The 68,661-nt window shown below is 41.0% G+C and overlaps 8 protein-coding genes across 13 annotated transcripts in view; 3 read left to right on the top strand and 5 right to left on the bottom strand.

Annotated features, from left to right (window-relative positions):
* The window catches only part of LOC122091054 (F-box/FBD/LRR-repeat protein At1g13570-like), a 2,476-nt gene extending 1,100 nt beyond the window's left edge, over positions 1–1,376 (top strand). The window contains exons 2-4 of one of the 2 annotated variants that reach the window (XM_042660867.1): positions 1–472; positions 557–712; positions 791–1,376. The exon at positions 1–472 is cut by the window's left edge and continues 806 nt beyond it. In XM_042660867.1, the coding sequence (XP_042516801.1) occupies positions 392–472; positions 557–712; positions 791–1,087 (534 nt within the window). In that variant the 5' untranslated portion in view covers positions 1–391 and the 3' untranslated portion in view covers positions 1,088–1,376. The other variant, XR_006143798.1, reaches the window with a different exon arrangement.
* Positions 1,377–3,680: 2,304 nt separating this feature from the next.
* On the top strand, positions 3,681–6,853 carry LOC122092159. Of its 3 annotated transcripts, XR_006144123.1 has the most exons (4): positions 3,681–3,809; positions 4,181–4,247; positions 4,326–4,375; positions 6,358–6,796. XR_006144123.1 is itself a non-coding variant. In XM_042662498.1 (3 exons), exons 1-3 carry the CDS (start codon positions 4,145–4,147, stop codon positions 6,661–6,663), a joined length of 459 nt encoding a protein of 152 aa, XP_042518432.1. In that variant the 5' UTR covers positions 3,972–4,144; the 3' UTR covers positions 6,664–6,796. The 3 variants fall into 3 exon arrangements, 2 of the variants coding, with proteins under 2 accessions (XP_042518432.1, XP_042518430.1); XM_042662498.1 differs by lacking the exon at positions 3,681–3,809 and having other exon boundaries at positions 3,972–4,247; XM_042662496.1 differs by lacking the exons at positions 3,681–3,809; positions 4,181–4,247; positions 4,326–4,375 and adding an exon at positions 5,355–5,639 and having other exon boundaries at positions 6,358–6,853.
* Positions 6,854–19,322: 12,469 nt separating this feature from the next.
* On the top strand, positions 19,323–30,881 carry LOC122092483 (huntingtin-interacting protein K-like). The gene is made up of 4 exons (XM_042662809.1): positions 19,323–19,623; positions 20,315–20,370; positions 30,472–30,538; positions 30,625–30,881. Exons 1-4 carry the CDS (start codon positions 19,495–19,497, stop codon positions 30,703–30,705), a joined length of 333 nt encoding a protein of 110 aa, XP_042518743.1. The 5' UTR covers positions 19,323–19,494; the 3' UTR covers positions 30,706–30,881.
* Positions 22,105–28,238, bottom strand: LOC122092482. Its single transcript, XM_042662808.1, has 3 exons — positions 28,105–28,238; positions 22,560–22,805; positions 22,105–22,467 (listed from the first exon to the last, which is right to left on the bottom strand). The coding sequence occupies exons 2-3, from the start codon at positions 22,803–22,805 to the stop codon at positions 22,177–22,179; spliced, it is 537 nt and encodes a 178-aa protein (XP_042518742.1). The 5' UTR covers positions 28,105–28,238; the 3' UTR covers positions 22,105–22,176.
* Positions 24,563–27,094, bottom strand: LOC122092481 (uncharacterized protein At2g29880-like). 2 transcript variants are annotated; one of them, XM_042662807.1, is made up of 3 exons: positions 26,723–27,094; positions 25,385–25,721; positions 24,563–25,293 (listed from the first exon to the last, which is right to left on the bottom strand). In XM_042662807.1, the coding sequence occupies exons 2-3, from the start codon at positions 25,715–25,717 to the stop codon at positions 24,733–24,735; spliced, it is 894 nt and encodes a 297-aa protein (XP_042518741.1). In that variant the 5' UTR covers positions 25,718–25,721; positions 26,723–27,094; the 3' UTR covers positions 24,563–24,732. The 2 variants fall into 2 exon arrangements, with proteins under 2 accessions (XP_042518741.1, XP_042518740.1); XM_042662806.1 differs by having other exon boundaries at positions 25,385–26,798.
* Positions 30,882–32,644: 1,763 nt separating the features above from the next.
* LOC122092420 (protein STRUBBELIG-RECEPTOR FAMILY 5-like) lies at positions 32,645–41,054 on the bottom strand. Its single transcript, XM_042662737.1, has 14 exons — positions 40,286–41,054; positions 39,536–39,950; positions 38,734–39,403; positions 38,265–38,305; positions 37,794–37,862; positions 36,884–36,984; positions 36,624–36,702; positions 35,376–35,474; positions 35,100–35,168; positions 34,929–34,978; positions 34,736–34,817; positions 34,231–34,325; positions 33,205–33,436; positions 32,645–33,100 (listed from the first exon to the last, which is right to left on the bottom strand). The coding sequence occupies exons 1-13, from the start codon at positions 40,717–40,719 to the stop codon at positions 33,301–33,303; spliced, it is 2,340 nt and encodes a 779-aa protein (XP_042518671.1). The 5' UTR covers positions 40,720–41,054; the 3' UTR covers positions 32,645–33,100; positions 33,205–33,300.
* Positions 41,055–43,701: 2,647 nt separating this feature from the next.
* On the bottom strand, positions 43,702–51,752 carry LOC122091358 (phytochrome B). Its single transcript, XM_042661245.1, has 4 exons — positions 49,449–51,752; positions 47,981–48,788; positions 46,145–46,438; positions 43,702–44,586 (listed from the first exon to the last, which is right to left on the bottom strand). The coding sequence occupies exons 1-4, from the start codon at positions 51,508–51,510 to the stop codon at positions 44,367–44,369; spliced, it is 3,384 nt and encodes a 1,127-aa protein (XP_042517179.1). The 5' UTR covers positions 51,511–51,752; the 3' UTR covers positions 43,702–44,366.
* A 5,154-nt stretch (positions 51,753–56,906) lies between these two features.
* Positions 56,907–67,304, bottom strand: LOC122091801 (ATP-citrate synthase beta chain protein 2). 2 transcript variants are annotated; one of them, XM_042661947.1, is made up of 17 exons: positions 67,084–67,304; positions 65,277–65,401; positions 65,064–65,166; positions 63,336–63,401; positions 63,124–63,247; positions 62,730–62,864; positions 60,101–60,161; positions 59,920–59,996; positions 59,278–59,433; positions 59,067–59,195; positions 58,837–58,969; positions 58,614–58,741; positions 58,334–58,439; positions 58,106–58,182; positions 57,930–58,000; positions 57,449–57,733; positions 56,907–57,296 (listed from the first exon to the last, which is right to left on the bottom strand). In XM_042661947.1, the coding sequence occupies exons 2-17, from the start codon at positions 65,374–65,376 to the stop codon at positions 57,221–57,223; spliced, it is 1,827 nt and encodes a 608-aa protein (XP_042517881.1). In that variant the 5' UTR covers positions 65,377–65,401; positions 67,084–67,304; the 3' UTR covers positions 56,907–57,220. The 2 variants fall into 2 exon arrangements, with proteins under 2 accessions (XP_042517881.1, XP_042517883.1); XM_042661949.1 differs by lacking the exon at positions 67,084–67,304 and adding an exon at positions 66,590–66,736.
* Between the last annotated feature and the right edge of the window lie 1,357 nt (positions 67,305–68,661).

The raw sequence follows: 68,661 nt of genomic DNA, 5'->3' as shown, positions 1-68,661 counted from the left end.
CATTAGATTCTTTGACAGAATTTGAACCTCAGATTTCTGAATCCAAGCCTCATAGTGTTCTTCCATGTTTATTCTTCATTAAACAACTGATTCATCTAAAACTGGTTGGCTGTATAACTGTACCTCCTATAACGTTCAAAGGCCTTAGCTGTCTCACAACTCTGGATTTTCAAAAGTTACACTCTCTGATGCAACATTGAAAAGTTTGATTTCTGCCTGCCCTCAACTAGAATGGTTGACATTGATAGATATCAATGGTCTTGTTCATATTGAAATTAGCAACCCAAAACTTGAGTACTTACGAATCTCTGGAAATTTCATTGGTATATGCCTCAAAGATTTGAGACTTTTAGTTTATGCAAGCCTTTCGATTGACTCTCCTTCTGACCGTATGTGGACATGCGATTTTAGCAACATTTTTGGCTCTCTACTTGCTATTCAAGAGCTTTTCTTGGAAGGCTGGTTTCTACAGGTAATAAAACCTTGTGATTTTCATATTTACTTAGCAGTTGTCACGCAATTTTTTTATGTTTACTTTTTTTGCATTCTACTACAGTCCTTGTCTATTGGTGATGAGAAGAGGCTGCTTCCTTCTACTTATCTTCATTTGAAGACCATCTCCATCGAATTAAATGTGGCGGATATGAATGAGATTTTAGTTGCTATATATTTACTTAATAGCTCCCCTAATTTGCAAGAGCTTAATGTCTTGGTAACTTAATAGTACAGTCCTTTTTTCTTTCTTCCCTCCTGTGGTTCGTTGCTCTCATTAACTTGTTCAACCCTCCAGCTCTGGCATGATAGGGAATCTGCGATTGTTCCTGTCATAGATCTACAAGAAGCAAATGATCAATTGGAGTCTACATTCAACAAACTCCGGGTTGTAGATTTTTCTGAATTCCTTGGCACGGAAATTGAATTGCTACTTGTTAGATTTATCCTTGCCAGGTCACCAGTTCTTGAGACAATGATTATCAGTCATGCAATACAAGACACTAGAAAAGTATTGACTTTGTTGAAAGGGCTGCTTCGATTCAAAAGAGCTTCACAACAAGCGGAAATTGTGTACTTGGACCCTGCAACATGATAGAAGTAATCCAAGTTGATGACCACTTGAGCTCCGGTTCAGTCTCCCCCCTTTTATTTTAAGTGTCTTAACATTAAGTGTGTCTAGAGCTCAAGCCCCCCACCCTCCCCTATTTTAAGTGTCTCCCCCTTTTTATTATAAGTGTCTTAACAGTAAGTATGTTTGAGGTCACTTTTTTTTTTCTAATAAAAATATGTTGGGTTTATGGTTTATGGTTTAGGGGTCACATGCATATGTTGAAGAGCATTCGTATTGTCAATTGAAACTACTGACAAAAGCTTGATTTTTATTTCTCTCTGGGATACCGATGGTATGGCAATGACAACACTCATCTCTCTCCCTTTCTTTTCATTTTATGCTTTTTATGACTTTTCACTTGAGTAATTGTCTCTTTAGGCATTGTGAACTTTTGGAGTCCCCTTCCATCTCAGTCAAGGAGTTTTGCTATTTTGGAAAAAAGTTTATTTCAGCAATGCCTAATTGGGTTTTATATTGGTGGTGGAAACTGTTAGATCAAACACCAAAAAACACGAATAATAAAGAGACAATAGATCAGTATGACACAGAGATTTAACGAGGTTCACACACCAAGGTGGTGTGCTACGTCCACGGGCGAATAAGAAGATTCACTATGCAGAAGAAAGATTACACCTTAGCAGTGGCGAGGAAAAACTCGCCTTGAAACCCTAGTTCGAAAAACCCCAAAATACAATGATTTTCTCAACAAACAACAGTACATTATATATACTCCAAATCGCGGGTCGACCCATCGGGTCGCGGTCGATCTAGTCGAACCATACCGTGGGGGCGTAGCCCTCGCACCCACATACGAGATCAGTGATGGGCTCCGGGCTTGGGCCTATCGGCCCAATCCCCTGCGTCCATTATAGATCTCAGAAAATTTTTCATTCGGGTCCCACCAAAATATATCGGATCGGGTCAATCTTCAAAACGGGTCAAGAATTCAAGACAAACTTAACAGAAACAATGTTAGATTATGTAGCTTAGTGACCATTGACCTTTGATGAATACTTAAGGGCATTTCGAATAGAGCAATGCAACTTTCTAGAGGACGTTATAGAGGGTACATGCTCTTTACTCAATCCAGATGAGGCTGGAATATGAGATATATCAGAAATATTGAACCCAAGTTATGGAGGGTACATGCCTTAGAGCATCCGTGATGCCCTTTACTCAATCCAGATGAGGCTGGAATATGAGGTATATCAGAAATATTGAACCGAAGTTACGAATCCATGTTCCTTTGAGTGAGTAGTCTTAGCATCGAAAAAGGAAACACATCGCTTGACTTCATGGTCTAGCATCCCACAGTAGTAGCAAAAGTTAGGAAGGCCAAAGTTTGAATATGCGACTTCCTCTTAATAGGAATGGTGATATGTAAAGGTCTAATAATGTTGCCGGTAACTCTACACCGTATAAACCTCATCGGCCGCCGAACTGACCCCTTGGAAAAGAGTAACCTGATACAGGGTCCCAACCTTTGCAGCCATTTGTGTTGCAAGGTCCAAGAGAAAAAGATCCTGGGGAACTTCATGTATCTGGACCCAGAACTCAACATGACTAAACGACCGTTCTTCTTCCCTTCTCCATCCACTTCTCTAATATTAATAAATTCCCACAAATTGCCCAAGGACCCTACTCCATCACATTCGTATAGTTCAATTGGTGATGAAACTGGAAGAGGTATCGATCACCTTGCAATTGGGGCCATCTCCATGGAATGAAGATTAGAAAAAGGGAAAAAGATCCCTCAGTTTGGCGTAGGCATGAAAAAACCGTTCTGTCGTCCATCATGCACTAAAGATATTTTCATTGGTCTATTGTGTTAGTGTTACCTACGCTGGACCACCAGTTCATGAATATAAAATAATAAATAAATAAATAAATAAATAAATAAAACAATAATTAGAGTGGATTGGATTGACCTAAGTCAAGATTAGATCACAATTCTTTTATGATATCATATTCTTGGATCGATACGAATGAAAGATAATAAGGTAAAAAAACTAATTTTTAATGACAATCAAAGGTATTTTGTCCCATATGAAACGATACAGTCCAATCTAGAATCAAAACAGTACCGATTCTGGTATCTTAAAGACAAACCTTTCTTGAGACTTCAAGGCGAGAGAAGAATAATCCACGGCTTAAAAGATGGGTGCATGAGATCCCTTTTCTATCTAAATTTTGTAAGTTTCGTTTATGAGGGAGAATATTATTTTGTAGGTCTTTAACATAATTCTCCCATATCGAGGCAAATAGCTCCAATTCCCATATTTTGGCTTCCCCCAGCGACATTGGTCAAGTTAAATGTAGATGGTGCAAACAAAGGAAATCTTGGTATTAGTGGAGGAGGTGGGCTCATCAGAAATAAGGATGGCATGGTTCTTGCGGCTTTCTTTAGTTTTTATGGTATTTGTTCTAATTCTGTGGTTGAACTACGTGCTTTGAGGGATGGTTTAAGGTTATGTATGGATATGGGTTTTTCAGATTTTTATATTATCTCAGATTCTATTTTGATTGTGAACTCAGTATCTAATATGTTTTGTGATCTATGAAGTTGTTGGTATTGGTTTCAGGAGGTTATGACTCTATGTGACTCTTTTCGAACTCGAATCTCTTTATCTTTTCGAGAGTAATAGAGCAGTAGATTGGTTGGTGAACTTAGCATGTGCTTCAACTATGGATTCAATTTTTCTTGGTACTTATTCTCTTCCTAAAGACTTTAGCCAAATCATTAGGGAAGAAAAAGCTTAGTCGTCGATATTTAGAATATAATGTTTTTCCTTTGGATTTTTGGTTATGCTTTGAGAGTACAAGTGCTTCTGTTTATTGGGTTGGGGTAAGATGGGTTATGTCCCCCTTTGTATTCTCTTTCTATGTTATTACTAATATCTTAAGGGCTTCCCCGGGTCCAGATAATGCTCAGGGTAAAAAAAAAAAAAAAAAACCGTCGCCTCGAACGATAAATCTTTATTAAAATGTTGCTCAGTGGGCTATTGAAGTTGAGGCCCGAGCCCGACTCGAACCTCTGCTATGAACTCTATAAAACATCAGATTTTTGTTTCTCAGTGTCGGTGTTTGGGTTTTGCGGACAGAGGAAGCTTAGACCTACAGTGCAAACGATCATCAGTAACTGGTAGGAAAACTTCTCCTGCTTCTTCTCTTAAATCTTCTAAATAAACTAAAACATTCTCTTTTCTGTGTTATAATGCAGGGAAAAGGAAGCCATATTTTCGATTATTTCTGTCTCCGGCACTTTTAAGGGTTCTTTCCTATCCTCTTCTAGTTTTCAGTAGATTCTCCTTTATTACTCTTTGTTAAGATGTCCCTAGTTGTTGAAAGAATGAAAGGTGTACGAGTTGAAGAGGTTGTTAAGAGTGTGGAAGCATAACAGAGAATAGAGGCGCTGTTTAGGTCATGCAAGAGATGGGCTCCAAATTCAGATTTTAGATTCCAATATGACCACCATAAAGGGTTAATTTTTAGCCATTTTAGTGTAGCTTGTGGATCTATTTTTCCTCTTCGTTTATTATTTACATTTCTATGACAAGTTACAATAGTTGTTTTGTGTTTCATTTGTATGGTGTTGTCTTTTATGATATCAGAAATTGGGGTTTTCATTACCAAGTATTTATCAAACTATTAACCATTGTAGGATGGAAATGGCTCCCCTTTCAACTCGAGACAAGTTGAGTAATATGCCAGAAAGTATATTAGAAAACATCTTTTCATGTTTGCCAATGAGAGATGTGGTGAGGACCAGTGTTCTATCAACTGAGTGGAGAAACAAATGGGTTTCATTTCCACATCTCATATTCGATGATAAAATTATACCAGGTTCTTATGATTTACTTGATCAAGATAAACTTCTGAAAATTATCAATCATGTTCTCCTGGTTCATAGAGGCCCAATTCTGACATTTGAGGTCTCTAATGCGTGGTTGAAAACCTGTTCAGACATAGACAGCTGGATTCTTTCCCTCCCATTAAATTCTTTGACAGAATTTAGACTTCGTTATGGTGTTCCTCCATGTTTGTTCTACTTTAAACAACTGATACATCCAACTCTCGTTCGCTGTGATATCGTACTTCCTGTGAAGTTTGAAGGCTTTAGCTGTCTCACAAGTTTGGATTTTTTTTGAAGTTACACTCTCTGATGCAACATTGAAATGTTTGCTTTCTGCCTGCCCTCAACTAGAATGGTTGAGATTGATGATATCGATCTGCCTGCCCTCAACTAGAATGGTTGAGATTGATGATATCGATGGTCCTATTCATATTGAAATTAACAATTGAGATTGATGATATCGATGGTCCTATTCATATTGAAATTAACAATCCAAAACTCAAGCGCTTGTGTATCTATGGAAGTTTCATCACCATATACCTCAAAGATTTGAAACTTTTAGTTTATGCAAGGATTTCAATGGACTTTCGTCCTAACGTTTCGAGAACCTGCAATTTTAGCAATTTTTTTGGCGCTCTACGCTCAATTCAGGAGCTTTCCTTGGAACACAGGTTTCTACAGGTAATAAAACCTTGTGGTTTTCATACTTATTCAGCAATTGTCACGCAATCTTTTTTGTTTACTCTTACTTATTGCATTTTATTACAGTCCTTAGTGTAGAAACGTAACCTTAAAACAATGCAGAAGATAATGGAAAGCCAGAACAAACAATGCACATAGATTTACGAGGTTCGGCAAGGTTGCTTACGTCCCCGGTGAGATGAGATTTTGCTTCACTATCAATGGAGAATAGAGTTACAGCTCTCGTCCCTCACACCTCTCAGTATTGCTTGCATTACAGAGAAAGAAACCCTCGCTACAAATATATAGCGAAAAACCCTAATCCGGAAAATACACAATTGCCTCAAATAAAAAAATTCGAGCGGGGGTTGCGCCCACCCTGCAACCCCCACGGCCCGCTAATTGGCTAGCAGGACCGTTGTCTTGCCTGTCGAGGCGTTGCACTAGTACTCCCTGCGTTAAACTGTGACGGAATACAAGACATCATACACCAACAATTAGATGCTAGTGGTGTGAAGAGGGGGCTTCCTTTTACTTTTGACCATTTAAAGACCATCTCTATCGAATTAAATGTGGCAGATATGAAAGAGATTCTAGTAGTTATATGTTTACTTAATAGATCACCTAATTTGCGAAAGCTTTACTTCTTGGTAACACAATCCTTTTTCCCTTTGCCTTCCTATGGTTTTGATCTCATTAACTTTGTTCAATTCTCCAGCTCTCTAATGTTGCGGAATCTGCTATTGTTCCTGTTATTGATCTGCAACAAGCAAAGGATCAGTTGGACTCTACATTCAACAAGCTTCAGGTTGTTGGTATTTTTGGATTCCATTGCAAGGAAATTGAATTGGTGCTCATTGAATTTATCCTTGCCAATTCCTCAGTGCTTGAGACAATGAATATCAGCCATGAAATAAATGACACTAATAAAGAATTGACTTGGTTAAAAGAGTTGCTTCGACTCAAAAGAGCTTCAACACAAGCGGAAATTGTATTGAAATTTGACAGAAGTTTACCAAGTTGAACACTTGAGCTCCATTTAGGCCCCCCTTCCCCTTTTTCAAGTGTCTTAGCATTAGTTGTGTTTTGAGGTCATGTGAATATGTTTAAGAGCATTAATGTAGCCAATTGAAACCAATGACAAGGCTTTGTTTTCATTGTTTTGTGGGATCCTAATGATTTGGCAATGACAACAATCATCTTTCTCCCCCTTCTCTATTCATTTTATGTTTTCTAGAAAATTTGCAGTTGTTTTCTATAGATTTTCACTTGATTAATTCTTCCTTTAGGCATTGTGGACTTTCAGACTATGACACCCTTCCATCTCAGTCAAAGAGTTATGCTATTTTGGGAGAGGTATATCAGAAATATTGAAGCTAATAGGGTTTTATTTAGGTGGTGGAAGCAATGTTGAATATGTCAAGGAAATTTACTGAATCCAGATGAGGCTGGAATATGAGGTATATCAGAAATATTGAAGCCAAGTAACGTTCTGCCATGCAGGGTTGATAGGGATAGCAGATTCATCTGAAACTCGCAAAAAGAATGCAGAACCACTTATTTTGGACTGTGATTCTTGGATTGTGGCAAAATGGATATATGAGGAAGCAAGAGTTTCTTGAAATTTGCTGAATTTAATCAGATGAATATTTTCATCTGGCATGAAAATTGAATTGTTGTCTCGATCTAATGACTCTGTAGCTGGAATATGTACTTGTTGCTGCCAAAAAACCCCGCTAGTTCAACCTACACAAACACAGACGACGGAGGCCCGGAACTTAGTCCGGGGTTAGTCCTCCGACGCTCAAGTCAGGGTTGGCCGCACAGTTCAATAAAGGAGTAATGGTGAGGGTATCAGAGCTTACCTTCCCTCTTCTTCCGTGCCTTCTTATATAGTCTTTCGGCCTTAGGGTTTTTCCCCCTTCTTCCCTCTTAGAGTCCCACTCGAATACGTCCAACCTTCTGGGGGGGAATATTCCCCTCATGCAGGAGACGTGATCCCGCGTGATTCTGCGGGCGTGCCTCGGTGATTGAGCGTGCTCGAGTGTGAGTGGTTTCTTGGGACCTTCGTCAGGCGGAGGACACGTGTCTCGGAGGCAACACGTGTCATTGCCCTCACCGAGAGGTTATTTTGGCTATATCAGGAGCCCCCTTACTTCCACTAGGAGCTTCTTCCTGTGGGAGTAACCTTCTTCTTTGGTTGACTTGTTCCTTCGGCCTCGGCGTTACCAGTGACCAAGGCTTGGGGTCGACCGAAAGAAAGACCTTCGACCGCTTAAGATCGGCTTTACTGAGCCCCCTGTTGAAGGTGGGACCTTCGGTCGGCTCCGTTCGGCTTTACTAAGCCCCCTGTTGAAGGTGGGACCTTCGGTCGGCTCCGTTCGGCTTTACTGAGCCCCCTGTTGAAGGTGGGACCTTCGGTCGGCTCCGTTCGGCTTTGGCCGACCTCCCAACCGAAGGAATGACCCTCGGTCAGGTCCGTTCGGCTTTGGCCGAACTCCCAACCGAAGGAGGGACCCTCGGTCAGGTCCGTTCAGCTTTGGCCGAACTCCCAACCGAAGGAGTGACCCTCGGTCAGGTCCGTTCGGCTTTGGCCGAACTCCCAACCGAAGGAGGGACCCTCGGTCAGGTCCGTTCGTCTTTGGCCGAACTCCCAACCGAAGGAGGGACCCTCGGTCAGGTCCGTTCGGCTTTAGCCGAACTCCCAACCGAAGGAGGGACCCTCGGTCAGGTCCGTTCAGCTTTGGCCGAACTCCCAACTGAAGGAGGGACCCTCGGTCAGGTCCGTTCGGCTTTGGCCGAACTCCCAACCGAAGGAGTGACCCTCGGTCAGGTCCGTTCGGCTTTGGCCGAACTCCCAACCGAAGGTGAGACCGTCTGCTAGGTCCGTTCGGGCGCAAACCTCGAGGCTTCGTACCCTGACGTGGCGGTGCCATTAATGCTCGGGAAGTCGTACCGCCATTCCCCAATCTATATAGTGTGGGGGGCCATTTGTGGGGCAACCTTTCTTTTTTTCCTTCGGAGAGCTCACNGGAGGGACCCTCGGTCGGGTCCGTTCGGCTTTGGCCGAACTCCCAACCGAAGGGGGGACCCTCGGCCAGGTCCGTTCAGCTTTGGCCGAACTCCCAACCGAAGGTGAGATCGTCTGCTAGGTCCGTTCGGGCGCAAACCTCGAGGCTTCGTACCCTGACGTGGCGGTGCCATTAATGCTCGGGAAGTCGTACCGCCATTCCTCCATCTATATAATGTGGGGGGCCATTTGTGGGGCAACCTTTCTTTTTTCCCTTCGGAGAGCTCACCTTCGGCCTCGGATCCCCTCCTAGCCTCGTCCTCTTCTTCCTTAGCTTAGCAACAAGTAAGTGATGTCTTCCTCATCGGGCTACAGCCCTTCATCCCGCGAGAGGTCAAGACCAATACGTAGGTATAGGAGTCCTGGGGAAGTCCGAGGGATGTCCTCGGATTCCACCGACTCTCCCTCCTCCCGCGACTCATCGTCAGCGGCCTCACCGTCGGGGTCCAAGGGTGGCTCCAACGGTGAGGAGTTCAGGGAGAGGGTGCTCGACGCCCGAGCCCAGACACAGGAGCCCCTGGAAGTTGAGGCCCTTAAGATCGTCTCCACGATGGACGAACCAGAACTGGAGGAGCTGAGGGCCTCCTTCGGCGTTTCGGATGCTTTCGAGCTCCGTCTGCCCAGACCCTCTGACCGAGCCAGCTATCGGAACCCCGAGGAGCTGTGCTTGTACAAGGAGGCCTTCAAGGCAGGCCTTCGGCTGCCCCTCCACCCCTTCTTTACCAAAGTGTTTCGGCACTATGGGGTAAGCCCGACCCAGCGTTAAGCTTCGTCATCTTCTTCGTTCGGCACAAGAGGCCTCTCTCCCTTCAACTCTTCATAAACTGTTTTCTTCTTCAAGCCTGCAAGGGACTTACGGGCTGGTACTATTTTTGCCCCCGAAAGGACCTTCGGCTCCTGAAGGGTTACCCGACTTCCATCCATGGATGGAAGGAAAAGTACTTCTTTGTGAAGTCGACCGAGGGGGTGCCCTTCGACACGGTCTGGGACATCCCGGACCTTAGGGATGTGAACTCCGCCCCTGCCCTATTCGGGGCAGACGCGGAGTCGTTGGCGATGGCGAGGCGACAGGAAGGTTGTTCTCCAGTCGAGGCCGACTGCCTCAAGTCCGACGCCATCCTCTTCAAGTTTGGGCTTAGCCCGGGTGAGTTAGGCTAGACTCCGTCTGCTTCCTTCGAGTGTCGGTCCTTCGTACTAATACCTCTTGCTTCTTCTTGCAGTGCAAGTTACCAGAGCCGAGGCTAAGGCCGCCGCCGCCGCAAGACAGGCAAAGATAAAGGAAGCCAAGGCCCGTGACGCCCCCCAGCAGCCGAAGTCCAAGAGAAAGGAAAAGGCGGGCCCGTCTTCTGAGACCCCGAAGAAGAGGCCCAGGGTGGAGGGGTCGACTGCCGAGGCCGTCCAAGCCCTTGCTGCTCCTAGAGACGGTCTGGCTCAAGACCCTTCGTCCGTCGCTGCCTCCCGAGGCCCGAAGGTCCCGTCGATGAGGACTGAGGTGGGGTTCATCCCACAATGGTCGGTGAAGGAAGACGACACTCTGGCCGTCGGACGGGTTGCCAGAGAGTTGGTGACGAAGGGGAGTCTTCCCCGAGACGCCACCGAAGCCCAAAAGCAAGGGACGGCGGCACTGATCACCTCGGCGTGCATCTACATGGCGGGGGTAAGCTTCTGTCCTCCTTCACCTTCGGTCTTCCTGCCTCTTTTTTACTTGTACTATATATGTATTTTTTTTTTTTATTCTAACCTTCGGTGCTCTGTGCAGGCTCAGAACCAGATGGGTCAGCTGGCCCTCCGAGCCGAGGCCATGTGTCGGGAGCTTGAAGCCAGCGAGAGGGAGAAGGTCTCCCTAGACAACGAGCGCTCCACCCTCCTCGAGAAGGTGGAGCACCTGGAGAGGGACCTAGCCTTCGAGCGCCGAGAGTGCGATCGGAAGCTCTCGGAGTTGAAGTCACAAGTGAGGGCCCGCCTTCAGGAAGCCGAAACCCGAGGGGTCGAGAAGTATCGGTCCTCCGAGGCCTTCAAGGAGGAGATCAAGAACGCCATCGCCCCAGGGTACACAATGGGCGCTATCGAGGTCCGAGATTGGGTCCTCGGGCGCTACCCTGGGGTTTCCTTTGCAGACAGCGGCCTCATCTTCGAGGACGACGATGTGGAGGCGGTGCCATCGGCCACCGAGGTTGCCGACGTCGACGGTGGAGGCGGCAGCGAGGAAGGCGAGATCCAGCTGCATAGGGAAGTCCCTCTGACCCCTGGTCGTGGGGGTTCGGACCAGGAGGCACTCCCCGCCGAAGACGAGGCCGCGAACCCGACGGACGCTCCTTAAGGTTGCCTCGGCTCCCAGCGCAGGCTACCCCCCTTCTTGTCATGTAACTAGCCTTCGGGCCTTAATGTAGTCTTTTACCTTAGGGCCTTAATGTAGTCTTTTGCCTTCGGGCTTCGTATGTAATCTTCGCCTTCGGGCTTTATGAATGCAGTCGTTCTTTTTCCAACTGTCCGTTTAATGATTTTTGGTTCGTAAATAGTTGCAGAGGGCAGAAACCCTAGCTGACCTTCTTAAGCTTATTTCCCCGAGACTTGGCCGAGGGTCGACCTGTTAGTAAGTCCGACGAAGGCCGACCCTATTATCAGTAGCAATATTTTACCAAGTGTTTTCCCTCTCGGCTCGAGCCGAAGGGTTCACCGAAGGCCGATCGTCCGATAGTCCGAATCACCGAAGGTACCCTCTGCTCCAGCCGAAGGGTCTGTTAGATGCTACCCCTTCGGTCAGGTCTGTTCGGCTATGGCCGAACTCCGAGCCGAAGGGGTGATTGAGCCCCCACTAAGGTGTGGGCCTTCAGTCATCCGTTCCTCAGGGTTAGAGGTAATCAGCCTGGAGAATCCTCAGTTGCCGTAAACGAGCTCTCGTATTATTCATGAATTAAATCTTGCGGATTTCCATATAAATTACAACTTAAAAGGTTCAGAAGAGCAATAATTGCAAAGAACTACAGACGGAAAAAATTTACAGAGCCACTTTACTACTGGTGGAATTTTCTTAGATTATCTGAGTTCCACGATCGGGGTACCCTTACTCCCCCCGTAGTCTCTAGGTGATAGGACCCTGGTCGTATTACCCTCGAGACTCTGTAGGGACCTTCCCAATTTGGATCTAGCTTCCCTTGATGCCTTGGGTCCGACACTTCCGCCCTTCTGAGGACAAGGTCGCCCTGCCTAAACTCTTTCTTCCGGACTTTGGTGTTGTAGTGTCTAGCGACCCTCTGCTAGTAGGCGGTGATCCTTTCCTGTGAAGCTTCTCTGATTTCTGCCAAGAGGTCCAAATTTGCCCGGAGTCCTCCGTCGTTTTCGTCTTCGTTGTAGTATCGAATCCGATGGGTAATAGCCCCTATCTCCACTGGGAGTACAGCTTCAGTGCCGTATGTTAACATGAAGGGTGTTTCTCCGGTAGCCAACCTCTCAGTGGTGCGGTAGGCCCAGAGAATGTGGTGCAACTCGTCTGCCCATAGTCCTTTGGCATCATCTAGCCTCTTTTTCATCCCTTGGAGTAACGTACGGTTGGTTACTTCTGTTTGCCCATTGCTCGAGGGATACCCGATAGAGGTTTTCCTGTGGTTGATGCCGAGGGCTTCACAGAACGCGTTGAAGGTCGGATTGGCAAACTGAGTTCCATTGTCCGTAACCACGACCTGGGGGATTCCGAATCTGTATACCACCGCCCTTTGGAAGAAGTCCCTAATGTTCTTTTCTGTTATCGTCGCTAGGGCTTCGGCTTCTGCCCACTTCGTGAAGTAGTCGACCGCCACCACGACAAACTTCCTCTGTCTCGTGGCCAGGGGGAACGGGCCTAAAATGTCCATCCCCCACATGACGAACGGCACTGGGCTAGATAAGGACGATAGCTCGGTAGAATGTAGCCTAGGCACGGGGGCGAACATCTGGCACTTGACGCATTTCCTGACCAGTGATTCTGCGTCCTTTCTCATTGTCGGCCAATACAGGCCCTGCCTTAGTACTTTGTGAGCCAAGGCCCGGGCTCCAAGGTGTTGGCCACATATCCCTTCATGCACTTCCCGGAGCGCGTACTCGTCGTCGGACGAATCCAGGCACTTAAGGTATGGCGAGGTAAACCCTATCTTGTATAGCGTGTCATCCTTCAGGAAGAAGCATGCCGACCTCATTCTTACTTTTCTTGCTTCGTCCCTGTTTTCTGGGAGCTTCCCCTCCTTGAGGTATTCTATTATGGCGTCCATCCAGCTTTGGCCGTTTTCACCTACGGGTAACACCTCGCGGGGTTTCTCGATGCTTGGCCGTGGTAGTACTTCGAAATACACCGCTCGTCCGAGTTCTGCGAAGTCAGAAGTTGCCAGTTGTGATAGTGCGTCTGCGCTGGCATTCTCTTCTCGTGACACCTGCTTTACCTCAAATTCCTTGAAAGCCGCTGACCTTTCTCGCACCGTGTTCAAGTATTCAGCCATCCTCTGCTCTTTGGCCTCGTATTCGCCATTCACTTGCTGCACCACGAGTTGGGAGTCGCTATGCACCACTAGTTCCTTCACCATCAAAGCCCGAGCCAGATTAATTCCGGCTATTATTGCTTCGTACTCTGCTTCGTTGTTGGAGGCGTCGAAGTCGAACCATAGGGCGCACTCTACTTTGAAGCCTTCGGGGCTTACCAACACAATTCCAGCGCCACTCCCATCGCTGTTGGAAGCCCCATCCACATACAGTGTCCAAGCCTCATCTGCTCGTCCCTCGGCAGACTCCTGCGGGTCATCGGGGATCGTCGTCTCCGCTATGAAGTCTGCGAGGGCCTGTGCCTTAATTACGGTTCTCGGCTTGTACTGGATGTCGAACTCTCCCAGCTCTATGGCCCAATTTACCAGACGACCGGACATATCTGGTCGCTGCAGTATTTTCTTCAGAGGCTGGTCGGTGAGTACGCATACTGTATGTGACTGAAAATATGGCCTCAGCTTTCTTGCCACCGTCACGAGGGCGTACGCCACTTTCTCCGCCTTTCGGTATCTTGTCTCGGCATCTAAAAGGGTTCGGCTGACGTAGTATATTGGCCGTTGTTGCTTTCCTTCCTCTTTCGTCAATACGGCGCTTACAGCAACTGCCGATACAGCAAGGTACAGCTGTAGGACATCTCCGGTGTTCGGCTTTGTCAGCAGTGGGGGTGCGGCCAAGTACTCCTTCAATTGCTCGAAAGATCTTTCGCACTCCTCCGTCCACTCAAACCTTTTAGCCCCTTTCAGCGCCTTGAAGAAAGGAAGGCATCTATCAGCAGACTGAGACATGAATCTTCCGAGGGCGGCTACGCGACCCGTCAGCTCCTGGACTTGCTTTACGTTCTGGGGTGACCTCATGTCCCGAATGGCTTGTATTTTGACTGGGTTGGCTTCGATTCCTCTTTCTGAAACGATGAAGCCAAGAAACTTCCCCGAGGCTACTCCGAAGGCACATTTTGTCGGGTTCAGCTTCATGTCGTACCGTCGCAGCACCTGGAACGCCTCTTCCAAGTCTTGGATGTGCCTTTCCGCCTTCAGGATTTTCACGAGCATGTCGTCTACATACACTTCCATGGTCTTGCCGATCAGTCCTTTGAAAACTTTATTCACCAACCTTTGGTAGGTGGCCCCTGCATTCTTTAGTCCGAAAGGCATGACCTCATAGCAGTACAACCCTCCTTCAGTTATGAAGGATGTTTTCGGGACGTCAGCCTCAGCCATTTTGATTTGGTTGTACCCCGAGTATGCATCCATGAAACTCAGCGCCTCGTATCCCGCCGTGGCATCGATGAGTAGGTCTATCTTTGGCAGGGGGTATGCGTCCTTGGGGCAGGCCTTATTCAGGTCGGTGAAGTCGATGCAGATCCTCCACTTCCCGTTTGCCTTCAGGACCATCACCACGTTAGATATCCACTCTGGGTACTGAATCTCGCGGATGAACCGGGCCTTCAGTAACTTTTCTACTTCCTCATCTATCTTCTTCTGCCTTTCTGGGGTGAACGTCTTCTTCCTCTGCTGCACTGGCTTCTTCATTGGGCTAACATTTAGGTGATGTTCTATTACCTCTCGGTCAATCCCGGGCATGTCCGACGCCGACCAGGCGAATACGTCAGCGTTGCTCCGTAGGAATGAGATGAGTCTCTCCTGTTGCGGCCTTGGCATGGTAGCCCCAATCTGGAATTGCCGGGTGTCGTCTCCTTCTTCAGCTTCAACTTGCAACAGGTCTTCGGCCGGCTCTCCCCGTTGATAACTGGCATCATCACGTAGATCCTCTATTGGGAGCGTCTCACCCGCCTTTTCTTTTCCCCAGAGAGTAGTGGCGTAACATCTTCGGGACGTCTCCTGATCACCCCGACACTCCCCGACGCCATTCTTGGTTGGGAACTTCATTTTGAGATGGGGGGTGGAGACGATGGCCTTTAACAGGTTCAACCCAACTCTTCCTAGTATGGCATTATACGCTGATGTAATGCTCACTACTAGAAAGTTGATCATCACCGTCGCCTGGCGATCTCCGGTGCCAGCTCGGACCGGCAGCTCTATCGACCCTTCCACCTTCACCGGGGCGCCAGAGAATCCCTGCAATGGGTGTTCGACCTTTTTTAACTTTCCTTCGTCGAGGCCCATCTTCCGGAAAGCTTCGAGGAACAGGATATCAGCTGAGCTGCCGTTATCCACTAAGATCCTCTTCACTTTGCAATCTCCTATAGTCATGGCGATGACCAAGGCATCGTCATGCGGGGTCTGTACCCCTTCCAGATCATCGTCTGAGAAGGAGATGACTGTCCCCGTCTTTGCCTTCTTGTTCGACCATTCTGCCACATGTACGCTCCTCGCGTAGGCCTTCGCCTTCCTGGCAGAGACCGAACTCTCTCCTGCGGCCGGGCCTCCACAGATGGTTGCTATAACTCTTGTTGGGCTCTTGTTCTCCTCTCGAGGTCGGCGTCCATCTTCCTCTGGTGTCTGGTTCCTCCGCTGTTCTTGATTTCTTCTGCGGGCGAGCCCCCCTCTTTCATACCGACCTCCACCGTCTCTCCCTCCGGCCATTGCCTTCTGGAGCCAGCTCTTTCTCCCGGTCTACAAATCTGCCTAAGTATCCCCTTCTGATCATTCCTTCTATCTCCCCCTTGAGATGCCAACAGTCCTCGGTGTCATGGCCGTGGTCTTTGTGGAAGTGGCAGTATCTATCCACATTGCGTCTTTCGGGATGTCGCCCCATCTTTCCTGGCCACTTCATGGCCCTGGCATCTGGAGAATCTTTTATCTGCATTAACACCTCTGTTCGTCTTCGGTTCAGAGGTGCATACCTCTCAAACTTCCTCGGCGGACTGGGGGCCCGACTGCGCTCGGACTTTCGTCTTTTTCCTTCTTCGGTGGGTTTATCATCAACCCTCAAGGGCCTCTTTCTCGCCGCCTTCCTTTCGACTTCTTCATCTGCCTGTAGGGTTTCTTCCATCTGGATGTACTTATCGCATCGCGCCCTCAGCTCGGTCAGATCTCTAGGCGTATGCTTCGCCAGGGACCTCTTCAATTCCTTGTCCTTCACGCCACCTAGCAGGGCCGTGAACTCCTCCTTCGGGTCTAGCCCCTGATTGTGATCTTTTCTTGTTGGAATCGCTTCATGTAATTCCGCAGCGATTCCCCTTCTTGCTATTTGACGTTGGTTAGGTTCAACGTAGTCTTCTGGAGGGGTTGGCTACTAGAGAACCCCTTCACGAAGAAGTAACTCAGGTCGCTGAAGCTGTGGATCGACTTCGTCGGTAGTCGGTTATACCACAGCCTCGCCGCTCCCCTGAACGTCAATGGGAGGGCCCGACACATAATATTTTCCGAGACGCGATGGAATTGCATGGCGACCTTAAAGCCTTCCAAGTGATCGACGGGGTCCCCCGACCCGTCATAGGTGTCGTACTTGGGCAGGCGGAAACCGACCGGGAGCGGGTCCCTCATGACCTCGTCAGCTAAGGCCGTATCATTGGTGAGGTCGGGCTCGCGGTTCCCTGTCTGGTTTTCTGCCACCTTTCTGATCTCGTCCTTCAGGTCTAAGATCATCCTCTTTAATCCCGAGTCCTCGGACCTCTGTTTGTCCCCTTGGTGCTGACCCCCATGCGGGTCTCTTGCGGCGCGTCGCGTCCTATTTCGGGGCGCAGGACTCTCCCTTGCTCGGCTTCGAGGATCACGGCCGGCTCTCGTCGATCCCGTACTGCTTCGGTCTTCTTCTCGAGCCCTCTCGAACTGGACGTGGGTGCCTGGGGGTGCTCCGCCGGTCCTATGGGAGACTGCTTTGGAGACCTCCCTCATAGTCTCGGCCATCCGGTTATATTTGTTCTGGAGGTCTTCGAACTGTTGCCTGGTCACGTACTCCTGGGCCGCGGGAGGCTGATGGTCGCTGCCTTCCCGTACTGAATATCCAGCCGACCGCTGGTATCTGACGGACACCTCCCGGTCGTCATGGCCCCTTTCTCGTCCAATCTCCGCCGAGGGAGGAAGCTCCCCTGAAGGTTCTTCCCCCATGTCTACGTTGGACGTCGCTCTCGTCCTTCTTCGGTTATAGGTTCTCCCCACCATTACCGTCGTTCCCACAGACGGCGCCAATCTGTTGCTGCCAAAAACCCCGCTGGTCCAACCTACACAAACACAGACGACAGAGGCCCGGAGCTTAGTCCGGGGTTAATCCTCCGACGCTCAAATCAGGGTCGGCGGCACAGTTTAATAAGTGGGTAATGGTGAGGGTCTCAGAACTTACCTTCCCCTTTCTTCCGTGCCTTCTTATATAGCTCTTCCGCCTTAGGGTTTTTTCCCTTCTTTCCTCTTAGAGTCCTACTAGGATACGTCCAACCTTCTGGGGGGAATATTCCCCTCATGCAGACGACGTGATCCCGCGTGATTCCGTGGGCGTGCCTCGGTGATTGAGCGTGCTTGAGTGTGAGTGGTTTCTTGCCGCCTTCGTCTGGCGGAGGACACGTGTCCCTGTAGTGACACGTGTCATTGCCCCCACCGAGAGGTCATTTTGGCTATATCACAGACTAAAGCAATTAGGAAGCACTAATACTAACTAACAAACCAACCCCACCACTTACCCATCTCCACCCCCAACCCCATCAAATAGAGGTCTCCTTAGGACCAGTGCTAGTGGATGGTTAGAACTTTTTTTTTTTGGTAAAGATCAAAGCCTGAGTTTGAATTCTCTACACGTAGTTCACCTGCATGTATATATGAAGATTCAACATTTATTTCAATTAGACCATGTTTGTTTATAAGGGAGTTTGGTGAGATTAAAGGCGGAGAAAGTAAATTTTGATTTTTTCACCCCAACGTTGTTTGGGAAGGAGAGAAATAACAGATGAATGAAGAAAGAGAGTCATTAATTGTAATGACTTCCCACCCCATGGGGTGAAAGCCACACTAGCATACAAGAAGCTCATCTTTTAATGTTGTCTAGACTATTTCTCACCCCATTATATCCAAACACATTACTTTACCATGTTTTTGAGAAAATAAGTTCAACTTTCCCACCCCTTAAATACCATCCCATCAAAACCCCCCCAAAAAAACAAACGGTCCCTTACTATCAGTATAAGGGTGAAGAGGGATATATGTAGAAGCAAAAGGAATAAGTGTTGAATCCTCACATGTACATCTGCATGAACATGTGATCGTATGTACAATGGATCCAAAGCCCATGACCAAATACTTTAAACTTGGATCAACTTCATGTACATGATCAAAAGTAATGGTTTCATGACAAGGCATGTCTTTTTTTTTTACAATAATATTCTAAACACTTTTAATTGCATCATATAGCCACATTTAAAGAAGGGGAAAGAGTTCATCACATGTACATCTGCATGAACATGTGATCGTATGTACAATGGATCCAAAGCCCATGACCAAATACTTAAAACTTGGATCAACTTCATGCACATGATCAAAAGTAATGGTTTCATGACAACGCATGTCTTTTTTTTTACAATAATATTCTAAACACTTTTAATTGCATCATATAGCCACATTTAAAGAAGGGGAAAGAGTTCTTAGTATGGAAGCGTGGTTCTTACACTAGTGTGGGAATTAATGAGAATACACTTAGAAGCATTAACAAGGTGGATAGTACACTCTATGTTTAGGTGCAATCAATACACTCTCGAATAGAGTCACAACATCAATTTCTAATTTTGCCAAACATTCATCTTGACATTGTCATCTCAGCTACTCTAAGTTGTGAATTGATCAGATTCACGTACAAGAATATTCTCGTACATCACTGGTTTGTGGATTTAGAATCTATTAAATGAAGAAAGAGAAAATTGATTATAAATTCACGAACTAGGGACGTTCTCATACATTCTGGTACGTGAACTTGTTCCGCTCTCCTCTAAGTTTACCTAGATGATTTTGGCATAAGGCCCAATTTAGTTCCAAAATACTGAAATTATTACGGTTGTTGTTGTAGTAAATAAATAATGATTTATCCGTAATTAAAGCTCCTAGTTCTAGTTCTATCCTTGAAACCGTAAACCATGACTCAAGGTTCCGGTTTTGGTCTAGAAACCGTAAACCTTGAGTGGAGTCGCAGGTTGTTTAGAAGTAGGACGCTAAATAGGTTATGGTTCACCTTGGACAATTAAATTACATAGAAGGAACTTCAAACTGATAATCGTCTCCGTTGGCTCTGCGTTCTTCACTTCTTCGAGCGCGATATCCCCATCTCCCATTCTCCTGGCTTTTTTGTTGTTCGACGAAGTGAGGGGACTCTAGTTCCACTAACACTGTAACAGCCATGGAGCTTGCGGATGAAGGTGTCGAAATAACGGTTGATTCAAAGGATATGCAGCAACAGAGCAAAGCCCTAGACAAGCTCACCGATCATGTCGAAGATCGTCAACTAGACTCCACCAGGGTCCAAGAGGTTTTCCTCCCCTTCGCTTCCCCCCCTCCCCTCTCCTTCCCTGCTTTTACTTTCACACATGTTGAACCAATAGAAGAAACCAAGAACCGATATTCTCAATCCAAGCAAAACCCATGTTGGTTTCTTCATATTTTTAGCCTCCAGTTCATTCACTTATTCATTTATTTAATTATGGGATGAATGCAGGACTGGTGATGAGTAGGTTACCAAGGGAATACAGTTCTGAACCAATCTCACAGCTATCTTTGTTTCGTGGCGTTTTCTCATATTCTCAAATTTCAATTTTCGGGTTTTAGAATTCCATCTAAATCTATGTTCTTGATGGTTTTTATCCTAGAAATAGTTAATCTTATTTCTAGCCGTATTGGGTTTTCTTCCAGTAGGTTCAAGCTCTGTTCTTTCTTAATGCTGTCTTAAATATCTTTTTATTTTGTCTTCACCAATATATTGATTTCTTCTTTTAGCGATTCCAACCAAAATAGGCTGTTTAGTTTCGTGCTACTAAATTATTCCAAGAGTGGATTATAAGTTTTACCATATTTACCATTTTCAGATGCTTTTGTGAAGGTTTTCTTGAAATTATTTGGTGGTTGCCATGCTTGGTTATTAATGAGTTTGGATGAATCATGAAGTGGTTGTGAAACTGTTTTCCTTCACCTTTTATTAATTGGATTTGCAATCTGATGAGCAGGCTATGGCATCAATTGCTGCATCTGCTGAAGCTGATAGGCATGCGATGAGAATGAGGTTTGTCTTCTTAGGTCACATAGAAAGGCACCAACTGTTTGTTTAATATGAAATGACTCTTGAAAATTTATTTCCAGTTGAGATATTATTGGTCAGTGCAGTTCTAATATGTGAATGTTCTATGATTTGAACAAGCTAGCTTGACATTTTAAGACAGAGAATAGTTCTTGTGGATTGTGGTTAGCAGTTCTTGGGGAATTGGTGATTTGACATGTCACAGTCGGAATATCCAATTCCGGGGATATATCCATCAGGATTGCAACATTGATCTTTGTAGATGAAAATATCTCCACCCAGAGTATTTTGTTAAAAATCTCATTAGGGTAACCATTAATGTTCCACTGGGAAGTTATTATCCAATGATCACAGTTCTGGTTTGTTATGGTCCACTTTGCCTTACCGAGTCTTGGCTTTTCTCTGCAATGCATTCATCATGTGGAATGGCAGCTCTCTTGGGCACCAATTGATAACGTTTCTGCTGTTTCTGTGTCTAGAAACAACAGAAACGGATTTTCACATTTCTGGAAACAAAAACGGATTTTTTGGTGTTTGATAAACTTGTTTTTCGAAATGTTTTTTGCAAACATAATGTCACTAAGAAACCCAATAGTTTCATCGGATGCCCAAAAGGGAGAGAGAGGGTTCGGTTGCTTTTTTTTTAGGTTTAAATAATTGAGAGATTTATTGGGCACAACAACCTTTTTTTCTTCTTCTCAAATTCATTTATAGAAACGACGAAACAAGTCCTACTTGTTTCGTCAAAGTCGTTTCTAGAATTGTAAATAGGCATAAATTTTGATTTATGTTTCTAGAAACAGGTGAAACAGAATAACTTTATCAAACGCTTTTTTGGCTGTTTCTCCGTTTTTAGGAACAAGAAAACGCAGAAACGGAAAAAACAGCGTATTTGTTTCGTCAAAGTCGATTCTAGAATTGTAAATAGGTATAAATTTTGATTTATGTTTCTAGAAACAAGTGAAACGGAATAACTTTATCAAATGCTTTTTAGGCTGTTTCTCCGTTTCTGGGAACAAGAAAACGCAGAAACGGTAGAAACAAAACGCTGTCAAACAGTGCCTTGGATGCTGTATTCCAGTTTTTACCCTTGGATCTCCTTGCATAAGTGATTTATTAATCTTTCTCTCTGAAATTGTCGTCCTAAAGAATCTTTACATGGTATTTTGATTTGGTTGTAGTAGTCTTTTTCGACCTCATTTATTCTCATGACTCTCTGCATATCTGCCTTTCTAAGGGCCCGTTTGATAACGCTTCTGCTGTTTCTGTTTCAAGAAACGGCAGAAACAGAAATTGCTGTTTCTGGAAACAGAAACAGGTGAGAAGGGTGCTTGATAATTCTTGTTTTTGGAAACAGAAACGGGTAAGAAGGTGTTTGATAAATTTTATTTCTGGGAACATTCTGGACAGATAATTTTTTTTTTTTTTGTAAAATGGAACGGAAATGGGAATGGAGTTCCGTCTAATCTCGTTTTTTCAGTTTTTTTTTTTCACTTTTTGTTTTAGAAAAACAGAAACGGACCAAACAAAAGATTCCGTTTTTCGTTCCAATAGAACGAAAAAAACTCCAGAAACGTTTTTTTAGAACGATACCAAACGGAGCCTTACTTTCTTCAGAAACTCATGACCCTTCATTTTAATCATACCTACAACTACCAATTTCCTTATCTCGAACTTACATCATAATGTTACGAAACATTATATGTCAACCAATAATAGTAGATTAAAATGCAAATATTCCCATGTTTATGCCATATGTCTTACAAGTTTCCAATAGTTGGTCATTACCCTCTAACTACCACCTTTATTTATGTCTATGTTATTAATGGCCTCTAGGATATCGGTATATATCCTTCGCTTTTCCTCAGACACATCCATTTCGTTTTTCAGTACTCTAGACTTCTCCTCTTCACCTTTGATTGCTCTTTCCAAATAACCTTTCACAAAATCAGAGGAAGGTGCTGATGGAGAAGGCTGAGCTCCAACCATTGAATTGCTTGTTCCACAATCGGAAGACTGTGCACTTGTCAAATTGATGTCTCCATAAATCCATCGAAAAAATTTGCAACCTCGATCAAGGGGCTGCAAGTACTCATCAATTTAGTTTTGAAATATATTCAGATAATATAGGTCGAATAGTATGCTGATTAAAAAATAAAATAAAATAATTATACCCCATTGGATTTAGGACAACACCAGAAACGACGACCTAAGTTCGTTGCTGTCTTCGCGACGCGTACCTTGCACTGTCCCTCGCCACAATCACATAAGCGAAATTCATCTACCCACATAAAATATTCATTATGCCTTGGGCATTTGAAGAACGTTCTTCCTCTATTAGGTCCATTTTTCGTTGTGTACTTATCGCACAACTGATTACAGTAGTCACACCTTGCCATTGCGGGGTCAGTGGAAGACATCTGTACAGCAGAAATATTACAAGTCATCACAATGTAAATATTATGAAGCGAACAGAAGTATTTTTACTAACACCCCATACGTACACGGTATTTAGGAAAAATTGTGACCTAATTTCTGCGTCTACATTTTAATACATAAAAAATTCATTTACCAAAATTTCAGGATGGATTTAACAAAATTGTAGACATTCTCCTTGAAATTGCCAGTTGGTTGGCTATATTAAGACGCACTATAGACATTTGTCTTGCAGATAGTCGCTGGGAGACATCAGATGCGGAAGCATGGTACGCATGAGTATCAGGATTCATTGGGTCATCAATTTGTTGTTCACTTCCAAGCTCATTGAACAACTGATCTTGAATAGCTTGTTCCTTAATGTAATTGTGGAGCCCACAACAGGCGACCACGATTCTTGACTGATCTTCAATATCGTACGCTTTCATACTTTTTAATATGTGGAATCTATTTTTCAATACACCGAATGTTCTCTCAATAACATTCCGCAGTGACGAATGTCTATGATTAAACAATTCCTTAGCTGTCCTTGGTCCAGGCCTACCTTCACCATAATCTTGCAAGTGATACCGTTGTCCTCGGAATGGCACCAAGTACCCCAGTTGACTGGCGTAGCCCGAGTCAACAATATAATATTTGCCTTCAAATATTATGAAAACATTTATGGGATTAGATCTATATTCCCTGTCTACTATATGTGAAAAGACAACAGAAAAATTCATAATACATTTTTACCTGATGGGGGATGAGGAAACCCTAAGTTATCATTGGTTCTTGCTGCATCCAATACCCTTGCATCATGTGCACTCCCCTCCCAACCCGCATACACAAATGTGAATCGCATGTCGAACGAACATGCACACATAACATTCTGTGTGATCATACCCTTTCGATTACGATAACGTGTCTCTTCCGACCTACGTACGATGGCACTTATATGGGTGCCATCAATAGCACCAATGCAATCCTATTTTCCATTGAACATAAGTTAGTCCATATAATTGTGTAAATTGCATTGATATTTCATTCGAAACATCGAAATAAATAATCACCATCAGAAGTCTCAGTTACCTTGAAATATGGATAGTACTTTGGATTGTTGGTTATCTCTGGAGGTACCACATCAAAATTTGGTGGCCTGATCGTCTCTAGCGACAAATTTAGCATTGCTTGCAACACCGTGTGGAAGACAACACTAATCGTCTGTCCTGAACGATTGAATCGACGTTGCATTTGTCTATTACTCAAACCTTGACCTACTATCATGAGGAACATCGCTAGCTGCTCATCTACTCGAATGAAACGGCTATCCGCTAACCAGCCTCTATGTACCATTCGGTCTCGCAGGTTGAGAAATACATGTCTCTCGAGTCTAAACTCTTGGTAACACACGTCAGCATGACCTGCAAGAACCTCAGCTACCCTAACAGGTCCTGTGTAACTACTATCATTCAGAGGTTCTCTCATCCTATACATACTGAGAATGTTTTGGAACTGGTGAACTATAACCATGTCATCATCGTCTGACGATGACCCGGTGATGTCGGTTGGAAATTGATTTGACATCCCTGTATGGATGGACACATTCAATATATAAAGGAATAGAGTCCATTAATGTACCATCTAATATCATTCTAATCTAATAACAAGTCATCAGTAGTGAAATTATCCCAAAGCTGATCAATAAACACACAATAATATAAAAGGCATAAATTTAACAATCATAAACAGTCATCTCTACTACTAGAAATTTGAAGCACATGCAATCAAAATAAAACAAAGCATCCAAAAGTCAAAATCAACATCAACCATAGTACGATAAAAGACATCAGTGTGTAAGTCAATATCAAGTCATATAAAATCCAAACAAAACATTTCAAAGTTCATTCATGCTTTCAAAAACGGTTACTTTCACTCCTTAAGGCCATGTATCATCCATAACCTCCTGTCAGGTCTCACTTCAACAAAAGACATGCGCCACCCAGGGTCACTGTGTATCTTACGCTGCGCTAACACATACAAATCAGTCGGGATATCCTCCAAACTGTCCAGTAGCTTCTGACAGCTGATCATGCTATATGGTCCATCAACAATAGGGTCAGGTGGTCGGGTAACTGCTGAGGTGGCAGAGGTTGATCCCTTTTCCATCCTCCATCGGACGAAGGTTCTAAAGTCCTCAGCGGAGTTCGTCAATGTCCGTGTGTGGCTCTTCCTCCTACGATCCGTAGGAGTCCTATCAAGTCGCCGCTTCGGAGGAGCTGACCCCTTGGGTGTCCCAGTACAAGCATCACTGTCATAATTATCAGTGTCATGCAAATCATCATCAATTTCAAGGTTAGTTGACGTTGGAGTGACAACTGTTGCCTGTGACAGACCTCTATCCCCACGGGCACTAGAGTCGGAGAAGATCTCTAACAACTCTGGCCACATGGGGAGACCATTTCTTCTATACTTTGCCCAATCCTTGTTTCCCTGTTATTCAAAATATTGTCAATTAATCATCACATTTTTTTCAAGAATTGACAAAAAATTACCCGCTATAAACCAAAAATCATATTCATACCTGAATAGCAGATTCCCATACTGAATCATCAGCTGTGGCAGTCCGAGCATTCGCATCCCATCCAAAACCAGTTGTTTCTAACAAAGCCCTGAAGCTGTTGTACTCCTTGCGTAACTTATTCATCTTGTTACGTAGTTGTACTTTCGCAAAGGGCCTTTTGAATTCGGCTTCAAGCCCTTTTGTAATGTTGTCCCAACCAACCTTTGTGAATGTTGAGTTTGTCTTCAATCCGTTTCGGACATTATCAACCATGAGATTGATGAATGATCTTAGCTCTGCTTCATTCCAGATTATAGTAGTACTTTTGGGGGTTGGGGATCTTGGGGATCTCATATCTCTGAACAATCATTAGAGGGAAGGTAACCTTATAGAAACACAATGGAAAACAATGCAATATGGAGAACAATCCAGATTACAAGTGATTCATGCAAACAACCAGATAAGAAAATAAATATCAAGCAGCCTAATGATCTCAAAACCATCCAATCTTGAACCCTTTTATAGAAACATAATGGAAAACAATGCAATATGGAGAACAATCCAGATTACAAGTGATTCATGCAAACAACCAGATAAGAAAATAAATATCAAGCAGCCTAATGATCTCAAAACCATCCAATCTTGAACCCTTTTATAGAAACACAATGGAAAACAATGCAAAATCCATTGCAGCCACAAACATTAATGGGTTAACCTTAAAGGTTTCAAAAGTCTAATTTTCAAAAGTATAATAAAAGTTCCAATTCTTGTCATATCATGAGCTATGGCTAGAAAAAAAGAGAGGAAAGGGGGTGGGGGAAAGGATCCTTTCAATATGAAAACAACCACATTGAGAGAGAGAGAGAATTGGAAGTAAAGTCTAAAAGGTCACCAACAAGACAAGAAAGGTAGAAGTGACCAATTATATTTCCTCATCTCCCATTATAGGGAGCAGGGATTCAAATTTTCATCTAAAATCGTCTAATCAATTGATTAACAGGAAAAATATCAGAATTGATTAACTATTGAAGAACTATAATGACTATTAATCCAGGATGAGGTGCTCAAAATTCTGAGCTCATCCAATGGACAGACCCTTAGGAATCAGATGGGGAAACTCAGAATAGAAAGCTGTAAAACAGGGCAGCTCATGCACTAAACACACTGGAAAAATATCAGAATTGATTAACTATTGAAGAACTATAATGACTATTAATCCAGGATAAAAAAAAAAGACTGAATACACCTATTAAATGCCACGACAAAGAAAAGATGCTGCTGGAGTATCACAGGAGAGAATGATAATTGAAAACAAAAGAAAGAAGAATAAGTAGGAAAGGATATGTTCAAGTCTCATACTTGAAATGCAGAGCAGGCCTCCCACTAGGGTTTCTGCATCCCACAGACCTGCATCTCACAGTATAACAGCATAACAACCATTCTTTTCTTGTAACTTCAATCGCTGGGGACTGTAGGGAGCCCCTTGCTTTATTAATAAACTTCCAAAATCCCTCTCTTGCACAAGCCTTTTCGTAGCCTCAATGGCTTGCTGATTATGTACTCAACCTTGAGGTCAAAGGTTCCAAGCTTGTGTGACACAGTGGACGAAAAAAATCCCTCTCTTGCATGGGGAGGGAGTCCAATTAAATTATTAACTTCCTAGTCTAAAATTACATATCAAAATGGTAACTGAAACCAAATAAAATTGTGTTACTGAAACCTAATTAATACCTAGTAACTGAAATAGAAACTATACTAAAGAAATAGCAACCAATATCCGCATCAATCTCCTTCATATAGTCCCCACTCAAATCTTGCACAAGCCTCACAACTTCTGGAATATCTTCTCCACAATGGCAGGAATGGGTCCAACCAGATCTGTCCTTGAAGCATTTCTGTTCAATGGCGATCTTTGGGGCAAAACAGAGGCTGGACCTGGGTTAGTTGTAAGACCGATGTGGGCCGAAATATGAGCCTGCCTAGCAGTAAAATCAAGGGCCTTGTGTTGCATCACTTTTCTTTCAGCATGCTGCTTCTTTAGTTTCCTCTAAGCACCATATAAATATTTCTTTCGTACTTATATCCTGCCTCTGGGAACTTACTATTAAAATTTTCCTTTAGGTTCCATTTGTTTCCATCTTAAAAGGTGGAAAGGAAAATTTTCTTTGAAATTAGTTTTGACGTAAATTGTAATAATTGACATTGAAAAGCAAGAAAAATTTTACTCCATGTAAATTATTACACCATGGGTTGGTATAGGAGATGCAGTTTGGGTTCAGATTGCAGTTGGAAATGGTTTCAACTTCAATCTCTATTCCACTTCTCTGAAATCTGTTATGGGTTTCAGTCAACAGCAGCTCACCAACCATTCAATCTCTTTTCTCTTTTTTCTGCTTCTATTTACTCTCTGGAGTATTGAATCTGGATATGTTTGTCTCTCTTTGTTATTCTACCATTATATAAATGACTGTTAAATAACGATGCTCTGAATTTGAGCTTCTGAATCAGTTGAGTTTTCCGATCATTTACACGAATAGGTTTCGTTCTGTTTTCTGTCATCTCCTCTTGTGACAGAACCCCAAATCGGGGTCAGTGTTCGACTGTGAAATCCATATAGGAACCCATATATGAAATTCCATAGGAATCTAAATCGATAATTAGGGAAAAAGGGGAAAAAAACCCTAAATCGAACAAAAGCAGTGGCAGTCTATAAAAATCCAAATTGGGAAAAATTCACTTACCGAGCTCGCCTGCTAGCTCTAACTCTCCTTGGATTCTTAGCCGAACTTCGAGCAGAATCAGAGGAACTGAGTACGCTTCAGATTTGAGGGGAAAATAGATGGCTTTTATCTTTGGAGGTGAGAGTATCTTCAGAAACCAAAGACGAATCTCTGCACGAATCGTACGAATCTCCTCACCGTATGGGTTCACGAGATGAGCAGTTGATGGAAAACTAGGGTTCACGAGATGAAGTTGGGAGAAGGAATCGTACGGGTCCAGAGACAGGGGAGGTTCAATAGATGCCGTAGCTTGTCCATTTCGAAGGGAATCTTGACTTCTTATCCTTTCACTGTGAAGAGGGTGACCGCAGGAGGGCCGATGACGAGAAATCCGGTGATGTCGGTTACGCAGGAGGAGCAGAGCCTGAACTCGCAGGGCTGCAGGTCGTCTTCTATTCTTGTACAGTGAGGCTAAACTCGCGATCGTCGGATGCTTGGAGCTCCTCGTCGTCGGTTACGCCGGAGGAGATCGTTGCTTCCTCGTCGTCGGTTACGCAGGAGGAGATCGCTGCTTCCTCGTCGTCGGTTACGCAGGGGGAGAAGAGATCTCGGTGAACTGGGGAACCGTCGTCTTCAACGGTTGTACCTGCTCATCTTCTCTGTTGATCTTCGAATGAAGGTCCAAAATGAACTTTGGATTTTTAAAAGGGTCGGGGTATAGGTCCATTTTTGTTCCGCTTTTTTGTTTCGAGAAACAAGCGAAACAAGTTTTACTTGTTTCGTCATTCATGTTTCTTGAAGCGTAAATTGTTATAAATTTCAATTTACGCTTCAAGAAATAAGTAGAACACAACACGTTTACCAAACGGTATTTATGCTGTTTCTGTGTTTCTGAGAACAGAAAATCACAGAAACACGTTTCTGGTTACGTTATCAAACGGGCCCTAAGTCTAGTCACATAGTAACTTTTGTAAACCCAAGTGGCATGAGTCTATGTTCAGAACTCCTTCACCTGTTTAGGTGACAGTATTTCAATCTCTAACCCGAGGAGTTTTGATGCAGTTTCATGTTTGATACTGCTTGTGGATGTTTTGCATCCAAGTTCTTAAAATAAATTAGAAGCTTCTGTTACACCCATTTACCCCTCATTTATTCTCTCCGACGTTTATTGACTTGCTGTTACCATATGGAATCGATGCACACCAATTCATGCAATTTATTGTTACCACAGTTCTTCCCTGATCAGTACCTGTTCTGTGGATTTTTAATGGTGTGGTGACTTGTATTTTCTGATAGTAATTGGATTGATTATCCAACGAGAGGTTACAGAAAAGTGATGGTGATTTGTGAATAAAATGAAATAATAGGGTCTTAGATTGTGGTAATGTCCTGGAGAGTTCGGGCCATAGGTAATATATTATGACATAGAGCACCAATTAGCATTACCATGATGTACAATGTAGATGTGAAGTCGTTTTTTTTCTTAATTTGGACGATTTGTTGACTAAAGTTTTATGTTTTTATCTTCACTTTACAAAAACACCTGATGCAGAGGAAAATTATACATTGAGTTTATGATACTGCTTAGTTCTAGTTCTCTATTTTTAGGGGGCAGAAAGATAGATATTTATTCTTTCTCCCAAGTGATAGTAGGAAGATTTGTTCCACTGTCTCTTTCTTGAACATAGCATTCCAGTAATGTCTATTTAGCAGATTCCTTAGTGGATCGGTTACCTGGGTTATTAGTTTCAAGGACATCTTTTTTATGTAGAGGATTATTAGTATTCCATTCTATGAGGCATTAGTTGAGGTTGATGCGACACTCATGAGTTGTTGTTTGATGTCCAAAAGAGGGTTTACGTGGAGATACTGGCATTTGGTTTTGCTTGCATGTTGGGGTGCTCACTTGGGAACATCTGCATACATTGCAGAATTGGGGCTACCTTGTTGGATATCTCTGAGACTAAGGCCTTATTTATTGGCCCCGTGCCTACGGATTTTTGGTTTTTTTTTTGTTGGGGGGGGGGGGGGGGGGGGGGGTCAGGTGACGGGCATTTGTGAAGGTGACCTTCTTTCAGGTGAGAGGAAAGCATACGGAGCGGTAGCGCTTGCCATAGAAACTGGCGGTACTCGTGTCTGAGGTCTTCCCGGGGGTGAGTAAAAAAATCAAAGAAGATAGTGCTGAGCTAATTATAGGCTTAGTTTAGGGGACTTTAAGGCTAGATCAGTAGGTTTATTGATTCGGGAAAAGTTTTTTTATGTAATAGTTTCCTTTATTTCAATTTCTGATCTTGGACTATGTTTTGTACATTGTTCTTATCTGACATAGCCTGAGTAGTTTTTTTATCTTGTCATACCTCAATACACACATCTACTGGGTTATTGCAGGGAGAAGGAATTGGCTGCTGTTAAAATCAATGCTGCAGATGTAGACATTATTGCAAATGAGCTAGAGGTTGGAACTCTTCCCTTCTCCTCCTCATGACTTGTTATGAACTTAAGACCCTATTGACAAATAATTATATTTCTTGATGGGAATAGTTGGACAAGAAGGTGGCTGAAAGAACACTGCGGGAGCACAAAGGTGATGCTGTTGCTGCCATCCGTTACCTTCTTCGCTAAGAAGCTACTAGCCATAGATCCCTGTGAAATTTTTTTTTATTTTTTTAAATAGATATTTGTTTGACACAAGTTTTGAAATTTCAGATTGCAATCCCATTCTGATTTTGGTCAAAACTGAAATATTTCGGTGGAATATTTTTCTCTTTTGCAAATTTTGATCCATTTCGACACTGCAATTTATATGGCCTATTTATTTCAATTTCGGTAGAAACGAAATATTTCATGAAATGTTGATTATGCTCACAAGTCACGATGGCTGTGAAAGTTGGCTGATGACAATTTTGCGGACAGTTAAAGAGAGTTTTGAGTATGCTTCACACTTATGTCGAACTAATTAAGGGCTCTTATTTCTCCATTCTTGCTTCGTAGATATTAAAGAAAACCTGCTCCACCACCAACCCCCACCCCACCCCACCCCACCCCACCCCACCCACCCGACCCCCCAAAAAAATAATAATAATAAAAAAAAAATCTGGCATCAGCGCTTTGGTTTTATACATGCAACTTACCCAGAAGACATATTTAATAGCATACTTAAAATTGTAAGTTTTGGCTGCCCTCAATACTCAGGATGAACATTTATACTCCATAAAATAACCACGCCATAGGCGTGGGACGTTTGGCAGTCGAATAAGTCAATCATGAAGCAAAGGATTTTTCACAGACACAAGGCATTGACCTACGGGTAAAAAAGTTTTTTTTTTTTTTTTTTTTTTTTTCTATTTTATTGGAATTAGGGTTTCATTATACCTATCCTATAAAGAATAGAAAGATATAAAAGGTAAATCTCTTTCATTCTTTCTCCACTACTCTCAATCTTTATTGTTGTCTGAAAACTGATTTAGGCATCGAAGCCTCTCGACGGGGGGAACCCTTTTGGCACCCCTTTTTTGTAGGTCTCATGGAGCCAACTGCCGGATTTTGATCACAACAAACATACCCATCAAGACATCAGAGATCTTAAAGTCTCGTTAAAACCCAAATCGTTGGAACAATATTTTGTGTGGCATCTTGAGGAACTTTGGTGGTTTGAAAGGCTTCCAATGCCATTTTCAAGCTCGTTGTGGATTCCAATGGTTGGAAAAATAAACTGCTCTATGACCCCTAGGTACACACAAGGCAAGATCATCGAGGAGTCTTCTGTCCTTGCCTGAAACTTTTTGGGTCTCCAGACCTTGAAGGCTGCAGAATAAATCTTAAGTACATAGTATCACGATATACCTCTTTTTGATTCAACGAGCCTCACCTTATTGTGGAGCTCGGTACAACAGTAAAGTTGTTCATTGTGACTTAGTGGTTGAGGGTTCGAGTTGGGAAACAATCTCACCACAAAGTGAAGGTAAAGCTATACATTATGACCCTCCTAAGACCCCGATGTGGCAGTAGTCTCGTGCACTGGGTATGCCTTGATCCTATTTTAGTTCCAAGGGCCGTGATGAAATTTCTTGTAGGTCTCAAGGTCATATGCCTCCTCATCATACCCACCCACAATGCAAACTACAAAGAAGCCTATGAGCAAGCATGCAAGGAACCAAACTTCCCCTGATCCTCAAAGTGCAAGTACATCAGAAAAGGTTCTTATACTTACTACTGTAGGATCTTGAACATGGGATAGGAAAAGAATTCCCCCATTATAGGTTCCAAATCAAAATTTGATGACTAATCTCAACCAGATCAACCATGTATCGGGTTTTTTTATTGTTTTCGAATGACCCTTGTTTTTCTAACAATTACACCATGAATTGATTTTTCAAACAAATTTTCAACCATTATAACTGCATATGAAGGGATTAGATTGATCTAAAGTTTATACAAACTAAGCAAATGTGCCTAACACCTATAAAATTTACCCAACTTCAAATGTAACATGACTTGAGTTTCATAATGTATTTTAGACCCAAAATCTATTCCAAGAATGCATACCAAACACAATATAAAGTTCGCGAAATCCACCAAGTTCATTAATTCTTGTGAACAATTTAAAAAGTACATCAGCAACAACTCAGCGGTTGGTTATTAAAACATGGCTAACAACGACAACCTGGGCCGGTTATAGATAAAAAGATTAATTTGTCACTCTATTTATACACTTGCCACTTCGACACAAAGTACAGAAATGACTCAGAAAAAAAAGTTACAGAAAGTCTTGTACACCATTTTAAATGACAAATGGTTAATAGGCTAAAACACAATCACATGAATTGAAGTATGAACACTGGCTCTTCTGCCTGTTGGCTTCAGATCGTACAGATCAGGAACACTCACATTAATCACCAACATCAAAATTATGCCTGCTTATCCCACTGCTATTAACACATCCTGAAGCCATATTCCTTTTCCCCTCCCTTCGCTACCTTGTCCAGGGTTGATGGTGAACCAGGGTCAAACCAACCACCTAGGGTTGAAAAAGAGAATAGAGAGTATATGCTTCAGCTATAGGATTACCTGAAAGACACCTTGACTGTTCTTGAAGTTATGGAGCAATCTACACATACTTACAATTGATACTTCTGCTGGAAACACCAAAAACATAAGCGAAAGCACAGAAGATATGCCATAACTCATTTTAACTTGGGATATGTCTATATGCACCCTTCAATCTTTGGGTGGCGCTTTTGGTGTGGCATCCCCAGGCGTTGCACGATTCAACTGGGATTGAATGGAATATTGCCTCTGCAGATCTTTAAGCGTTTCTAACAGCTCTTGAAATGTGGGTCGACAATGTGGATCACTGTTTTGTCCAATTGAAAGTCAAAAACAAAACCCTAGCTTGAAATTAGGAAATTATTGAATGTTATATGTATTTCATACCCAAATGCATGATAGAGACCAAGAGCCCTGCTACTGTTGTAAATAATTATGTGCATGTTCTCATTACACAAAAGAACATATATATGAACATTTAAACTACTGAGTACAGAAACAATGACTACCCATGGTTTTAAATATTGGCATTGGTTTTGTGAAATGTTGGCCCGGCATTGGTTTGGAGACAAGATCCTGGTCTCCTGGATCAGCATGGTGTGTCCAATCCAGTCTCTGATCCCTAGATTTAATTTCTTGTAACTGCCTATACCTCAAGTATGACAGACATCAGAAATTTTGGTACTGTGTATCAAGTGGGTCACTGGGGAAGTCACAATCCCAAACCTGAGCATATGACCTAGCAATCTGATCTACAGAGTTTTGGTCACTTTTAATCATAATTTCCCCATTGAACCTTTCGCAATAGGTGAACATCAACGGATGTCAGGCTCAACAAGGATTAGTTACAAGCCTACGAAGGAAGGGGCGAACATCCAACAGTAGCGAAAAACACACTGAACCGGGGGGTAGGGGGGAACATGTATGGTGACTGAACTCAGGTCAGAAACATGGACCTCTTGAACCAACCTCTGCTTTATAGATGACAATAAAGCATGGGATGACTGATAAACGTTCTTACAATGGAAGTTTTGTCCTGGTGGTGGAGAAATTTTAAAATCAGAACATAAGAATGGTTAAAAAGCAGGATAGGACATGTACCTATGCCAGCAGCTCTCAATTATAGATGTCCACTGTGGATCCAAACCTTTCGGGATCTCTAGTCGTTGATTCATGAACCCAACAGCACCAATGACCTACAGAAACCAGTCAAAAACCATTGAAATTAACATATTTATGCCAAAGCGTGCAACGGACTCTGAATATTCTTTCTTTTTTGGTTTTCAAATGATGTCAAAGAAGTTAAAGTTATAAAAAGGGCCATTACCCAGTGCTTTTCCAGCCTATGTGGGATCCTAGGAGGGTTGAGTTTGGAGTTGGCCTAACGTTAAGCATTTTTGTGCAAAGAGGCTAACCTCAAGACTTGAACCCGGGCATTTGGCCTGGCAGCCCCGAAACTTTTACCATTGCTCTAAGCAATGGCCCCTCAAAGAAGCTAAAGTTATGCTACAAGAATAATACCTATGAAACAATTTTTTAATTTTATTTTTAACATAAGAGCCAGTTCAATGGAATACTAGTATGATCACATGTTGTATAAGAATACCTGCATTGAGTTAAGATTTTCCCAGGGGATCTTCTCAGTGACAAGCTCCCAGAGTATCACCCCAAAGCTGTACACGTCGGACCTTAAAGATTTCATGTGGCCAAATAGTATCTTTAGTTCTAAAATTTGAGAATGAAATCCTAAACCAAAAGAATCAAATACCAGTAACAAAGCTAAAAGGATTTGGACCTACTTCTCATCTGTAGACTCATTTCGAAGAACTTCAGGGGCCATCCATTGTGGCTACAGAAACAAGATAATTGAAAAAGTACTTTTGGTTATAAAGCCCCACATCAGAATATTTTGACCATGAAAGAGAAAGAAATATGAAAGATATGAGTGTCAACAGTTCTATATTTTATACCGTTCCTTTCCCAGTCTTGGTTGTCAGGTAAGTTTCATGTTTTAGACGTGAGAGACCAAAGTCACCAACCTAATAGCAAGAACACAGAAACGTTGATTTTCTCTGTTGACTAAATCAAATGTCCCTTTGCCAGGGGGAAAAAAAAAGAAGAAAAAGGGGGGGGGGGGTGTGGGGGAAGCTGACAATCTTAAAGAGAAAACAGAGGCAAAAGAAAAGGGCAAGAAGCCGAGAAGAGAGTCATTTACGGACAACATTATTACAGAAGTAAAACATTACCTTCGCTGTCCAATTCCTATCAACCAGAAGATTTGATGACTTCAAATCTCGATGGATTATAGGTGGGTTGCAGTGATGAAGATAATTCATGCCTCGTGCCTGTAGAACAGATTAATTGAGAAATAATGCATGTCAGTAGTGTGAGACGGAATTTAGCCAGACTGCATACAACAACAACAACAATTTAGCCAGACTACATAGTTAGGTGAAAAGAGAATTATGGCACTAGAAATTTTTATAGTCTGATCAGTAAAAAGAAATCTACAAGCAAATCCTCATAGCACTACACAAAGAGCAAATTTTTATGCTCTGATCAGTATGGGAAAGCACCAACTAGGATCGATTTGACAAGTGCAACCATTGTACTAAAGAAATCTAATGGATGAGGATCATGCATTATGGAAGAATACTTGCTGGCCTATTTATCAAAATCATAAAACTACAGAAGGCTATTCTAATATTCTATAAGAAACAAAAATCTTATCACATAAAGCCAACTGATGAGAAGAATGTTTCCCAACCTTTTCTTGTGTGTGCCATGTATTACAGTTAAATACTTGTATATGGGATATGGCGAATTGGATATAATATTTCAGGTCTGGCGCAGTATGATTTATTTGAACTCGTAAAACATCAATAAAATGAATCAGTAATAACTTAGGAAAAAAAGATAAGTAGACACATCAAGCCATAGAAGTGCCTTTTTTGGAAGTATGCCTTGCACCAAAATTTTGTGCACAAAGTAGGCCCAACCTCCTCAATCAATATGTCAAATCTCAGACCAAAAGGGTCTGCCAAGTGAAGGAAATAAAGCTTCAAGAAGTAGTTGAAAAGTAAAATAAGAACAGTTAAACAGCTGGCTTCATAATGGTTCAATACACGGTGGGCTACATGGCTGAGTTGGAGGCTTGGAGCACAAATTGGACGTGCAGCTGATCCAGGGAGTTATCCTCTGTCAGATTGGGGGGGGGGGGGGAGATGTGCACATTGCCCCAAGGCCTTACATCAGGCTACTATTGCACTGGTCTAGCCACATGAACATTGTGATACTTTTCCTATATAAATAAATATATGATGTAAGCATTACAGACAAGATAATAAATAAAACATATACTACTAGCATAAGATCTCATAACTGGGGTCGTACCATACACGAATATTGTAAAGTTACACATACTAGTATACTACTACCCTTTCATCTCAGTGAAATAATAATCATTTATGAAAAATGTAGCCAATAATACTCACAATATCCAAAGCCATGTGAACACGCCGTCTCCAGTCCAGTTTAGTTGTGTTCCGCTGTAGCAACCGAAACAAGCTTCCGCTGCATTAAAATTAAAAAGAAGTAAGCCCAAGATGTATAATAATGTAAATATAATTTTATATATACTGAATAGAAGTACATAGATGAGATGATAATTCCAGAACAGTAATGTAACACAGGCATAACATAGGAATTTGCTCCCGATCTGAAGTTTTCAAAGGGAGAGAGAGAGAGAATGAACCGTGGGAGGAACTCTGTAACAATGCAAAGACGCTGAGGAGAAGTAACTGCACCCATAAAGAGTAGCACATTTGGATGTCGGAGCCTCTTCATAAGTGACACCTTCAACAATGAAAAGTAATCTTTTCAGAACAAATTAGCAGGCCCACATTTTAATAATAAGATCCAAAGAAAAGCAGACCACATAGACACTTTCACTGAAGATATATTTTAATTAGGGCAACCTACACCTAAATAAAAATATAGTTCAATACCCTTAGACAGTTTGGATATGGAAAATTCTCAAGGCATCACATGTAAGACTTTGAAGTAGAAAACTACCAGATAGAGCCATAGAGGTATTTCACAATCATGTGAAGAGAAACAAAATTATTAAGATGGGAAAGAGTGACTTGAGATAATATATATCTGGGTTGAATGTGGTCGACATGACCTTTACAAGAGAGGTCCATTAGAAGTTGGTCTCAGTGAAGAAGGAAGCTGAGTAAGTATGCCCTCTGCCAGGATAGGTATATTTCAAAACAAATGGAAGGAAAAGGTAGAAAACACACACACACACATTTATACTTGGGCCTTCTATTTTTTACTCATAAAGAAATGAATGCTCATTTTAAAGATCTATTTTTCACTCATAAAAAAATGAATGCTTATTTTAAAGATCTACCTTTTACTCTGAAAAAATGAATGCTCGTTTTAAAGAATAAAACATTCTCAACAATCCTTAACAGTTAAAAAGAGAACTTAAGGAAATTATTTGAATGAGATATAGTTTCCAAGTGGACTAGATTTGTCTAAAAGTGTATTAAGTTTTAAAGCAGGTCCAGTAGAATGAAAATTGTAAAGAAAATAATGATTGATTAAACAAATATACAGCATGGGAAAAAGAATGGGAAATTTAACTAGAAAACAACCTCTTGTCTGAAGGAAAGTATTACTTCTTCCGAATACTCTTGCTTGGAGAACACTTTGACTGCAACATCCTGCACACCACGCACACACACAAAGGAAATCATTGATATCAACAAAAAAAGACTGAGAATCTGCCACTATTTTTTCACCATTAATCAAGAATAGGATAGATGTGATTATAAAAGGTATTCCCACCCACAGAACTATCATAAAATAAGAAGACAATTGCAAATCCCTAGTACACATCCCATGCCTGTACATTGGCAAGTCACTGGATTTTAACTAGCAAATTTACCAATGTTCTACACGTCATTCATTATAAAATAACATGAAAGATGCCATATCCAGGAAGGAAGAACCAGATGCCACCTACCCCCAAAATATTTTAGTCCTGGCTAAAGGACAGAGATGTTGCTTCTCTTATTAATGAGGTTAAACAAGGAAAAGAAAAAGGGGAGGGGGGGTTAACATACCGAGCCATACCAAAGGCCATGATATACAGTTCCACAAGAACCTGCAAAAAAAAAAAAAAAAAAACCTTCTCAGAAGAGCATCTAAGCATGGAGAAGCATCACAAGATTGCAATTATTCCATATGTCAAAGTTTTTCATAATTCAGTAGGCCCTTGAATTCTTTTCCTTGCACTATATTTACTAAGAGTGGATTGTGGAGTGGAAAATCAAATACATGATTGAACATGTAAAATAATACTAGTATCTTGGATCTAGAAGCATCAAAATTATCAGAAATTTCAAATAGATGAAAATATAACAGAAAACCATGTAAGTGAAAATACAGAGAGAACATAAAATTCCAAGATGAAAGAACTTCAAAAGAAAGCCAATTATTCTATTACCAGCTCAAACTGAGAGGAATGTAAAGCTGTGAGGTTTTGCCAAAATTCCAAAGAAAATAATATATCATTCGCAGAAAAATGACTACCTTGCCCAATCGGTTCTCCAATTGTTAAGTCCTCCCACAAGATTTCATAATCCAAGCAGTCAGAATCCATATCCAATTTATGAACAGCACTACCACTGGTACTTCCACTGCTACTCACACTACTTGTGCTGTTGACATTAAATGAGGAGGACCAGGACCCAGAAGCCTCATTATTGGGCCGGTTACTTTCACCACCTCGGCTTTCAGGCTTCATGCCTGAATCAGTTTTCTTCTGATGACCAAATTCATTTTCTTGATCATGATTCAACCAAGGCCAGACAAAACGTGTAGTCCTTGCCTCCGGCACATCCCGCTCATTCCCCTTCCAAGGCCAAGATATCCCCTTTTTATTGATCCATGCTTCTGCCTTTGCAGTAATGATCTTCTGGATCCCAGACTTTCCCACACCTTCGGCACCAGAATCTTTTGAGGATTTTCCTGGGGATTTTTCATCCACAGCACCCTGCAAAAACACACCAAAGGGAGACGGCGGTATGTCTTCTCTAGGTGTGCTGGCTCCACTGGAAGTAGCATCCTCTCTATGGTCAGAGAAAACCGCATCTGAGAAACCATTATCAGAATATTGACTATCTCCGCTCCCACTTTCACGCTCCATACTGTTCTCGCCAGTCCGCATTCTTGACTTGACTTTGTTAGTCACTTTAGAAGCCTGTTTTGGTAGTTCTAACAATCAAGAGAGGCCATACTAAAAAAAAGCACAAAACAATGACCATTATCTTGCTCTTGGTGCATAAAGCAAGTCTGGAGAGTAGATTTTTAAAAAGTAACAAAAATTTCTCACCAGATTTGATATTTTTGAGGCAATTGCAACTTGCAGAGGTTGGTGAGAATCTAAAGTTGGTTTCATAGCTGTGGTAATCCTTGACCGAGAAAAGCCGGAATCAGCTTCCGAAGGCTTTGTAACAGAGTATGGGCGCTGCATTTCTTGAAAGGGCCGTGAATCGTTCGAAACACAAACAATCCCTACCAAAGTACCATCATCATCATAGAATGGAGTGTTGGTAACGATGGCTAGAAAACGCTCCCCCAGTTTATTCTTTACAGGGAATTGGCCAGTCCAGCTCTCTCCCATGGTTATACGGTTTATCATATTACTCGCTACGTCAAAGTCATGGGCATCTGTAAGGAGCTCAATCATATCCCGACCAAGAGCTTCTGAAGCAGGATAACCATAAACGTGTTCAGCTGTTCGATTCCTGCCAAAGGCAACATTACCAAATGGTTAAAGATAAAGAGGAAAGAACGTGTCTTTCTATGGCATACACGCAGGAGACAACCAGACTCTATTGAACACCCATTGATCAAAGTTCCTTTATGATTGTTAGTAGTTAAGAAAACCCATCAACAAACCCCCAAAACGAGACTCCCACAACCCACACACAGGCATTACAGAGAGAGAGAGAGAAAGAGAAGCACACCAATTCAATTATAGCTCTCAGAAAGCATTGCCAATTGCCATATAAGCAGAGAAGGAAATGGGAAAATGAAAGGTGTAACAAAAGAGTGGAATTAGAAGAGAAAGAGAGGTTACCAGTAAATTATGCGGCCATTGAGGTCAAGTATATGAACTGACTGACCCATAGACTGCAAAATATTAAGGTACTGTTTATCCGTAAAATTAACGGCTGCAGGGCCAGCTGGTCTCGGACTGGGAGCATCACGGCTGCTGCTCTCCCTTTGTAACGGGGACGACTGTCTTGAAGACGGTAAGCTTTGCTTCAAGGAGGCAGCAGCTCCCTCGAGCCCACCACCAGTTTTCCTCCTCGGAACGCCCATTCTCGATCTCTCTGGCGATACCGAATGCGAACGCTGATGCCCGTGGAACGATTTGCCATCGCTGCCAGTGCCAGAACCGGTGCCGCCACTGGTATGCAACAACTTCGACATCTCTTGTTTGAGGTGAGCGTGGCCGGCTTCGAGCTCTTGGATCTTCTTCAGCAGCTCCTCAGCTGGAGGGGTGTCCATTAGGGCGATTCAACAATACCCAATGGATTTTCTTTCCTGCTTCTAGCGAGAAATTACTACCCAACCAAACCGACCAAACCGATGAAGGAATACGAGATGATGAATAGATTCATGAATGGGTAGTTGGGTACCCTTCTCTCTCTCTCTCTCTCTCCCCGTCTCTGTTTATCCTTCTGGGTTTGCTTGCTGAAATGGATTTGGTTTGGGGATAAACATAGACGAGACTCGAAGAGTGCTTTCCCTTCTTTCTTCTACTTTTGGTGATTTGGCTTTCTTTTTGTTTTTTAAGAGTTTTCACTTCCTTTTTGAGACGATTGGTTTCTTATGCGGTCCCTTCATGTTCTCTCTCTCTCTCTCTCCCTCTCGTCTATCTCCTGCTGAAGCTGGCTGTTTCCCAACCAGAAGTTATTTATAATTTCTGAATTGGAACACTTGCTCAGTTGCTTGTCTCGTTTCCACCACACAGTACACATAGAACTCTTCCCCTCTGCGCTTCTCCACCTTGTCGCTTTACAAGAAGAGGGGACCCAATAGATACTGTAAGCTAACACTGGTTGGTCTAGATTCCACAAGTTTATGGAAGAATGAAGATTGAAAAGGAGAAGCCTTTTTTAGCCATTTACTGCTTTTACAGCAATTCATTCACACAGTGACCTGTGATCACCGTTAAGCCATGTCTTTCTTCAGTTGTTCTCGTGACGACAAAATGGCTCAAATCAAAGCCAAAGGTGAGAAGGGTTATTTTTCTTTATCCACCCAGAAAAGAGACATCATCTGAAAGCTGCCCCTGAAGTTTAATAGTAAAGCTATTTAAAGATGGTTTTCCTCTTGGGTTAAGTTTTCCTCTTTTCCTCTCCCAGCTTTTCGGATTTTGGTGGGACTTATGACTTTCTAAGACAATATTCTCAGACTAAAACACCAACTTTTAATTTCTGACAGAATTTACAGAACATTGATTTTAATGGGGCAGTTTTGTTTCCAACAGAGTTCATTCAAAATGGGCATTAATGGGATTGAAATGGAATACCTTCCGACTAGTAAGGAGAGTAATAATATGCGAGGCCGATTCTTATCGGTATTGATAGAGATCGATATTGATTCTTGAATCCTCATCGATCCTGTATCACCGCTACTTCACTGATAAAAAGGTAAATAAAAAGCTGATTTTTATTGAAGACGGGTAAATCTTTTCGAACTCAGTCCAATACAGGCTGATCTGGATTGATATAGGCTGCGTTTGGTAGTGATTCAACTCCAGTAACGATGTTTCGTGTTAAAAATAGAACTTTTAATTTTTGTGTCAAAATACCATTTTAAAACAATAAAATTGGTGTTTGGTGAACTTGTTCAAGAACTATTACCTCTCTTCTTTGGTGTGTATATATATATATATATATATATATATTTTTTCACAAAAATGATTTTGGCTGCATTTGGTCATTTATGGAACTTGTTTCTATCTAAAAAAATTTGTAAAATACAAAAACCAAAAAAAGATCAATAATCATTTATGTGTTTTGGTCAAAAATAATTTTCAATTATTTTTGCACTGAACTTTAATGAACATGTGCTTAAAGGTTCATTATAGAGGGGTAAAATAGTCATTTGTTTTGTAATTAGAAATCTAAGCCTCTTACCCCCTCTTCTTCAATCCAAAGTAGAGAAAGAGAGTTATAAGAAATATGGGTGAAGGGAATCTCTTCACCCATTTATTTAAAAACTATTTTGCATATAGATATGTCAAACTATTTATAAAAAAAAAAACACTTTTGTCAAGTAGTTACCAAACCATTTTCATGTTTTGATAAAAAATGGTTTTCATTAATGAATTTTGTTAAATAGATAAAAATAGAAAAGAAAAATTATGCCAAAGAGGGCCTGCCCACCTTTTTGTCTTTGGAATGCAATCGTTGTCCACCTTTTTGTATTTGGAATGCAATCTAAATGATAGAACAAAGTTTCGTCGCTCCATCATTTTGCTTTTTTTGACATTTTTTTTTTCCTTTTCATTCCGAAAAAATTGAAAAACACCAAATTGACACCATACGCTTTATTCCCTTTTATGTTCCTATATAACGAGAACCGTTTTTTTGGATGATTACCAAACACAGCCATAATCCTTGCTTTGGGATTTATTCTTCTCCTAAGCTAACATCATGCAATTTCCACCAGAAAAAAAAAAAAAGCTAACAGGAAACAAGATGGCAAGGGTTTTTTTTTCAACGAGGGAAGAGAGAAGATGACACATACTACTGGCATCTTGGCAGCGTGCCCAGCCATCTTTCTCTCTCTCTCCCCTACGCAACCCCTCCCTCTTCCCACAACATCCCGTCCAGTGGCCTCCCTATCTCCCTGGTGGAAACAGATCCTCTCCAGCACCAGCCTGGGGATGCTGGAGAGGCACCAATGAAGGTTTTGAGTCTCTCTCCTGATTTCTCTTTTCTATTTTCTCTCCTGTTTGGCATCTCTCTCACCCCCTATTCCCATAGTTGTAAATTTTTTTCAAGAAGCTTCATCTTTCCAATGTATTGTCTTTTTTATTTTTTTTCCAAAGAAAATTTCCATGAAACTTTCAATGCTTTATTTTGCCACTTATCAAATGAAATCTTTGAGTGTACAATAATTATATCAGCCCCTTCCGACCCGCCATGTGGCAATTTTTTTATGTGCAACCTAAAGAATCTAGGCCCATTTCTTTTTTATAAGCAAATTTAAGTATCTGAGTTACAGACTTGCTCCCCTTTCAAGAAACAAATTGCCACACAAGCCTCTGAAGCTCAAACTTGGCTAGGTGCTGGTCTATACTTGTTTATTTGGTTTTCCAATTCCCATAATATGCAAAGAAGATATGTAAGACCATTGAAGCACTTCTATGAATATGGTTAAAAAATATGACAAATTCATACCATAAAAAAAATTGATAAATTAAACCACAGGCTGTCAAGCTGCAAAATATTAATACAAAATAAAGAAAACAAACTATAAACAATTTCTCACAGATCAGATTTTCAGATGATTCAAATGTTACATAAATATTGACAAGGAAGTCGGGCAAGTACAATAGGTTTTATAGACAAAGGGCACAACAAGGCCTTGGAGGTATCAGGTAATGATCCTAGAAGCTGTAGAAAATCCATTGCATAATACATATTGTTGAAATAAACAAAAAACATCATACAAGATCTGATATACAAGGTTAACATATAAGGAATGATACCACCGCATCAATTCCAAACTCGATACCCATAGATGGTAATACCACATAAGCCCCCACACAGCAACCACAAAATTATTATAGCATCCCATTTGGGACTTGCAGATGAATGACATCACAAAATCGGATTTGCATTAGACGCTGGCACAACCCCTATCAGTGTTATCCTAGCTTCGTGCTCAGACAAGAGAGTAACAACTACTTGTACAACAGTAGGTTTCCGCTTCTCTCCACACCACAGACCAGTAAAGTGAATTAGAATATCCAATGTAGCTCTTTTCGAGCATCTTTACTACTACATACTCATCAGCCAATGCAAGATTGTACTTAGCAACCTTGTGAGCCAGGGATGATGCAGCCTCGAAATTGCAGAAACATGGCAGCAGGCCGAGTGAGAAATTAACCAAGTCCAGCCAGTCAGGATGCGAAGAAACTACTCTTCCGTCTTGGAACCACTCCGAGGCGTGGGAAGTTCGAGGATTATGAGGAAGTAACATCTTTCAGACTCCCTGATATATTGGACTTGACCATTCATTAGCTTTAGAATCTTCCTGCACATGCTCAGGCCCAAACCTTCCTGGGTTACCCACCGGCTGCTATGGAACATATCTTGGACAAGTTCTGGAGGAAGGCCTTCCCCTGGGCACAAAATCCTACAACAGAGAGAAGATATTAAGAAAGAGAATTGAACCCAGAGAGGGGGCTTCATAAAATTTATTACTTCATCTGCCTCCCACTTTCCAAGAATAAGAAAGTATCACCTATGAACATCATGAATGGTTATTCTTTCTTTTGATTAATATTTTCACCATAAAGACAGAAAGGCGAAAGAATAAACAGGAAGTAAAATGGATTAATGCTGCTTTATTGTCTCACATTAATAGAACCACTGATGCAGTTGTAATACAGTATTTTCCAAGAAAAAAGTGAAAGAAGACCTGTTCCTGTGAGGGCAAGACGAACAGATTCTGTTAATAGTTGTGTTTTGAACTAATTTCTGGTTCAGCTATCCGAGGGGACCATTTGGGTCTTTCTTTATGGCTTCCGGATCCAGACTATCCTGATTTTCAGGAATCTAATCTTCAGCAACTAGTGGGGCCCAGTTTGAAGAAAGTTTGCAGCTTGCGATTCTAGAGTTACTGAATTTCAGAAACCTGATCACTATGCACAGTCGTGGACTAGTTTTAGGATTTTGTTTCTTTATTTTATTACTTCTTGGTTGATTGGACAGGTTGGGAAACAGGAAATGTGATAAGACTCGGTTTCCATTTTCATGTTAGTTTCAAACTCCATCTCAGCCCACGCAAGAAGGAGATTTCTTCCTTTATTTAGTTTCCTTTCTAAAGTCAGTTTCCTTGGTTGTTTAGGATGTTCTGTCTGAATAGGATCCTCCCACATTTCGTTTCGAGGCTTTGGAAAACCGAAATGTTTTGCCGAAACTTGCCAAAATCTTGCGAAAGCTCAAACCATGGTTTGCTTTCCTCTAATTCACCATGCAAAGAATTTCTCAGCTTGTACCCAAAATATAAAAATAAAATACAAATTATAGGGCAAGATTTCAAACATCCAGTATAAGCAATAGCATCAAGAAGTACCTGAGAGTCCCTTAGGATAACATAAAATAAAATTAAGAATTTACTCTAGATACCAACAGAAAGCTTGATTTCTGGTCTTTATAATTCAAGAAATCTTAAAGACAAAGATTCCTTGGAGATCCTAATTAGTAACAATTGTTAAAGAGTTCTTTCTTTATGACACTTACTCATAGATCTGTTTACAAACAAATGGATTGCATACATGCCATCTTCAAATAACATATATGTAGACATAAAGCTCATATACTAGAATACACGGAAAAGTTCTTACAGCAGTGAAGACTAAGAACAAATTAGTATAGATTTCAAGCCAATTCAAACAGGTAATTAGCACGGCCAGGAATCTAACTCCCAAGAAGCCAAGACATAAACCATTCAAAATCAAATCTTAAAAGAGCCAGAAGTACAGTACTGGGACTAATCTCAATGAGTTTAGCATCGAATGAAGAGTCCTGAGGGAGGGGGGAGGGAAGGACTTGGAATTTTTTGGTAATTCAGCTTTGTCTAGTCACCAAAATCCATTGAAGTTGTCATACTTTCAAAAAATTAAACAAAAGGCGAGCAATCATCAATTGTTACTTGAGCATGAAATAGAGAAGTACTAAGGCTAACTGACCTGAACTCAAGATGCACAAGCTCTATTCCATCTGAGATCTGCCTCAAACTAGGACGGACTTGAATTTCTACCCAACTTTCTGGAGACGGCGCATACCGCACCATATTCAACAAGAAATCAGCCAAGAATTGTTGGATTCTTATTTGATCACCATAAACAGCCAGTGTCTTGACTTCCTCTGGGATGTCCCGGATCAACTGTAAACCTCTCTCCCTCAGCAGGATCATTACTTGGCTAACAACAGCATTTATAATACTCCCAAGTAAAAATTCAGCCTTGTCAAGCTCCAAGGAACTGTTACCAGGAGGAGGAGGAAACTTCAGTCATGGGACTTGAAAACTACAAGAATCTTTCAAGCCCAAACAATAGTATAGATTGTAATGGCACATCCATAAGGACAGTAAACCAGACTCTGCATCAACACCAGTCATATGACATCAACTGGATAAAAAAGAACCACTCAAATTAAAACTAAAGCATCTGATATTTTGTTCTCACTTTGAGATCTTCAATTCTGTGGTATTTCCTCCATCAGATCCCTCTTGGCAAGATCAACATATGAGCCAGATACATTAAAGACATGCATGCCATTAGGCCATTAGTAGCAAAGATGCATTTGTACCTAGTAGATTTTGTCAAATTCCAAACGTTTATCCTTACAAGGTCTGAACCCTAGGTTATATCTCAGTAATTCAGCAGAGGATCAGAAGCAGAATATGGAACTGGAATTGGGAGAAAGTTGGAATAACAACAGATGCACATAAAATTTTGAAAAGCAGAGGTATGGACCAATGTGTTAGGAACACCAGAAGTGTGATGCCCCAACGATGTGAGGCTTAAGCATTGTGGTCCCTTGCGCTTTCTTAAGAGAGATTGAATTTATAACAGTGATGATGTCAAATTTAAAAAATAAAATAATCACGTATAAAGTTCTATTTTTGAGTTTGGTACTAAGTTGGAGTATCATCAGATATTTTTCCAAAGGTTTTTGTACTTCTGTTTTATTGTTATTGATTTGATCTTTATGCTCAAATTCCTTTGAAGGTCTGGTGCTTCAATGTGCTATGACTGAGTCCTAGATTGCTTAGAGATCAAGGTAAGCAATTATATTCTTCTTTTCTTCTTTTTGTTGTTAATAATTTTAATGTCTGGTTCTACTGGAGAACCATATCTCACAAACACACCTGACCTTTCCCTTGTAACCTAAAGAGGATTTAAGTCCTTCGGTGAGGCTGACGCTGTTTTGTGAGTGGAAGCATGATTCAATTGCTCCTTCTTTTAGATACACCAGAAAAAAGTGGCATTAACCCAAGAAAGGATGAAAGGTGTCTACTGTGTATTTTATGCATAGTTTTCAAAAATAAAAACTGGATCAACAAACCATGCTTCTTACCAAAGGATAAAAATATAAATAAATGTATACAGTTTACTTTCAAAACATAATAATAAAGAATAAAACCACGCACTGGGTACATTCTTTTTTTTCAAAACATAATAATAAAGAATAAAACCACTGAACCGAACCGGCATTTCTCGGAAAAATTGGACAATTGACTGCCCAGTTTTACCTTGTTTTTGAACAGGGCAGTCCTCAGTGGGGACAGGGCACAAAAATGGGCAGTGGTGGTTTGCCAGTATGACTGCTGGTTCGGACCAGTTATCAAAAATATGATTTTATGCATAAAAAAGGTAGGTGCAAATTGTTAGTTCACTCCTCTTAATCCATAATTAACTCAGAGATTAGAATTCATAAACTGAGTCAAGTTATGGTATGAAGCACATTTTCATCATAAATGAACCCACAACCAAATCAAATAAACTAAAGAGGGAACTCACCCATCTTCAATGCTTTCCAGATCGACATCCTTAATTATCTTCAGCATCTGCTTCTCACAAGCAGCACTTGTCTCCAGAAACTGCTTCTGATCCTCAGTTAAGTCAGTAGCCTCCAACAGTGAATTAGTAAACTGTATCCCACTTAGAGGATTCTTTATTTCCTGGCAAATGTAGGCCAACTCTTTCATCCTTGCAAAGCATTTCTTCTCTTGATGCCTCTGCACTTCCAGAGCTTGCTGCAGTTCTGGGCTTGCAATCTGCAAGAAACAGAATGCACCAATAATCTTGCCTTCCATATTAACCCTCTTATTCGCCGTCAAGAGAGCCTGCACATATTTACTACTTCGATCAAAGAAGGCAAACGGAAACTTGTCTGTATCTTTCCCTTCAATTGCATTGTGCAGCACAATCATAAATTTTGTCATAGCATCTGGGCCCTTAAGCCGACAGCAACTGCCAAAAACCTCCCCCACCAACATCTTCCCAATGATGTCCCCTCTTCCCCACCCAGTAAGCTTTTCCATGGCTGTGTTCCATTCTGAACAACAGGTATTATCATCTGATGCAAATATAGGTGGTATCAGGGGATTTGGGCTTTGTACAATAGCCTTGTAATCACCCTGTATATGGATGAACTTGTCCATTACCACTTTCTGATCAGTGACATCCTGACCAACGAAGCAAACCCCAATAATGTTACCCATGTAATCCTTGCTAGAGCAGGCATTGACAACTACAAAGACAGCCTTTTTAAGCTGTTGTGAGCCAAATGTCCTGAGCTTTATTTCTATATTTTTATCTTCTTCACCTGCACAAATCTGATTTATATGATTGAAACTCAACATGGCAGATTAACTTTAGGTTAAAAATAATGTCTTCCATTACTTAAATGGAATAACTACAAATATCCACTACTGTTGAGCAACCATTACAATGATTTTTAAAAAATCCAACCAGGAGAGAGAGAGAAAGAACTAAATATTGCTGAAAGAAAGCACATTTCGTCAATCAAATAAAAAGACATAAGAGAGCATATTGGTCCTTGGAAAAAATAACATGCATTGGGTATGTTTGGGATAGTACAATACGGAATTCAGCTGACAAGACGAGAAAGAAATCAAGTTATGAGAAGCAAAAAAAGGATGAAAACATAAGTAAAAATTCTATTCAAACGTACCTATACCCATATAGAGATATATGAGAAAGTATGGGAGATATCACAAGTTATCCAGTTCTCCCGGTTCAATAATGATACTTATAATGCCTTGGGTTAAACAAACCAAATTATAAAATAAGCTCAACAAACACATTATTTGGTTCAAAATCTCAGGAACTAAAACCACCAACAACGATTGATATAAGAGAACATATTCATCAAAACACGTGTTTGGTTCCCGGAACAAAAATATTCTCTGGTTAAATATCTTGAGTTAACAGCACCAACAATTATTTGTGCAAGAGAATTTACCTCGTAAAGCATGAAATAGCAGCTTGTCAGCAACCTCTGCAGATTCTTTATGAACAAGGTCCTGAACCAGTGACTTTCCCACAGCTTCCTCAACTGAGAGACCTGTAAGCTCTGCAACCTTTGCATTCCATCCATTTATACAGCCATGGGAGTCCACAGCAAAAATAGGAGCAGTTGCAGTCTCTATCAGCCTAACCATCTCTCTAGCAACTGAACTAAGCTCATCCACCCCCTGCAATTCCAATTCCCCAAGCTGGGTATTGACCATGGCCTTAGAACTGTGCCCCTCAGCATCTCTAAACGAGTCTCGCAGTATAAGCTGCAATGAGTGAATTGCATCCATCTCAGCATTCTCCCATGGCAAACTGCGGCTCTTAACCACTTCCAAGAACGCCTTAAATGAAGAGCGTGGATGCATCCTCTGTCCATCATCCTCATCCTCTGGGTGATGCTTTGCTCCTCCCCACTTAATTTCTTTGGCAGTATGGGAGCGAAACCAGAACAAGAAATCTTTAGAAGTGATATAAGCCACAGCCATTCCACAAACTGCATCACCAAGGGAGGCTGCCCCAGAGTATCCAGCATCAGCTAAGCTATCTGTGCTCAAACCTGTCGAGTCCCCATGATGAGCCAACAACCACTCTGCGATGTCCTTTATCTGGGCTTCAGTAGGGGTGACACCAAGTGGATAATACTTGCCATGGAAGTAGAGAGCAGCCCCATCGCACTTAACAAGATCCATGATGCTGGGGCTCTGGGTGACAATTCCAGAGGGAGAATCCCGGAGAAGCATGTCACACAAAAGAGTTTGGGTCCGCAAAACATGCTTTTCTGACAATTGAGATGCTAATTGCAATTCCATATTGAGTTGAAGCCCGAAGGCCTGCATAAGGAATTCACAGGCATAACGGAGGGGAAAAGGGATGCATCGAGCAGAAGTGTGGTGACACACAACAAGGCCCCAAAGCTTCATAGAGTTACGTCCCGAAGTACCCTCATCATCATTCCCATTGATAATTACTGCCAGTGCTAGTGAGGCGATCGACCCCATATTGGCCATGTACTGGGCATGGCACCCATGTGGGGCTCGGAGCGTTGAACCAACTAAGCACAGAGGCTGCATAAGGTCCTCATCCTGAATAACTTGAACAGGAGAGGCATGGCAGTCGACGATCATCCTGACCCGGTTTTGCTTGAACAAGAACCTCGAGGCCTGGGGGATGTCAGTAGCAGGATAGTGTAAACCGATATAAGGCTCCAAGTCCGGTCGCTTCCTCTCGGCCACAACCTCACCATGCTCGTCATCATGGAACTTATACACCATAACCCGGTCATAACCGGTGAGCTCCCGGACATGTTCAACCACAGTATCGCAAAGAAGCTTGATATCCCCACCGGGGAGTGACTGTAAACGGGAGATGGCACGAACGGCGAGCTTCTGCGACTGTACCGCACCAGCAATGGACAGAGCTGGGTCCTCAGTCCTCGCAGGCTCCAAGTCAATTACAATTCCCACATCAATCCTATGCAAAATGGCGTAGAAAGGTTTCCCAGAATTTTTGGAATGGATCCATAGAGGGTTTAATAACGTGATTTCCCTAGCACTGAAGGCCTTCTCAAGGAGAACAGCGCTGGATGGGGTGAAAAGCGTACGAACATCAGTACCAGCCGTGAGGGTCTCAGGTTTCTCAAGAGTGGGGACTGACTGCGGATTAAGGTCGAGCATTTCGGTAGCGTTTTCGCTGTAAGCAATGACCTTGAAGGTGGACTCATCGACGGCGATCATACAGCCGAAGGGCTGTATATGACCGCCCCTCTGAATTCTGGACAAGTAGGCAGTGATTTGCTGTTCGGGAACAGATTGTGTGGTGGTTTTAACGGATTGGGAGTAGTCGAAGGACTTACCGGACTCGCCGGACTGTTCGAAGACGGCATGGAGGCGGGCATCGACGGTGTACTGAGCAATGGCTTTGCTTACTGAGTCTCCATGGTGGGATCGGATGTTGCTTTCGCCTGAGGAATGGGTTTGGTGAGCATAAGTTGCTTTGCCACTAGAAGCCATACTGAACTAGTGGTGTCTCCTTCTCTGTTGCCGTTTCCGAAACTGGGGTGGAAGAAGACCTCCAATGGCTCAAATTCTCGAGCTTCTTTCTTCCTATCTCATCGAAATCGATAAGTAAAGGCTTGAGAAATGAGAATTGAAAAATTTTAAGCCTTTATGGATGGAGTTGCAGGCTTTACAGGAAAGGGGTTTCCATTCGTGGGTTCTCTTTATTCAGTATTAATTTGTTCTTAAACTTCTTCTTAACCAGTTGCTTATGGGTTGGCCGTTGCCATTCCGTCACAGCTTCCCTTTTTTTCACATTTTTCACATTTTCCAATTTTTTACTTTTTAAAATGATGGATTTTCCTTTCCTTTTGCTTCCTTTTTCTAGTTTCACTCTTCGCTCTTCAGTCATTGGTGGAAAATGGATTCAGGGAAAATCCAATTGGTGGAAAATGGATTCAGGAGAATCCTACTGCCTTCCGATTCGTTCATATGGGATACTATTACTGTTGAGGACCCGGGAGTGGGACCCAACTTTTATGTCCACGTGGAAATTAATGACTCGTTGTCAGAATTGGTGGATCCTAGGATATGGACATGGAGTAAAAAAATGGGAAAATGTTCTCTCACCCAACACTTTAGGGGAATCAATCGATCGATTTGGCCTAGTTTCAATTGGGGTTGAACCAGTTTTGGACTAGTAATAGGCCAAACCGAAAACAAACTATTAACCCAAAAGTCGGTTTTTTGTCTGACATTGGATCGATTTTTTATTGCACTTAACAGATTCTTCAACCAAAAAAAAAATATATATATATATATACTTAACAGGTTTTTATTGTGCCTTTTATTGAATTTTTCGAGTTTTATAGGTTTTTATCAATTTCGGTCTGGGCTTTATATCAGTTTCAATTGGTCTGGTTTGATTTTTTTTTTTTGTTATTTCATAAAACCCCAAGAAGCCAAACCGATAATGGTTGATTTGGTTCAGGATGAACCGTCAATTTCAATTGATACAACTGGTTTAGGCTGAGATTGACACCCCTACGTTGGGTTACACCAGCACCCTCTCTCTCTCTCAATCTCTCTTCTTTCATATAAAATGATGCTACTACCATATGAAGGAACCATTCTATTGCAATGAAGTGCATTATTGTATGCTGTTGGATCAGATATTAGTTTTTATTTATATAAATAAAAGACTAAGTGTTGATTTTTTTTTTTTTTTTTTGGGTAAGGGGTGGTAAAGGACTAGATCAATAATATAAGGGCTACCAAAGTTACCAATAACATATTGAAATCAAGGAGAGCAATAACCTATTTGTTATAGTTTGGTTTTCGTAGACCGGACATCTTAATGGTCCAATTTCAATTTGACTTGATATGTGAAGAAGAAAAAAGGTAAGAGAACTCTGTCTGAATGAATAGATGTTATGTAAGCCAATGAGAGATCGTGTGAAGGTATCTAAATAAGGCAATACGGTCTTTTCATACTCACCTATGTTTGTAAAGCCATGCAAACGGATAAGGTTTTTGTCTACATAAATAATAAAAACAAAAAACCAACCATTTTTCTTTGGTTAAAAAAAAAAATAAAAATCAACAGTTTGACACTCTTAAGCCCTAATATGGATACTTTCATTACAAAAGAAAATCCAAGGGGCAAAGGCGTCCTAATGATCATAAGATGGGAATAATTGGTGGGACCCATTAATAAAGTGGGGGATAGCTTTCGGAAGCAGCATCACATGAAGCGATTGTTTGATGGATCGATGATGGTCAAAAATATCCTTACGAAGGTACACCTCCACGTGCCTTCTTTTTTGCCCTTTTGGAGAAAGTTTGATTCTTTGAAAGCAGATGGTCGTAGAGTTGAGCCACGCATTTGCATTATACGTCAATACAGACAGAAGGGGCCCACAAAAATTGATCATTCGATGGAGACTCTTCGGTTGGGGCAATGAAAGTAGCTTGATGAAGGGGCCTACCAGTCCATCACCTGACCACGTGAAGGAAGGTTTGGCACTTTGGTCACAACCAGTCCATTACTACCTTCCCTGGTCTTTCTTTCTAGTCTATACCTACTTTTTCCTTGTTATCTCTCTAGTCCTATACTGGCGTGGGGTCCTGGACTGTACTATATACAAATTCTTGATTTAGACTTCTATATCTTTCATGTGACACATTTTATGAACAATCCCATGGGTCACTCTATAAAGTGGGTTCCTCCGAAACAATATTAGAGGATGTTGAAGGGTTCAATAAAAAAAATTCGATGGCATTAGGTGGAGAGAGTTCTTCACCAAGGGACCTAAACAAAATGATGTAGGACAATTATTCTTTACCAAGGGACCTAAACAAAATGATGTAGGACAACTATTCTTCACCAAGGGGACCTAAACAAAATGATGTAGGACAACTATTTAACTCCAACATCTTTAAGATTTCTAGTTGTTGAGGCCCTCAATTTACATATTTCGTTTGTTGTGGTTAGAGTTATAGGAATTCTAACATCAGCTATTCAACTTCATCCAATGATTCATTTGGTGTGCAAATCTCATTGGAGCTCCCATGGAAAGAGATGGACTATCCCTTTAAGATCTGATTTTGTTATTCTTGCTTGGTTTATCATTTTCTAAGATCCCAACTTTTTCTACTCCCTAGGGTATTAAAAATATGAATTGGATTGGGCAAATCAATCAAGCTGAATCTCAATTCTAATTTGAAATATCTATTTCGCTATTTCAGGAGTCTTATCCAAACGTCAGAATCTATGAGAGAGATTCTCTCTTCATCATGGGCGACAGAAAACTAGATTGAAAAAAAATAATGTTGGGTTCCTTTAATTTGTTTAAAAGACTTATATCAATAGACGACAGACCATAACTCTTTATATTTTGTATGGCAGAAGAGCAAGTGCTATAGAGAATTGCACGATGAGATGTGGTAAATTGGTATAGTAAATAGGAGGACAACGAGGTCATTTCATGTGATGAAGCCTCATTGGAAAAACAAGGATATACAATCTTAAGAAGCTCCTTTGGAAAGGAAGACTCCCAAAGACCCTAATGAGGGTAACCGACAACCCATTTTGAAATAGAGTGGGCGAAAACATTCTTAGATCTATGCACATAACGAAAACCACAAGACTCAAAGCAAAACCTTAGCTAGATATCTCACGCGATAATGAGTGTTTCAACCGACAACTGACATAGAGCACCATCTAAGCATCTAATCAATACGTAATAATTAAACTGAAAGCACCCTTTGGAAGACTAATTTCCAAAACCTTGAAAGGTAGCTTTGTGAATGAAGTAGATTTCGGGTTGCTAATTTGTTTATTGACTCCAATTTTGCCATATTTATATACTTAGCCCTAAATGTACATTTTTTTACGAGCCCTAAATCTACTGTGACATCTACCACAAAAAATGTAGGACCGAATTTCTCTACACCAATGGTAAGGAGAATATCCACATCTAAAGATATTTAACTCTTTAGATTAACATAAGAAAAAATATACCCGAGAGTTTAATGATGACACAAGAATCCAATCATAAGGTCATATCACCGGCGGAGAAAAGATTTCTTATTAATGTAAAATGTTATCTTGCTTGCTCCGTTACGCGTTTTACTGGGGCCGCGCACTCAACTTTTTCAGCCCTAGTGCTCCCACATCTTGGACAAAGCCCCAAGCTTAAAGGTCTCTTCATTAACTTTCATGACTACCGATTTGATCTCATAAAGAAAAATGTCTAAGGAATTTGATCAATTTTAAGACATAAAGCATTATATTTAAGTGTCATAATAAAGCCATTGAATTTTCGCCTTTGCTTTGGAAAATTTGAAAAGCAAAAGATGCCTTCTTGGCTTCTTTCATGTAGCATCAAGATAATTCAAGCACGGTAAGAGCTTGTCCAAAAGTTTCAGCTCAAACCAGGTAAGCAAAAGCATTGACAAATTTCTTTTTTTTTTTTTTTGGGTAATGAAAAGCATTGACAAATTCAGGACTAAGGAAAAGGGTGCATACTACCAATAGGGTATATCTAGTTACTATAGACATACATAGAAAGGTATATAATAGAGTTTGAATCGACACTTTGGCACATGATCATTTATTAGATATTTAATAGTTAGAATTACCACATCATCATTCTGTTAGTGTACAATGTCTTGTATTCCGTTGCAATCTAATCTAGGGAGTACTAGTGCAAGTCCCCCACACAGAACAACGGCCTTGCTTATTGAGGGCAATTTCAATAATCAGAATTACCACATTTTATTTGGGACTCATTTATTGAGGGCAATTTTGTACTTTCTGATATTAGGGTTTTTCGAGGTTTACTTCTTTAGTAAGTAATTCTGAGAGGTGTGAGGATGAACGTTGTAACCCTATTCCATTGATAGTGAAACAAGATCTCATCTCATCGAGGACATAGACAATTTTACCAAACCTCGTAAATCTGATGTATTGCTTCTTCTTGTTTCTCCATTACTTTCTGCATCATTTTTTTGGATTGCATTTCTACAAATTCCACTTGGAACAACTAACTGTGCAAATCAAGAACCCTCTCGCTATGAAGTATTGGTCAAAATAGGTAAACTAGTGATCTTCATGGAAACCTATGCCCAAACAAATGCTTCTCCCTTGCGAAGCTAAGTGGGTTGAGCAGAGTTGAACCTAGCTGGCCAATGATCTTTGTCCAGTATGGTTTTCAAAACCTTGATCTACGGATGACCAAGAATTGGGAAAGGTCAGTCTTTAGCCCAGCAGCACAGTCAAATCTGATAGGGGGACTGGTATTCTCCCCTTTCAAGGTTAATTGTTGTCTTGTAAAATGAAAAATCATTAACCATTTGTAATCAGTTGGCACCGACTACATCTCAATTAGAATCAGGATGTGAAACAGTAAGCTCACTCAAGTTCAGGATAGCATATTCTTTTTTCCTTCTGTCATTGATCTTGAATATCTCTACACCACAAAATTCGGATAGGGGCATGGGGAACTTCCCCCGGTGCTGGCACTAGCGTGGCGGGCGTGGGCATGGGAGTGGGGGTGGGGGCGGAGGGACCCCAATAGGTAGGGGTTCTGTTGCAGTGGTCCCTGCAGTAGAAAGCACCTCTGTTCCCTTCGCAATAAAAGCTTCTAACAGCTCTTAGAATTGCTGGGGAGAGGGGGGCCTTGGCAGTATAAAAAATCCTCTGGTGCGGCAGAGAATGATTGCTCACCTTGGCAGTCCGCATCACCTGAAGCACTGCAGGAGTTTGTCCTGCATAAAAACCTAAATGTACTGCACCATATACCACATGTAAACGCAGCCTGTAGCCCAAACATATTTTAGAAAAGTTGATCAAACAGTTCATTCAGTTTGCCCCAAAAGGGGAAAAAAAATAAATTCTATACGCCAGCTTGTAAATTTTTTCCCATTTATTTCTGCTTTTTCAGTCTCCCTTATCCCCTCCAAACTATTAGTTAGTTCTCTTACAGTATTACTCAACAGCTACACAAAACTATAAACCATTAATTCTTTTAAGGAACCTAAATACATTAATAAAAATCAAGAATATATGGACCTAGTAAATGATAGGTGTCCAGCCAGTGATTGACAGAATGCACACCAGTCTATTGCCTCCAGCATTTGATAATCTCCAAAGAAATATTGCAGCTAAAAAAAAAAAAATTGTCGAAACCCTGTTGTCTTGGCCAGGCCATCTGAAAACTGATCACTTGGTGTACAGAACATCCTCCCATGGGTGTCGGTATAGAGGCTGCTTCAATCTCTTCTGGTCGAAGGTATGCCTGCAATTTCCAAGAAATTAAAGTTTAAAGAAAATTACTATGTTGGTCTGGCTGTCTCTTGGCAGGTACTAATACCATCACTAAAATCCTAGTGGCTACCTTGAGAAGCAACATAATCACGAAGTAGATTAACATATCAGTTTCTAACTCACCCAATGAGACCAATAGAACGTGCCAACACAAAAAGCCCATTCAGATATCCAATTTCAATGATTTCATCAATCTCTTGTTTGGTGAACATTCCACTGCCAGCAAGAAGATCCAAGAAAAGAGACCCAATCGCACCATCGACATTGAGGACCAGGTTATTTGCCTTTGACAGGGTGTAGGTTTCTACTTGAACAGCATATTCCATGTACTTAACAGAAGGAAAATGTGTGCGTGCAAATTTTTGTAGTAGCTCTACTCTTTTATCTCTGTTGTCTCCCCTCTTTATCCTTTTACACAAGCAAACAACAAATTTGAGATAGAATTTTGGAAGAAAAAAAATTCCAAAAGTAATATGTATACTTCAACAGGAATTGCTGTATACTTTGATGGCAATTTAAATAGTACTTCCAGCTGAACTACTGAACTACTGAAAAACCTAACAAGTCAACTTGATAAAGACACAAAATGAGAGAAGCTTTGTACCTGTGTCCAATTCCTGGTACACGAATGCCCTTCTTTTTCATGCTTTCGACAAACTCATAAGGTGAAAGACCCTGAGAGGAAACACAAAACGGTAACATCTCAGTAAGCCCATAACCATTTACAGTGGCATACAGCTAGCATCCATTATGAACAAAGCAACAACAGAGTCAACCCACCTTGTCATAAGCATCCTTGAAATATCGAGCAGCATCATCAATGGCACCACCAAATCGGGGACCAATGGTTAGCAATCCTGTTTCAGAGACAATTCACTTAAAACCATAATACAAGATCTACCTTGACAAAGTATCCAGAACAAAGAATCATGCAAAACAGATAAGCCCCATAGCAAGAGTGTGGGAAATATAAAACAGTTCATATATGCAATAAACTGGTAAATTTACCTGAGACAAGACTGGAAACTAGATCCTTTCCAGCCCTAGCAGTAACTATTGTGTTGTGAGCACCAGAGACACAAGGACCGTGATCCGCACATAACATGATACATATCTACCAAGAGCATCCATTATAGTGGAAACTTAGTTTAACAAAGTCCTTAAATCCTCGAAATAAAAAAATAAAAGGAACAGCGGGGCTAAACTAATAAGAACTACCACCCTGCAGACAAATTGGAGATGGAAAAGCAAAGGTACATACAAAGCCCAGCTTAATGACAAAACCTACCTCAATGAACTGAGTGCAGTAACGGGGAAGACTGCGTTTGAACCACAAGAGAGAGATAACATCACCCACACCATAACCCCGTTCAACAATGGAAGACATTGGCACACCACCATAACATGGCTCTTCACCTGCAAGCATGACAAAAGAAAATTATAGTGCAATCAGAATTTCCTGCTTATGCCATCAAATGCTCCAGCAACAAATAGAAGGGTTTGAATCAAACCTCTATCATCAGAGATGGTAGAGATAATATGAGTGGGAGCCCGAACTTTTCCACTTTTAATTGCTGTGTTGAGATCTTCAGGAATCTGAGGGGGTTTAACTTCTTTCACTGGTGTAATCTTCCCCTCTTCGACCTAAGACAAATAATAGAGAATGAGTTAATGGAATCAATTTTCCCAACAATGGGAAAAGAAACAAAGGAATTAGCTATGAAACTGAATAGTAACTTACAATTTTCTCAAATGTCTCTCTAATTGCAACCTCCAATGCTTCATATGAAGTTGGGACAATAGCTCCTGCTTCCCTTAATGCTTGATTTTTTGCTTGTGCAGACTCCATCTCACCTCCACTTTTGGCACCCTAACTCAAAGAATGTCACAACATAATAAGGCAAGCTGTGACTCAGAAAAGCATAGCCCAATTCATATGGATAATGACTCACAGCGTGACCAAATTGCACTTCAGATTTGAAGAGTCGTGCACAGGTGCCGCTAACCCAGGCAACCACTGGTTTGTTGACCTTTCCCTGTTTTAGGGCTTCAATCAGAGAGTACTCATCTCGCCCACCAAGTTCCCCTAGAACAACTATCATTTTGACCTGAACAATATCAGAGAATCAGGTTAGACTGTTAGAGAGAATGGAAAAATAAAATCTCTTCATGTAGGAACTAGAATGACTTGATGTAACAGGCTTTCATTAACAAACAAGGGTAACAGAATCCAGATTCCAGACAGGAGTTCCACTGTAACCTCTTACAGCTTGTCATTCCTCTAATACTGCTATTGTAGAAATTTTATATAGAAATTTCATTAATGAATCGTACATTGGGTCAGGCACTTGATTTTGGTCCAGAATCTATATTGTTAAACAATAAGAAATGCTCAGATGTTAAATTGAAATAGATATGGTTAGCTCAAGAAGGCTGAACAACTTAGTTTCATCTTCACCTCATCAGGATAAAGGGAATGAAACTTTCGAAGGTAGCTCCTGCCTCATCAAGGCTGAACAGCTTGTTTTATATCTTTTCCCGATTGACGTATAAAGTAAGGTGAGACAGGAGTAATTTAGTGAGCAATGAATCACCTGTGGGATGTTATTAAACCGTACAACATGATCAGAGAGGGTTGAGCCTGGGAACACATCCCCTCCGATTGCAATACCTGCAGAAGTTTCAAAGCTCATTAGATACTTGTACGACCCTGCATCAGTGTACAATATGGATGCCAAGAATATAAAAGATACAACAACTAGATAATGTACTTACCTTCATATATTCCATCTGTCACACGTGCAATTGTGTTGTACATTTCATTAGACATGCCACCCTGAAATTGCAAAAGCACATGTTAGGATTTGTGTTTCTGGAACTGCAAAAAACCAATCATAGTCTAATCACTGAATCATGCCTCATGTCTACATCCTGTACATAGTCAAGCATACACAAATTGGCAGTAGGAAAACTGCATAATAAAACTGTTATCGCATTATAACATAAAAACAATAGTTAGATTCACTGAGATCCTCCCCCCCACCCCTTCATCTTTTCAAGTGAAGATGAAGTCAAGCTGAGGCAAAACCACAAGAACAATTACCCAGCATATGCTGTAAATCAGCATATTAGACAGTTTATGGGCTAATGATTGGAGCTGACGTTGGGCTTAAGCATGGACTCCAAAGTAGGCCATTTTATGGGCCAAAGATTGGGTCTCCTTATGGACTTGAATTAGCCCAAATCCAACCACCCATTAATGGACAGCTAATGAATCAAGTTGATAGCTATCACATACAGCTATTAGTGCAGAATGATATCTAGGAAAACATATATAATTCGATTTTATGCCAGATAGTATACTTATTTCTGCTAAAAGGAAAATAATAAAGGAGATTACTATGGAAATTGATTTGATCAGAACTGATGTCATACCAAGTATGATTCCTGCTTTGATTACATACCATGTATTATTCCAGTTTCAATTGTAAGATGATTGTGTATCTGCTTAAATTTAGCAAGCATCTATGATTGTTTTTTAAATAGGAAAGAAACAATTTAGGGAACACTTTGTAACTTTGGTCGGAATTTGTTTCTTTTGAATCTTTATGCATGCAGTGGTGTAATCAATTGAGTTCAATAAGAATAAAAGTTGAATGCTAAATTTTTGTAATCTTTCATGGTTGATAGGCTCTTTGAAGCTATTCGAATCACTTTTTTATTATTATTATTATTTTTTTTGGGGGGGGGGGGTGGTGGAGGGGTGGATAACTTCAGAAACAGATCTGGCTGATAAGAGGAAAATGAATTTTAAGTCATTACAGTGCTCACCAACCGACCTCTTACTTGACGCTTTTCCTAGACAACCTGTCCATCTTTATCCGTACAGGCCCATTAATCCATCAAACCCACCCTTTTCCCCATTATTCGACTATCACCTTTTGGAACCCTGACACCCCTCAGTTTATCACTTGAACTATGAATGAACTCCAAATTGCCATTCAACCAGGCCACGGCTACCACACATGTAGGACCTCTCAGTCTCTAATACATCACGAGGGCAAGTTATTTTCCTATCTTGGAACCTTCTTCCATCCCACAGTTCCTAAATTGGCACATTTATTACTATTTCCCATGAAACTCTTCCTATTTCATAACTACCAAAAAGAAAGTACGAAACACCCAAACATGTGACTCTTCCTTCTCCCCATTTTCCCATCATCCAGCTCAGATTTGTTTTGACTTATAGTTCATATAGTCGTTTCTCCGGGGAGGGCATTATTTTTTGACAATATCAGGGATTATTCATCGCCCTCCACGTCTCATTCTCTTGATTCCCATATAAGCATGTCCATGATTTAAAATTTTTTTCTATAGTTCGAATAATGCTTATTGAGTTGTACTGAGCTGAGAAATATCTTTGTACCCTCTGTGCCACATGTTGGTGTCACGTGCAGAGCCATGTGTGCATGGACCTAGACATGTGGGAGGGGATGTTGCTATATATTGTTCTGTGCCCTTCCTAACAGCTCAAGCTTTTGGATAAGCAGTTGAAACAATATCCAACACTCACAATCTCAGACATGTCATGAAAAACACATTTTGTTTGACACTTAAAAATAATACAATAAGATAAAAGTGTGCATCTACTCTTCTTATATTGTTTCATGGATGTTAATAACTGTTCTAAAAATTTCAAAACATTTCCATGTTTTCACAATACTACAAGACAACGGTCATGACACGTTTTGGTTGACAACTTGTCGAGAGACCCCAATTCTGAACTTTGATGTTTCTTCAGCACCTTCTTCCAAATCAACAACATATTTTTTTATTTCTTTCAGCCTCTCTTTGTCTATTTTTTTGCTGTTTTGTATCATATCAAATAGACAGAGCAAATTCACACACACAAGTTAGTAGAAAGGCTCTTGACCATATCACTAGCCAACTATGCTTTAGCAAGGTATGTCAGAATTTTACCATCTCCATAAGGAATACATTCCAAAGAAGCTATTCCCTAAGTGTAACATCTCTCTTACAGTGTGGATCCAACGAAAGTTAAGGGAACTAAACCCTATATGATATTTAAGTAAGTAAGTTGGGATTATGGAAATAAGAGAATCCTAATAGATCACATCTTCATAGACAACAAGGTAAAAAAGTCCGAATAGTTTCTCAGAGACACTGTCAGTTATTCCGTATCCATGTTCATTATGATTATGAATCCAGAAAACAGAGGAAAGCCCATTCTTACTTAGAAGACTTGAAGAAACAGAACCCGAAAATTATTAGATATTTAAATCTTCAACGTGAAGAGTTCCTCAAAGACATTATAAGATAATTCCAATTGGTGTGCAGTTTGAAATAGGAGTGCCCAAAAAAAAACCCCAGAAGAAGCACATACCGATTTTGACACAAATCCTACAGACCCAGGACGGTAAAGCTTGCATTGAATTATATTGTCAATAGTTCCAGCAGTATCACCAATCTTGAAGGCCCCAGCTTGAATACCTCCTACCGTTGCTGGACCAATAACAACCTGCACATATATGATCCCAATGGTTGAACCATAATGATTCGATGATATGTAACTACACATGTGATTAGACATAAAAAGTTCCCCATATGATCCCAATGGTTCTGTAATCGCTTCCTCTCACCTTACTGTCCCCACCCTTTTTTGCCAACCTCATATTATATTAGGAGGTTGAAGAAGAGAATGCCAGGGGAAAAAACGGAACATCTGAGCAATACAGGTCCATGAAACCCAAACTGACCCATGAAACAAATAAACAGACCTTATTATTTGCCCTTGCATAGGCAATCAGCTGCTTGGTATCTGCCTCTGGAACACCTTCAGCAATTATAGCAACAACTCTAATGGTTGGCTGCTTCAGAGCAGTCATGGAGGAAGCAGCAGCACTGCATACATGACACAGCAAAATGAATGACTGCTGTATGCACGGTGAACTTTCTAACTTCAGCGAAGTAAAATAAAATAAGCACTGACCTTCTAAAAGATGCAAAATTAATAAATACATCGGCAGTTGGATGTGCGGCAGAAGCAGCTTCGATGCTGCAAAAGATATACAGAAGAGTTTAAAACTTCAGAAGATATATAAGGGGAAAAATTTTACATTTAATAAACTGACTCTCAATGAAGGTAGCAGCTTGAACTATAATTGGACCGTCCTCAGGAACATATTGATTAGGTGTTCGTAATGTGGTAACAAAAATTTTAGAGTATGAATTTATGTTGACAAGAAATTGTAGCTAAAATGCTAGATAAAATCCTATGGACACAGAGTTCCATCATGCCTTCATCTGGAACTCTGTCCGTGAAACCTATATTTACTGCCACATGGCAGTCTGGTTGGGCCCCACATTCGGTGGACGGACATGTTGTCCACGTGGCTGGCTGGTTGGATTTGGGCATGAAAAAAACATTCTCCCCAATGTTATATGACCAAGAACAAAATCCTAGTGGCCCACAAATTTGCACTTCCAATAAAATAAACTAATTCAAATTAAGTGTTAAAAGTTTCGCCTTTTTGTTTAAGAAGGATTATTGATACATGACAAATTAGTTGGTGGCACTTTGCCAAGCTGTACAGTAGAACAAGGATATAGTGTCTTTTCTAAATTTATGCCAGTACAGAAATTAGAACCAAATCATTCTTTCACAACTGTCTGTTACATAGCCCAGAAGCAGCTTTGGAAACTGACTTCACTGCACCTATCCAGATACTGATTAATATGCTTTAGCTAAGAGTATGAATTTTCAGGCACGTGTGATGCAACTGTAAATATTGGCTCGTGCAGTTGGCACAGTAGCCTCGGAGATAACTGGTTCAATCCTAGACTCCTAATGCATATATAGGGATGTAACTAAAACTAGAATAAGTCATAAATAGGAAACTAGTATTTCAAAGGGGTACCAATATGAAAGTTCCAGCCTAGCATGCTGGTAAGGATGATGGCCAGTTGATTACCAGGTTGGGATCGAGTCCCATCTTCACCCTCCCCTCTCTCTAATCCCCCGCATCTCCCAAGTGGTTGTGATCATATCAGTTTCATATAAGAAAACATTTTAAAAGTGTTAAAAACTATAAAAATTGTATTCCAATAAATATTTTTCAAATTTTAGGTGGCCATTATCGGGAGCAAATATAGGTTGATACATGGAACTATTTAAAGCAAAATGCAGATCACGAGTTCTTTACCCAAATTTGCAGAACCAAAATGTAAATGGGCAGGGTTCTTCAGTTTTGATGCTAAGGCTGTTAAGCCCGCAAGGAGGCTAGACAGAAAATCCAGCTATTGGAACTACAGGGGATTTTGTGGATTAGATATATGTACAATTGGCAACATCAGCTCCATGTTCCATTTTTGTGTTGCATTTTTGCTCTACAGATATAGTCCTCAAATATTTCTTGGTCATCTATAGATAGATAATGCTTGAGAAAATGCCTTGTTTGACACATGGTGTCAGTCTATAGAGTTAAAACTCGGCACACACAGAGAAGGGCAAACATGAGGAAAACAGACACATTTTGGGCTTCCAAGTAACGTGCCACCTCTCAGTATCGTTTCGAAACAGCAACACTTTGCCATTTAATAACAACAGCAGACCCAGAATCAAAATATGTCCTTTATGTAAACAGAATTTAATACCTTTCCAAAAAAATTCATGGTTTAAATATGAAACAAGAGAATTAGATCAAGAGAGATAACACACGTTGAATGTACAGGTATGGCGATTTCCTCTTGACCAAAAAAGAGTTTCTGAAATCCTTCAGAACCAGGGTTAATAATACCAGCAACAGAAGGTGTTTCCCGTCCTGGATTAAGAGACAAGAAGCATTGTTAAACATGAAATACAATGCAGAAAATATAGTAATTATTTGTCAAGGTCAACTCATTGACCAAGAATTAGAGAAGTAAGACACACCACAAAGGAAGTCAAAATCAAGCATCCGTTGGATTGGAAGTTGCTTGTAGTTGTAGAACAATGCTTGTGTAGTCCGGGAGAATAGTTGTCCTGTAGCCATGATGTGCAAAGGCACTCAAGGAGACCTGTAAATATAACTGCTATTAGTTTTCATTGTTTACAAACAGCAGTCAAACTAATACAAAAGGGTCCAAGAGACGTAAATAAATATAAATATCTATATGCAAAAGGTTTCAAGATTAAAAAAAATACTAATAATAAGGAAGAATATTTCCTATCCATGGGCGTAGTAGCATCTGCTAGCACCCCCTCTCTTATCTCTCTCCTCCCTCCCCCATGAAATGATCTCTCTGCCCCCTATTGATTGAACCAATAGGGGGCGTTCATTGGCTCTTGCCTGCCCGTGTAGCCTCCAATACCGGGCATGAAACACCCGCCCCAATAATAAATAGGGAAAAACATTAGAGGATCTTCCACGATACGGGAATTAGCATATAGATCAGTCAGAACATGTTTTACTTGGTAGCCACAGAGGATGTGATGCTTCTCTTTGGTAATTCTTGAAAGTAATGATACACTTGCTCTCAATGTTAAAAACTGACTAATATCAATTGGTTTCTTTCCAATGGAGATTAGTTATGGCCTATGGGTAAAGTAAACAAAATCAAATCAAAGGTTTATTTTCTGTACTGGAAATAAACAAGTGCAATATTCAAAGAATATTCAATAAGCAAAAGAAAGCTATAACATAATGAAAATGCAAAGCCAACAAGAACACCTGACTCCCATTAGTTAAACTTAAAAAGAGGTCAGGTCTTCAGGTATATACAACAGCATAAAGAAAGAATATCACCGGGGAGGGGAGTTGGGTAGGAAATCACCAGTTGAAAATGATAGTAAATTAAAAGAAGAGACCTCAAAAGAATCAGGAACACACTTCTAATGAAAGAAAAACTAGCGTCTGAATTTAGGTGATTGTTGATTACTGCAGCTATGAAATTTTGAAAAGGAAATTTCACTTAAAATGAATAGATTAGACAACCGACATTCCAAGGGACAGTCCCCAAGAAAACCAGATCGAACGTTTTCATGGAATATCATATGAAAGAAAAAAATATGGTATCATCTCAATCCTAGAAACCAAATTTAGAAGGAAACACACACAATATCACCATTCCTAAACCGCTGATAAATTAAAATGCAGCAAAATTTTACCAAAACAAACGCACTTTAAGAATACCTATTCTTCGAACAAGAAAAATATAGATCCTCAACTATGAGTCTCAGAAAGAAAAAAAAAAAGGATTACGCGCCATAAAAAGGAAGAATTTTGCAGAATAGAGGAAAACCACAAAGACTGCAAAACTACGCTCCTTGTTGCAGTTCAGATGTACTGGTCTTAAACATAATGGCAATCCACACAGCAACGCAGATCAAATCAAATGAATGTGTTCCACATAAAATAGTCGATATACTCTATAAACTCCAACCGAATTCCTACAGAAAGTTGCAACAAAACATTACATTTTGTGAATTGAAACTCCAAGTCAAACAAAAAACCAGATCCCGCACCAAATCATGAAGTAAATAAGAGAGAAATTGTTCACGAAGGCAACTAACTCTAAGCATTTCCACCAGGAAAGAGAAAAGACTGAAATTTGCAGAGACAACACATATAAACTCCAAATGATAATCTATATTCAGATCAATGAACGAACAGACACCAGATCTCGGACCGAAATCCTTGAGAGAAACTAAAAATTAACAAGTACGTCAACGAGAGTCATTACATAAGCAGGAATTTTACCAGTAATCCAAGATGGTCGCCTCGTGCGTTCCGTCAAGCTAAAGAGAAGGGGAGCTGAGGAGGAGGAGGACAGAACAGAAAATATCAAGACCGAAATGCAGGAATCTCGGGAGAATGGGAGCCGAGAGGAGACTTTATATAGACAGACAACGAAGAGGAAAAACGAAATCTAAAAATGGGAAAAGGAAATACCAATTACAAGTGCTCAGGCTCAGCTACCTCTCTCTCTCTCTCTCTCTCTCTCTAGAGTGATGAGAGGAAGGAACGAGGAGGAGAGAGAAAGAGAGGAGATGGTCACGTGGCGTATGGTAGTTAGCTCACGACTTACTACGATGAGATCGAGAAAGAGAGAAAGAGCGTTGGTGAATGGTGTGGTGGTTATGCTTATGATTTGCCTGGTTAGGTACATCCGAAGGTGGGCTCCACTCATGCCAGATAGGCTAGGCTGGCCTGGGCTGGACGTGGATTGTTTGAAAATTAATGAAAAGCGGGCTCTACACGACGCCAGTGTAGAGAAATTTTATATACTATAGCAATGGTGGCATGGGGAATGGTATCAATCATGTAGACCCACATGGTTATGGTAAGAGAGAAAATGAGAAAAAAATCCTCATGTGTATGCCACATCAATGGCTGCATATGGGTCTCACATGATATGGGCAAGAGAGAAAAAATAATAAAAAAATTCATGTGAGGGTGACTGCATTGACTTCGTGGAAACATTTTTTGAAAATAAAGTTAGGAGAAAACTTGATTTTGAAGATAAACTCAATTTAAATGAAAAGAGAGAGTTCTCTAAATAAAACAACATAAATGAGGGTGACCAAATAGTTCCATATATAGAGTGATAGCAAAGTTGTTTCATATGAGGATGAGAGAGATAGAAAGAGTCACTCGCTCCTAGTCAAACAACCTTTCTCTTTAAATACAACTTAAAATGTTGTTTTGAGTCGATTTAGCAATTTAAAAACACAATTAATATCACCACAATTGCCTAGTTGAATCATAATATAATAAAAATATAAAATCTATTTTTTTGGTAAGTAATAGAAATACAAAATCACAATGCTTATTTCGTGCATGCACACTAGGTGCTGTGAAATACTAATAATAGAAACTTTTTGTGTTACCATTTGTGTTCCTTATAATTTAGAGAAAATTATTTATATTCCTATTATTTGAAAGAACACAAATCCCATAAGGTGACAAACTTATTGTAACCAATCGTGGTTTTCCATTTTTTTTAGACCATATTTAGAAGAATTTTTTTTTTTTTGAGAGGATGAGTTACTAATCATATTTAATTGGTTGTTTGTTATTCAATCACAGTCTGGTTAAAGGGTCAATTGAAGTAAATAGATTTGATTCAACACTGCTTCACTAAATTTTGTGATACTTAGGCTGCGGTTGATAACGTTCTATAAAAATATTTCTGGAGTTTTTTCATTCTATGGAAACGAAAAAATAGAATTAAACGTTTGGTGCATTTATGGTGTGTTTCATTTTTTTTAGAACAAAAAGTGAAAAAAAAAAAAAAAAATTATTTTTCCGGGGGATTTTGCCAGAAGAGGAATTAGA

This window comes from Macadamia integrifolia, chromosome 10 (genome assembly GCF_013358625.1).
Source record: "Macadamia integrifolia cultivar HAES 741 chromosome 10, SCU_Mint_v3, whole genome shotgun sequence".
In the NCBI taxonomy this organism is placed as follows: Eukaryota; Viridiplantae; Streptophyta; class Magnoliopsida; order Proteales; family Proteaceae; genus Macadamia; species Macadamia integrifolia.
Note: the sequence above shows the minus strand (reverse complement) of the source record. Positions and strands in the feature narration are given on the sequence as shown.

Bases quoted from the DNA above. Each gene is read 5' to 3' on its own strand.
- LOC122092159 (XM_042662496.1), top strand. From the start codon at position 5,367: ATGATATCGATGGTCCTATTCATATTGAAATTAACAATTGAGATTGAT. The intron at 5,640-6,357 runs GTAATAAAACCT...TCAATTCTCCAG, and splicing joins TGGAACACAGGTTTCTACAG to CTCTCTAATGTTGCGGAATC.
- LOC122092483 (XM_042662809.1), top strand. From the start codon at position 19,495: ATGGAGCTTGCGGATGAAGGTGTCGAAATAACGGTTGATTCAAAGGAT. The intron at 20,371-30,471 runs GTTTGTCTTCTT...GGGTTATTGCAG, and splicing joins AGGCATGCGATGAGAATGAG to GGAGAAGGAATTGGCTGCTG. The intron at 30,539-30,624 runs GTTGGAACTCTT...TGATGGGAATAG, and splicing joins TTATTGCAAATGAGCTAGAG to TTGGACAAGAAGGTGGCTGA.
- LOC122092482 (XM_042662808.1), bottom strand. From the start codon at position 22,805: ATGTCTTCCACTGACCCCGCAATGGCAAGGTGTGACTACTGTAATCAG. The intron at 22,468-22,559 runs GTATAATTATTT...GAGTACTTGCAG, and splicing joins GTTGTCCTAAATCCAATGGG to CCCCTTGATCGAGGTTGCAA.
- LOC122092481 (XM_042662807.1), bottom strand. From the start codon at position 25,717: ATGAGATCCCCAAGATCCCCAACCCCCAAAAGTACTACTATAATCTGG. The intron at 25,294-25,384 runs GTATGAATATGA...TTTGAATAACAG, and splicing joins TATGGGAATCTGCTATTCAG to GGAAACAAGGATTGGGCAAA.
- LOC122092420 (XM_042662737.1), bottom strand. From the start codon at position 40,719: ATGGACACCCCTCCAGCTGAGGAGCTGCTGAAGAAGATCCAAGAGCTC. The intron at 38,306-38,733 runs GTAGTCATTTTT...TTTTTTTTGCAG, and splicing joins TGGAGAACCGATTGGGCAAG to GTTCTTGTGGAACTGTATAT. The intron at 35,475-36,623 runs GTGAGTATTATT...TCTGTTCTACAG, and splicing joins TTCACATGGCTTTGGATATT to GCACGAGGCATGAATTATCT.
- LOC122091358 (XM_042661245.1), bottom strand. From the start codon at position 51,510: ATGGCTTCTAGTGGCAAAGCAACTTATGCTCACCAAACCCATTCCTCA. The intron at 46,439-47,980 runs GTGAGTTCCCTC...TCCTGGTAACAG, and splicing joins CTGGAAAGCATTGAAGATGG to TTCCTTGGAGCTTGACAAGG. The intron at 44,587-46,144 runs GTCAGTTAGCCT...TCTCTGTTGTAG, and splicing joins CTTGTGCATCTTGAGTTCAG to GATTTTGTGCCCAGGGGAAG.
- LOC122091801 (XM_042661947.1), bottom strand. From the start codon at position 65,376: ATGGCTACAGGACAACTATTCTCCCGGACTACACAAGCATTGTTCTAC. The intron at 58,970-59,066 runs GTAAGTTACTAT...TATTTGTCTTAG, and splicing joins GAGAGACATTTGAGAAAATT to GTCGAAGAGGGGAAGATTAC. The intron at 57,297-57,448 runs GTGAGTTAGAAA...TGGAAATTGCAG, and splicing joins CGTTCTATTGGTCTCATTGG to GCATACCTTCGACCAGAAGA.